The sequence below is a fragment of the Amaranthus tricolor genome, chromosome 12 (genome assembly GCF_026212465.1).
Source record: "Amaranthus tricolor cultivar Red isolate AtriRed21 chromosome 12, ASM2621246v1, whole genome shotgun sequence".
NCBI classification, from domain to species: Eukaryota; Viridiplantae; Streptophyta; class Magnoliopsida; order Caryophyllales; family Amaranthaceae; genus Amaranthus; species Amaranthus tricolor.
In genome coordinates, this window is record NC_080058.1 from 24,879,386 (window position 1) to 24,950,754 (window position 71,369).

The 71,369-nt window shown below is 38.4% G+C and overlaps 5 protein-coding genes across 5 annotated transcripts; all 5 read left to right on the forward strand.

The window, feature by feature from the left end:
* Window positions 1-10,009: 10,009 nt before the first annotated feature.
* Window positions 10,010-12,329, forward strand: LOC130828725 (uncharacterized). The gene is made up of 3 exons (XM_057694687.1): window positions 10,010-10,276; window positions 10,487-12,221; window positions 12,316-12,329. The coding sequence occupies exons 1-3, from the start codon at window positions 10,010-10,012 to the stop codon at window positions 12,327-12,329; spliced, it is 2,016 nt and encodes a 671-aa protein (XP_057550670.1).
* Window positions 12,330-25,415: 13,086 nt separating this feature from the next.
* LOC130828726 (uncharacterized) lies at window positions 25,416-27,642 on the forward strand. The gene is made up of 3 exons (XM_057694688.1): window positions 25,416-25,589; window positions 25,800-27,534; window positions 27,629-27,642. Exons 1-3 carry the CDS (start codon window positions 25,416-25,418, stop codon window positions 27,640-27,642), a joined length of 1,923 nt encoding a protein of 640 aa, XP_057550671.1.
* Window positions 27,643-30,522: 2,880 nt separating this feature from the next.
* On the forward strand, window positions 30,523-32,749 carry LOC130828728 (uncharacterized). Its single transcript, XM_057694689.1, has 3 exons — window positions 30,523-30,696; window positions 30,907-32,641; window positions 32,736-32,749. Exons 1-3 carry the CDS (start codon window positions 30,523-30,525, stop codon window positions 32,747-32,749), a joined length of 1,923 nt encoding a protein of 640 aa, XP_057550672.1.
* Window positions 32,750-35,536: 2,787 nt separating this feature from the next.
* LOC130828729 (uncharacterized) lies at window positions 35,537-37,856 on the forward strand. The gene is made up of 3 exons (XM_057694691.1): window positions 35,537-35,803; window positions 36,014-37,748; window positions 37,843-37,856. Exons 1-3 carry the CDS (start codon window positions 35,537-35,539, stop codon window positions 37,854-37,856), a joined length of 2,016 nt encoding a protein of 671 aa, XP_057550674.1.
* Window positions 37,857-40,736: 2,880 nt separating this feature from the next.
* On the forward strand, window positions 40,737-42,963 carry LOC130828730 (uncharacterized). Its single transcript, XM_057694692.1, has 3 exons — window positions 40,737-40,910; window positions 41,121-42,855; window positions 42,950-42,963. The coding sequence occupies exons 1-3, from the start codon at window positions 40,737-40,739 to the stop codon at window positions 42,961-42,963; spliced, it is 1,923 nt and encodes a 640-aa protein (XP_057550675.1).
* The last annotated feature ends 28,406 nt before the right edge of the window (window positions 42,964-71,369 follow it).

Consider the following 71,369-nt stretch of genomic DNA (forward strand, 5'->3'; position numbering starts at 1 on the left):
TCATTCATCATTCTTCATTGATCCTTGTTCATTCTTCATCGTTCATTCGTCATTGATCATTGATCCTTGTTCATTCTTCATCGTTCATTCGTCATTGATCAGTGATCCTTGTTCATTCTTCATCGTTCATTCTTCATTGATCATTGATCCTTGTTCATTCTTCATCGTTCATTCGTCATTGATCATTGATCCTTGTTCATTCTTCATTGATCATTGATCCTTGTTCATTCTTCATCGTTCATTCGTCATTGTTCATTGATCCTTGTTCATTCTTCATCGTTCATTCGTCATTGATCATTGATCCTTGTTCATTCTTCATCGTTCATTCTTCATTGATCATTGATCCTTGTTCATTCTTCATCGTTCATTCATCATTGATCATTGATCCTTGTTCATTCTTTATTGACGATGGATCCTAATTCATTCTTCATCGTTCATTCTTCATTGATCGTTGATCCTTGTTCATTCTTCATCGTTTATTCGTCTATTATCATTGATCCTTCTTCATTCTTCATCGTTTATTCGTCATTGATCATCGATCCTTGTTCATTCTTCATCGTTCATTCTTCATTGATCATGGATCCTTGTTCATTCTTCATTGATCATAGATGCTTGTTCATTCTTCATCGTTCATTCGTCATTGATCATTGATCCTTGTTCTTTCTTCATCGTTCATTCGTCATTGATCATTGATCCTTGTTCATTCTTCATCATTCATTCGTCATTGTTCATTGATCCTTGTTCATTCTTCATCGTTCATTCGTCATTGATCATTGATCCTTGTTCATTCTTCATCGTTCATTCTTCATTGATCATTGATCCTTGTTCATTCTTCATCGTTCATTCTTCATTGATCATTGATCCTTGTTCATTCTTCATCGTTCATTCGTAATTGATCATTGATCCTTGTTCATTCTTCATCGTTCATTCGTCATTGATCATCGATCCTTGTTCATTCTTCATCGTTGATTCTTCATTGATCATTGATCCTTGTTCATTCTTCATCGTTCATTCGTCATTGATCATTGATCCTTGTTCATTCTTCATCGTTCATTCTTCATTGATCATTGATCCTTGTTTATTCTTCATCGTTCATTCGTAATTGATCATTGATCCTTGTTCATTCTTTATTGATCATTGATCCTTGTTCATTATTCTTCGTTCATTCGTCATTGATCATCGATCCTTGTTCATTCTTCATCGTTCATTCTTCATTGATCATTGATCCTTGTTCATTCTTCATCGTTCATTCTTCATTGATCATTGATCCTTGTTCATTCTTCATCGTTCATTCTTCATTGATCATTCATCCTTGTTCATTCTTCATCGTTCATTCGTAATTGATCATAGATCCTTGTTCATTCTTCATCGTTCATTCGTCATTGTTCATTGATCCTTGTTCATTCTTCATCGTTCATTCGTCATTGATCATTGATCCTTGTTCATTCTTCATCGTTCATTCTTCATTGATCATTGATCCTTGTTCATTCTTCATCGTTCATTATTCATTGATCATTGATCCTTGTTTATTCTTCATCGTTCATTCGTCATTGTTCATTGATCCTTGTTCATTCTTCATCGTTCATTCGTCATTGATCATTGATCCTTGTTCATTCTTCATCGTTCATTCATCATTGATCATTGATCCTTGTTCATTCTTTATTGACGATGGATCCTAGTTCATTCTTCATTGATCGTTGATCCTTGTTCATTCTTCATCGTTTATTCGTCTATTATCATTGATCCTTGTTCATTCTTCATCGTTTATTCGTCATTGATCATCGATCCTTGTTCATTCTTCATCGTTCATTCTTCATTGATCATTGATCCTTGTTCATTCTTCATCGTTCATTCGTCATTGATCATTGATCCTTGTTCATTCTTCATCGTTCATTCTTCATTGATCATTGATCCTTGTTTATTCTTCATCGTTCATTCGTAATTGATCATTGATCCTTGTTCATTCTTCATTGATCATTGATCCTTGTTCATTCTTCTTCGTTCATTCGTCATTGATCATCGATCCTTGTTCATTCTTCATCGTTCATTCTTCATTGATCATTGATCCTTGTTCATTCTTCATCGTTCATTCTTCATTGATCATTGATCCTTGTTCATTCTTCATCGTTCATTCTTCATTGATCATTGATCCTTGTTCATTCTTCATCGTTCATTCGTAATTGATCATAGATCCTTGTTCATTCTTCATCGTTAATTCGTCATTGATCATCGATCCTTGTTCATTCTTCATCGTTCATTCTTCATTGATCATTGATCCTTGTTCATTCTTCATCGTTCATTCGTCATTGATCATTGATCCTTGTTCATTCTTCATCGTTCATTCTTCATTGATCATTGATCCTTGTTTATTCTTCATCGTTCATTCGTAATTGATCATTGATCCTTGTTCATTCTTCATTGATCATTGATCCTTGTTCATTCTTCTTCGTTCATTCGTCATTGATCATCGATCCTTGTTCATTCTTCATCGTTCATTCTTCATTGATCATTGATCCTTGTACATTCTTCATCGTTCATTCTTCATTGATCATTGATCCTTGTTCATTCTTCATCGTTCATTCGTAATTGATCATAGATCCTTGTTCATTCTTCATCGTTTATTCGTCGTTGATCATCGATCCTTGTTCATTCTTCATCGTTCATTCTTCATTGATCATTGATCCTTGTTCATTCTTCATCGTTCATTCGTCATTGATCATTGATCCTTGTTCATTCTTCATCGTTCATTCTTCATTGATCATTGATCCTTGTTTATTCTTCATCGTTCATTCGTAATTGATCATTGATCCTTGTTCATTCTTCATCGTTCATTCGTAATTGATCATTGATCCTTGTTCATTCTTCATCGTTCATTCTTCATTGATCATTGATCCTTGTTCATTCTTCATCGTTCATTCTTCATTGATCATTGATCCTTGTTCATTCTTCATCGTTCATTCTTCATTGATCATTGATCCTTGTTCATTCTTCATCGTTCATTCTTCATTGATCATTTATCCTTGTTCATTCTTCATCGTTCATTCGTCATTGACCATTAATCCTTGTTCATTCTTCATCGTTCATTCTTCATTGATCATTGATCCTTGTTCATTCTTCATCGTTCATTCTTTATTGATCATTTATCCTTGTTCATTCTTCATCGTTCATTCGTCATTGACCATTAATCCTTGTTCATTCTTCATCGTTCATTCTTCATTGATCATTGATCCTTGTTCATTCTTCATCGTTCATTCTTCATTGATCATTGATCCTTGTTCATTCTTCATCGTTCATTCTTCATTGATCATTTATCCTTGTTCATTCTTCATTGTTCATTCGTCATTGACCATTAATCCTTGTTCATTCTTCATCGTTTATTTTTAATTGATCATAGATCCTTGTTCATTGTTCATCGTTTATTCGTCATTGAACATTGATCCTTGTTCATTCTTCATCGTTCATTCTTCATTGATCATTGATCCTTGTTCATTCTTCATCGTTCATTCGTCATTGATCATTGATCCTTGTTCATTCTTCATCGTTCATTCTTCATTGATCATTGATCCTTGTTTATTCTTCATCGTTCATTCGTAATTGATCATTGATCCTTGTTCATTCTTCATTGATCATTGATCCTTGTTCATTCTTCATCGTTTATTTTTCATTGATCATAGATCCTTGTTCATTGTTCAATGTTCATTCGTCATTGAACATTGATCCTTGTTCATTCTTCATCGTTCATTCGTAATTGATCATTGATCCTTGTTGATTCTTTATCGTTCATTCTTCATTGATCATTAATCCTTGTTCATTCTTCATCGTTCATTCGTAATTGACCATTGATCCTTGTTCATTCTTCATCGTTCATTCTTCATTGATCATTGATCCTTGTTTATTCTTCATCGTTCATTCGTAATTGATCATTGATCCTTGTTCATTCTTCATTGATCATTGATCCTTGTTCATTCTTCATCGTTCATTCGTCATTGATCATCGATCCTTGTTCATTCTTCATCGTTCATTCTTCATTGATCATTGATCCTTGTTCATTCTTCATCTTTTATTCGTCAATTATCATTGATCCTTGTTCATTCTTCATCGTTCATTCTTCATTGATCATTTATCCTTGTTCATTCTTCATCGTTCATTCGTCATTGACCATTAATCCTTGTTCATTCTTCATCGTTCATTCTTCATTGATCATTGATCCTTGTTCATTCTTCATCGTTCATTCTTTATTGATCATTTATCCTTGTTCATTCTTCATCGTTCATTCTTCATTGATCATTGATCCTTGTTCATTCTTCATCGTTCATTCATTATTGATCAATGCTCCTTGTTCTTTCTTCATCGTTCATTCTTCATTGATCATTGATCCTTGTTCATTCTTCATCGTTCATTCGTCATTGACCATTAATCCTTGCTCATTCTTCATCGTTCATTCTTCATTGATCATTGATCCTTGTTCATTCTTCATCGTTCATTCTTCATTGATCAATGATCCTTGTTCATTCTTCATCGTTCATTCTTCATTGATCATTTATCCTTGTTCATTCTTCATTGTTCATTCGTCATTGACCATTAATCCTTGTTCATTCTTCATCGTTCATTCTTCATTGATCATTGATCCTTGTTCATTCTTCATCGTTCATTCTTCATTGATCATTGATCCTTGATCATTCTTCATCGTTTATTCGTCAATTATCATTGATCCTTGTTCATTCTTCATCGTTCATTCGTCATTGATCATTGATCCTTGTTCATTCTTCATCGTTTATTCTTCATTGATCATTGATCCTTGTTCATTCTTCATCGTTCATTCTTCATTGATCATTGATCCTTGTTCATTCTTCATCGTTCAATCGTCATTGACCATTGATCCTTGTTCATTCTTCATCGTTCATTCGTCATTGATCATTGATCCTTGTTCATTCTTCATCGTTCATTCTTCATTGATCATTGATCCTTGTTCATTCTTCATCTTTTATTCGTCAATTATCATTGATCCTTGTTCATTCTTCATCGTTAATTCGTCATTGATCATTGATCCTTGTTCATTCTTCATCGTTCATTCTTCATTGATCATTGATCCTTGTTCATTCTTCATCGTTCATTCTTCATTGATCATTGATCCTTGTTCATTCTTCATCGTTCATTCTTCATTGATCATTGATCCTTGTTCATTCTTCATCGTTCATTCTTCATTGATCATTGATCCTTGTTCATTCTTCATCGTTCAATCTTCATTGATCATTTATTCTTGATCATTCTTCATCGTTCATTCGTCATTTACCATTAATCCTTGTTCATTCTTCATCGTTCATTCTTCATTGATCATTGATCGTTGTTCATTCTTCATCGTTCATTCTTCATCGATCATTGATTCTTGTTCATTCTTCATCGTTCATTCTTCATTGATCATTGATCCTTGTTCATTCTTCATCGTTCATTCGTCATTGTTAATTGATCCTTGTTCATTCTTCATCGTTCATTCGTCATTGATCATTGATCCTTGTTCATTCTTCATCGTTCATTCTTCATTGATCATTGATCCTTGTTCATTCTTCATCTTTCATTCGTCATTGTTCATTGATCCTTGTTCATTCTTTATTGACGATGGATCCTAATTCATTCTTCATCGTTCATTCTTCATTGATCGTTGATCCTTGTTCATTCTTCATCGTTTATTCGTCTATTATCATTGATCCTTGTTCATTCTTCATCGTTTATTCGTCATTGATCATCGATCCTTGTTCATTCTTCATCGTTCATTCTTCATTGATCATTGATCCTTGTTCATTCTTCATTGATCATAGATGCTTGTTCATTCTTCATCGTTTATTCGTCATTGATCATTGATCCTTGTTCTTTCTTCATCGTTCATTCGTCATTGATCATTGATCCTTGTTCATTCTTCATCATTCATTCGTCATTGTTCATTGATCCTTGTTCATTCTTCATCGTTCATTCTTCATTGATCATTGATCCTTGTTTATTCTTCATCGTTCATTCTTCATTGAACATTGATCCTTGTTCATTCTTCCTCGTTCATTCGTCATTGATCATTGATCCTTGTTCATTCTTCGTCGTTCATTATTCATTGATCATTCATCCTTGTTCATTCTCCATCATTCATTCATCATTGATCATTGATCCTTGTTAATACTTTATTGACGATGGATCCTAGTCCATTCTTCATCGTTCGTTCTTCATTGATCGTTGATCCTTGTTCATTCTTCATCGTTTATTCGTCAATTATCATTGATCCTTGTTCATTCTTCATCGTTTATTCGTCATTGATCATCGATCCTTGTTCATTCTTCATTGATCATTGATCCTTGTTTATTCTTCATCGTTCATTCTTCATTGATCATTGATCCTTGTTCATTCTTCATCGTTCATTCGTCATTGATCATTGATCCTTGTTCATTCTTCATCGTTCATTCTTCATTGATCATTGATCCTTGTTCATTCTTCATCGTTTATTCGTCAATTATCATTGATCCTTGTTCATTCTTCATCGTTCATTCGTCATTGATCATTGATCCTTGTTCATTCTTCATCGTTCATTCTTCATTGATCATTGATCCTTGTTCATTCTTCATCGTTCATTCTTCATTGATCATTGATCCTTGTTCATTCTTCATCGTTCAATCGTCATTGACCATTGATCCTTGTTCATTCTTCATCGTTCATTCGTCATTGATCATTGATCCTTGTTCATTCTTCATCGTTCATTCTTCATTGATCATTGATCCTTGTTCATTCATCATCTTTTATTCGTCAATTATCATTGATCCTTGTTCATTCTTCATCGTTCATTCGTCATTGATCATTGATCCTTGTTCATTCTTCATCGTTCATTCGTCATTGATCATTGATCCTTGTTCATTCTTCAACGTTCATTCTTCATTGATCATTGATCCTTGTTCATTCTTCATCGTTCATTCATCATTGATCATTGATCCTTGTTAATTCTTTATTGACGATGGATCCTAGTTGATTCTTCATCGTTCATTCTTCATTGATCGTTGATCCTTGTTCATTCTTCATCGTTTATTCGTCTATTATCATTGATCCTTGTTCATTCTTCATCGTTTATTCGTCATTGATCATCGATCCTTGTTCATTCTTCATCGTTCATTCTTCATTGATCATTGATCCTTGTTCATTCTTCATCGTTCATTCTTCATTGATCATTGATCCTTGTTCATTCTTCATCGTTCATTCTTCATTGATCATAGATGCTTGTTCATTCTTCATCGTTCATTCGTCATTGATCATTGATCCTATGCTTCATCGTTCATTCTTCATTGATCATTGATCCTTGTTCATTCTTCATCGTTCATTCGTCATTGTTCATTGATCCTTGTTCATTCTTCATCGTTCATTCGTCATTGATCATTGATCATTGTTCATTCTTCATCGTTCATTCTTCATTGATCATTGATCCTTGTTCATTCTTCATCGTTCATTCATCATTAATCATTGATCCTTGTTCATTCTTTATTGACGATGGATCCTAATTCATTCTTCATCGTACATTCTTCAATTATCGTTGATCCTTGTTCATTCTTCATCGTTTATTCGTCTGTTATCATTGATCCTTGTTCATTCTTAATCGTTTATTCGTCATTGATCATCGATCCTTGTTCATTCTTCATCGTTCATTCTTCATTGATCATTGATCCTTGTTCATTCTTCATTGATCATAGCTGCTTGTTCATTCTTCATCGTTCATTCGTCATTGATCATTGATCCTTGTTCTTTCTTCATCGTTCATTCGTCATTGATCATTGATCCTTGTTCATTCTTCATCATTCATTCGTCATTGTTCATTGATCCTTGTTCATTCTTCATCGTTCATTCGTCATTGATCATTGATCCTTGTTCATTCTTCATCGTTCATTCTTCATTGATCATTGATCCTTGTTCATTCTTCATCGTTCATTCTTCATTGATCATTGATCCTTGTTTATACTTCATCGTTCATTCGTCATTGTTCATTGATCCTTGTTCATTCTTCATCGTTCATTCGTCATTGATCATCGATCCTTATTCATTCTTCATCGTTCATTCTTCATTGATCATTGATCCTTGTTCATTCTTCATCGTTCATTCTTCATTGATCATTGATCCTTGTTCGTTCTTCATCGTTCATTCTTCATTGATCATTGATCCTTGTTCATTGTTCATCGTTCATTCGTCATTGATCATTGATCCTTGTTCATTCTTCATTGTTCATTCTTCATTGATCATTGATCCTTGTTCATTCTTCGTCGTTCATTCGTCATTGTTCATTGATCCTTGTTCATTCTTCATCGTTCATTCGTCATTGATCATTGATCCTTGTTCATTCTTCATCGTTCATTCGTCATTGATCATTGATCCTTGTTCATTCTTCATCGTTCATTCTTCATTGATCATTGATCCTTGTTCATTGTTCATCGTTCATTCGTCATTGATCATTGATCCTTGTTCATTCTTCATTGTTCATTCTTCTTTGATCATTGATCCTTGTTCATTCTTCATCGTTCATTCGTCATTGTTCATTGATCCTTGTTTATTCTTCATCGTTCATTCGTCATTGATCATTGATCCTTGTTCATTCTTCATCGTTCATTCTTCATTGATCATTGATCCTTGTTCATTCTTCATCGTTCATTCGTCATTGTTCATTGATCCTTGTTCATTGTTCATCGTTCATTCGTCATTGATCATTGATCCTTGTTCATTCTTCATCGTTCATTCTTCATTGATCAATGATCCTTGTTCATTCTTCATCGTTCATTCATCATTGATCATTGATCCTTGTTCATTCTTTATTGACGATGGATCCTAATTCATTCTTCATCGTTCATTCTTCATTGATCGTTGATCCTTGTTCATTCTTCATCGTTTATTCGTCTATTATCATTGATCCTTGTTCATTCTTCATCGTTTATTCGTCATTGATCATCGATCCTTGTTCATTCTTCATCGTTCATTCTTCATTGATCATTGATCCTTGTTCATTCTTCATTGATCATAGATGCTTGTTCATTCTTCATCGTTCATTCGTCATTGATCATTGATCCTTGTTCTTTCTTCATCGTTCATTCGTCATTGATCATTGATCCTTGTGATGAGAATTCAGTCCACAAAGTCCAAGATCATCAAGTTACGGTTCCTACAACACAAGCTACGGTCCATGCGTTACTTAGCCACGCAAATGTCAAGCAAATGGCTGCTAATTTCGTGGGATTCTCTTCAAAGAAATCCTTTATTACTTGCCTTAAATGGGAAGTTGAATAGATGAGAAGTTGAATAAATGGGAAGTTGAATACAAGCAGCAACCTGAATTCTAGCTTTAATGCTTAAATGGGAGTTTTTTTTATAGGAGAAATGCAAGAGTTTTTTAGGAGAATATGGACGGTTCAAAGTAGCTTAATTAGCCTTAATTTGCTGTTTAAATAGCTATTAATAAAGTGTCATTATTAGCCTTAAATGCTTAACGTTAAAAAGGCTTAATGCTAGCTTTAGTTTAATGCTTTGTTTTCTGATTTTTTGTAAGGGGGAAAGTTAAAAGGTTCCTTGAAGGGGAAGTTAAAAGGTTCCTTGAGGGAAGTTAAAAGGTTCCTTGAAGACTTGTAACACTTGCATTATTTTTAGTATAAAAGGAACTCATTGCCATGCATTTTAGGCAAGTGAGATTGAAAACAAAATTCTGATTTTCTTTGTGAATTTCTTTGTGCTTACTTTGTGTTGCACGCCCCTTTTATTCTTATTACTTAGTGTTTGAGAGTAAAAGCTTTGAGAGTTTAAAATACTTAGTGAATTTTTGCTGCTCAAAGAAACCATCCAATCTAGAATAAGTTTCTAAGTTGCGTGGGTGTTCTCTTGTTTCGTTCCTTGTTAAGCTTGTTTTTAAGCTAATTCATACACTCTAAAACGGTCCCATTACACTTCCACATCAGTTGGTATCAGAGCCAAATCGTGTTGAACGAGATTACACTAGTTAAAACGCAGTATGGGTGATAATCAGTCCAATGCCGAAATGTTAAAAGTAATCGTGGATCAACTTCATGTAATGCACGATGGAATGAAGAGGCATGAAACAAGAATGGATGCCATTGGAGAGACGTTGCTTAGAGTGGGTAGAAGGGTAGAGGAATTAAAGAATTCTACTCCCACCCATGGCGAGTCCCATTTTCGTAACAATCAAGAAGATAGAAGTTTCAAACTAGACCTTCCTGAATTTGATGGTTCTAGTGATCCGGAGGTTTTTTATGATTGGGTACGAAGATTAGAGAATATTTTTGAGTATAAAAATTATGATGATGATAAGAGTTGTAAAATGGCGACTCTTAAATTGACAAAACTTGCTGGGCTTTGGTATGATAACCTCAAAGCCAAGAGAAGGAGAGAAGGGAAAGAAAAGATTGCATCTTGGGAAAAACTCAAGAAGAAAATGGAGCAACGTTGGGTCCCACGTGAATATGTGCAGGATCAATATGTCAAATTAACTCGCCTAAATCAAGGTGAGCGTAATATTGATGAATATGTACGTGAGTTTGAGAAACTTAGCTTGGTGTGTGACATACAAGAGAAGGAACCACTCAAAATTGCGCGTTTCACAAAGGGGCTTTCTAAACCAATCTCTAATAAGGTGGATCTTCTACCTTATTCCACTTATGATGAGGTTGTGAAGGCTGCTAGGAAGGTTGAAGCACAAAACAAAGAGGAGAAGCCGAAGAATGCTCCAAGACCCCCTTTTAGAGCGTTCTCTTCCGCGGGAAAAGTTGATTCTTTTCCTAGCCCTTCTAAATCAACTGTTCCTACTAACCCTTCGAAAACTTATGGAGGAAAACCAGATTTCAAGCAAGATGCATCCAAAAGAACTTGTTACAAGTGTCATGAAAGAGGACATATTGCTAGTGAATGTCCAAAACGGAATACACTTACTATTCAAGAAGGAGAGTGGGGTTCCGAAGAAGAGGAAGAGGAGGAGGAATATGAGGAATATGGTGCTGAAGAAAATGACGCTCCATTGTGTGGTGTTGTGAGAAGACTTCTACATTCCGAACCTCTCAAAGATATGCAACAACGAGAGAACCTTTTTCATACTAGATGCAAGGTTCAAGACAAGGTTTTTGATGTGATTGTTGATGGAGGATCATGCACGGATGTGGCCTCAACTGAACTTGTAAGTAAGCTTAAATTACCTACACGAAATCATGCTAAACCTTACAAGTTAAATTGGCTGGATAATGACACCGGTTTAAAGGTTAAGAAACAAGCACTAGTTTCATTCACTATAGGAAATTTTTATGATGAACGTTGGTGTGACGTTTTACCTATGAGTGCGTGTCATATTTTGCTTGGTAGACCATGGCAATTTGATAGAAAAGCTATTCATGATGGTGTTTCTAATGTCTATACGGTCACTACCAAATTAGGAAAGAAGATTAGGTTGTTACCTTTGCCCTCTAAGGTTGAACCTATGGTGGAAAAGAAACCAAACTTCCTTATGTCTAGGAAGGAGTTTGAGGAAGAATGCGTGATAGAAGGAGGAGGGTTTCTGCTTATTGTAAAGCCCATTGTTGATGATGTTTCTCATGTGGCTAACTCTATTCCGTTGAGAAACTTGCTTAAAGAATTTGCAGATGTGTTTCCCGATGATTTGCCTAAAGGGTTGCCTCCATTTCGTGGTATTGAACATGCAATTGATTTGGTACCGGGAGCCTCATTACCAAACAAGGCAGCCTATAGATGCAATCCCGAGCAAGCTAAGGAGTTGCAAAGACAAGTTGAAGAACTCATGGAAAAGGGCTATGTGCGTGAAAGCCTTAGTCCATGTGCGGTGCCTGCCCTTTTGGTGCCAAAGAAAGAAGGAACTTGGAGGATGTGTATTGATAGTCGTGCCATCAACAACATAACTATTAAATATAGATTTCCCATGCCAAGGCTACAAGACATGCTTGATGAATTAAGTGGAGCCACAGTTTTTAGCAAAATTGACTTGCGAAGTAGTTATCATCAAATGAGAATTCGTGAAGGAGATGAATGGAAGACTGCTTTCAAGACAAAGCAAGGTCTATATGAATGGCTTGTCATGCCATTTGGACTTTGCAATGCTCCTAGTTCGTTCATGAGACTCATGAATGAGGTATTACGTCCCTTTCTAAATAAATTCATTGTTGTATATTTAGATGATATTCTAGTATATAGTAAAACTGAAAATGAGCATTTGATACATTTGAGAGTTTTACTTGAGGCATTGAGAGAGCATAAATTGTATGGAAAAATGGAAAAATGTACTTTCATGTGTAGTAGTATTTCTTTCCTAGGCTACATTGTTTCTAGTGAAGGAGTACAGGTTGATCCCGAGAAGGTGAAAGCTATCTCAACATGGAAGGTACCCAAAGATGTTCATGAGGTTAGAAGTTTTCATGGACTAGCTTCATTTTACCGAGTCTTCATCAAGAACTTTTCCACTCTTATGGCGCCTTTAACGGAGCTCTTGAAGAAAGGTGCATTTCAATGGAATGAAGCAGCCCACAAAGCCTTTGAAGACGTCAAAACCAAGTTATGCAACGCTCCAATACTTGCATTACCTGATTTTGACAAGTTGTTTGAAGTAGAATGTGATGCAAGTGGCGTAGGCATTGGTGCGGTTCTTGTTCAAGAAAGGCGTCCCATTTGTTATTTTAGTGAAAAGTTAAGTGGAGCTAAGTTGAATTATTCAAATTATGATCGTGAATTCTATGCCATTGTTAGAGCTTTGGATTATTGGTCTCATTACTTAAGGCCAAAGCCATTTGTTCTACATTCCGATCATGAAGCTTTGAAGTTCATTCATGGTCAACAAAAGCTCAACCATAGACATGCAAAGTGGGTGGAGTTCCTACAATCCTTCACTTTTAGTTCGAAGTACAAGGAAGGGAAGAAGAATGTGGTGGCGGATGCGTTGTCAAGGAGGAGTTACTTACTTGCTATGGTTCACACTCAAATATTAGGCTTTGAACACCTAAAGGCCTTATATGAAAGTGATGATGATTTTGCTACTGAATTTTCTAAGCCCACTAAAGGATACTTGGTTCATGATGGTTTCTTATTCAAGGGAAACAAGTTATGTATCCCTAAAAGTGGAGTGCGTGAGTTATTGGTGCGTGAAGTCCATGGAGGAGGTATTGCGGGTCATTTTGGAATTCATAAGACTATGGAGATACTTCAAGAACATTTCTATTGGCCACGAATGATCAAGGATGTAACACATGTGGTTGAAAGATGTTCTACTTGTCAAAAGTCCAAGAGTACCTTTCATAAGGGTCTCTACACTCCCTTGCCCGTTCCTAATGCTCCTTGGGAAGAGGTAAGTATGGACTTTATTGTGGGTCTTCCTAGGACTCAAAGAGGAAAAGATAGCATCATGGTGGTTGTTGATCGTTTTTCTAAAATGGCTCATTTCATTGCTTGTCACAAGACGGATGATGCATCTAAAGTTGCTGATTTGTACTTTCGAGAAATATTACGCCTACATGGAGTGCCAAGGACCATTGTTTCGGATAGGGACACTAAGTTCCTAAGTCATTTTTGGAGGACTCTTTGGAAGTTGGTAGGTACTAAACTTCTTTTTAGTACTTCTCATCATCCACAAACGGATGGTCAAACAGAGGTCACAAATCGCACTTTGGGATCCTTATTGCGTGGTCTAGTGAGTAGAACGCAAAAGGATTGGGATGTGAAGTTGGCTCATGCTGAGTTTGCCTACAATAGATCACCGTCATCTACTACTACTCGTGCTCCTTTTGAGGTGGTCTATGGGGTAAATCCTTTACTTCCTCTTGATCTTATTCCTTTGCCCAAGAAAGATCTAGTTCATGTTGATTCAAAGAAAAGATGGGAAGCTTTTCAAGAAACATGCGCTCAAGTCAAGAAAAAGATTGAAGCCATGAATACCGTTTACAAGGAAAGAGCTAATAAAAGAAGGAAACAGCCTACTTTTGCTCAAGGTGATTTGGTGTGGTTACATTTGCGCAAGGAACGTTTTCCTAACCTTAGGAAGAACAAGCTTATGCCTAGATCAGATGGTCCATTTCGTGTGGTTGAAAAGATTGGAGAAAGTGCTTACAAGCTTGAATTGCCAAGTGACTATGGTGGTGTTAGTGCAACTTTCAATGTGGGTGATTTGTCTCCATACCTTGAAGATGAGAGTTTGAGGGCAAACTTCTTTGAAGAGGGGGAGAATGATGAGAATTCAGTCCACAAAGTCCAAGATCATCAAGTTACGGTTCCTACAACACAAGCTACGGTCCATGCGTTACTTAGCCACGCAAATGTCAAGCAAATGGCTGCTAATTTCGTGGGATTCTCTTCAAAGAAATCCTTTATTACTTGCCTTAAATGGGAAGTTGAATAGATGAGAAGTTGAATAAATGGGAAGTTGAATACAAGCAGCAACCTGAATTCTAGCTTTAATGCTTAAATGGGAGTTTTTTTTATAGGAGAAATGCAAGAGTTTTTTAGGAGAATATGGACGGTTCAAAGTAGCTTAATTAGCCTTAATTTGCTGTTTAAATAGCTATTAATAAAGTGTCATTATTAGCCTTAAATGCTTAACGTTAAAAAGGCTTAATGCTAGCTTTAGTTTAATGCTTTGTTTTCTGATTTTTTGTAAGGGGGAAAGTTAAAAGGTTCCTTGAAGGGGAAGTTAAAAGGTTCCTTGAGGGAAGTTAAAAGGTTCCTTGAAGACTTGTAACACTTGCATTATTTTTAGTATAAAAGGAACTCATTGCCATGCATTTTAGGCAAGTGAGATTGAAAACAAAATTCTGATTTTCTTTGTGAATTTCTTTGTGCTTACTTTGTGTTGCATGCCCCTTTTATTCTTATTACTTAGTGTTTGAGAGTAAAAGCTTTGAGAGTTTAAAATACTTAGTGAATTTTTGCTGCTCAAAGAAACCATCCAATCTAGAATAAGTTTCTAAGTTGCGTGGGTGTTGTCTTGTTTCGTTCCTTGTTAAGCTTGTTTTTAAGCTAATTCATACACTCTAAAACGGTCCCATTACACTTCCACATCAGTTGGTATCAGAGCCAAATCGTGTTGAACGAGATTACACTAGTTAAAACGCAGTATGGGTGATAATCAGTCCAATGCCGAAATGTTAAAAGTAATCGTGGATCAACTTCATGTAATGCACGATGGAATGAAGAGGCATGAAACAAGAATGGATGCCATTGGAGAGACGTTGCTTAGAGTGGGTAGAAGGGTAGAGGAATTAGAGAATTCTACTCCCACCCATGGCGAGTCCCATTTTCGTAACAATCAAGAAGATAGAAGTTTCAAACTAGACCTTCCTGAATTTGATGGTTCTAGTGATCCGGAGGTTTTTTATGATTGGGTACGAAGATTAGAGAATATTTTTGAGTATAAAAATTATGATGATGATAAGAGTTGTAAAATGGCGACTCTTAAATTGACAAAACTTGCTGGGCTTTGGTATGATAACCTCAAAGCCAAGAGAAGGAGAGAAGGGAAAGAAAAGATTGCATCTTGGGAAAAACTCAAGAAGAAAATGGAGCAACGTTGGGTCCCACGTGAATATGTGCAGGATCAATATGTCAAATTAACTCGCCTAAATCAAGGTGAGCGTAATATTGATGAATATGTACGTGAGTTTGAGAAACTTAGCTTGGTGTGTGACATACAAGAGAAGGAACCACTCAAAATTGCGTGTTTCACAAAGGGGCTTTCTAAACCAATCTCTAATAAGGTGGATCTTCTACCTTATTCCACTTATGATGAGGTTGTGAAGGCTGCTAGGAAGGTTGAAGCACAAAACAAAGAGGAGAAGCCGAAGAATGCTCCAAGACCCCCTTTTAGAGCGTTCTCTTCCGCGGGAAAAGTTGATTCTTTTCCTAGCCCTTCTAAATCAACTGTTCCTACTAACCCTTCGAAAACTTATGGAGGAAAACCAGATTTCAAGCAAGATGCATCCAAAAGAACTTGTTACAAGTGTCATGAAAGAGGACATATTGCTAGTGAATGTCCAAAACGGAATACACTTACTATTCAAGAAGGAGAGTGGGGTTCCGAAGAAGAGGAAGAGGAGGAGGAATATGAGGAATATGGTGCTGAAGAAAATGACGCTCCATTGTGTGGTGTTGTGAGAAGACTTCTACATTCCGAACCTCTCAAAGATATGCAACAACGAGAGAACCTTTTTCATACTAGATGCAAGGTTCAAGACAAGGTTTTTGATGTGATTGTTGATGGAGGATCATGCACGGATGTGGCCTCAACTGAACTTGTAAGTAAGCTTAAATTACCTACACGAAATCATGCTAAACCTTACAAGTTAAATTGGCTGGATAATGACACCGGTTTAAAGGTTAAGAAACAAGCACTAGTTTCATTCACTATAGGAAATTTTTATGATGAACGTTGGTGTGACGTTTTACCTATGAGTGCGTGTCATATTTTGCTTGGTAGACCATGGCAATTTGATAGAAAAGCTATTCATGATGGTGTTTCTAATGTCTATACGGTCACTACCAAATTAGGAAAGAAGATTAGGTTGTTACCTTTGCCCCCTAAGGTTGAACCTATGGTGGAAAAGAAACCAAACTTCCTTATGTCTAGGAAGGAGTTTGAGGAAGAATGCGTGATAGAAGGAGGAGGGTTTCTGCTTATTGTAAAGCCCATTGTTGATGATGTTTCTCATGTGGCTAACTCTATTCCGTTGAGAAACTTGCTTAAAGAATTTGCAGATGTGTTTCCCGATGATTTGCCTAAAGGGTTGCCTCCATTTCGTGGTATTGAACATGCAATTGATTTGGTACCGGGAGCCTCATTACCAAACAAGGCAGCCTATAGATGCAATCCCGAGCAAGCTAAGGAGTTGCAAAGACAAGTTGAAGAACTCATGGAAAAGGGCTATGTGCGTGAAAGCCTTAGTCCATGTGCGGTGCCTGCCCTTTTGGTGCCAAAGAAAGAAGGAACTTGGAGGATGTGTATTGATAGTCGTGCCATCAACAACATAACTATTAAATATAGATTTCCCATGCCAAGGCTACAAGACATGCTTGATGAATTAAGTGGAGCCACAGTTTTTAGCAAAATTGACTTGCGAAGTAGTTATCATCAAATGAGAATTCGTGAAGGAGATGAATGGAAGACTGCTTTCAAGACAAAGCAAGGTCTATATGAATGGCTTGTCATGCCATTTGGACTTTGCAATGCTCCTAGTTCGTTCATGAGACTCATGAATGAGGTATTACGTCCCTTTCTAAATAAATTCATTGTTGTATATTTAGATGATATTCTAGTATATAGTAAAACTGAAAATGAGCATTTGATACATTTGAGAGTTTTACTTGAGGCATTGAGAGAGCATAAATTGTATGGAAAAATGGAAAAATGTACTTTCATGTGTAGTAGTATTTCTTTCCTAGGCTACATTGTTTCTAGTGAAGGAGTACAGGTTGATCCCGAGAAGGTGAAAGCTATCTCAACATGGAAGGTACCCAAAGATGTTCATGAGGTTAGAAGTTTTCATGGACTAGCTTCATTTTACCGAGTCTTCATCAAGAACTTTTCCACTCTTATGGCGCCTTTAACGGAGCTCTTGAAGAAAGGTGCATTTCAATGGAATGAAGCAGCCCACAAAGCCTTTGAAGACGTCAAAACCAAGTTATGCAACGCTCCAATACTTGCATTACCTGATTTTGACAAGTTGTTTGAAGTAGAATGTGATGCAAGTGGCGTAGGCATTGGTGCGGTTCTTGTTCAAGAAAGGCGTCCCATTTGTTATTTTAGTGAAAAGTTAAGTGGAGCTAAGTTGAATTATTCAAATTATGATCGTGAATTCTATGCCATTGTTAGAGCTTTGGATTATTGGTCTCATTACTTAAGGCCAAAGCCATTTGTTCTACATTCCGATCATGAAGCTTTGAAGTTCATTCATGGTCAACAAAAGCTCAACCATAGACATGCAAAGTGGGTGGAGTTCCTACAATCCTTCACTTTTAGTTCGAAGTACAAGGAAGGGAAGAAGAATGTGGTGGCGGATGCGTTGTCAAGGAGGAGTTACTTACTTGCTATGGTTCACACTCAAATATTAGGCTTTGAACACCTAAAGGCCTTATATGAAAGTGATGATGATTTTGCTACTGAATTTTCTAAGCCCACTAAAGGATACTTGGTTCATGATGGTTTCTTTTTCAAGGGAAACAAGTTATGTATCCCTAAAAGTGGAGTGCGTGAGTTATTGGTGCGTGAAGTCCATGGAGGAGGTATTGCGGGTCATTTTGGAATTCATAAGACTATGGAGATACTTCAAGAACATTTCTATTGGCCACGAATGATCAAGGATGTAACACATGTGGTTGAAAGATGTTCTACTTGTCAAAAGTCCAAGAGTACCTTTCATAAGGGTCTCTACACTCCCTTGCCCGTTCCTAATGCTCCTTGGGAAGAGGTAAGTATGGACTTTATTGTGGGTCTTCCTAGGACTCAAAGAGGAAAAGATAGCATCATGGTGGTTGTTGATCGTTTTTCTAAAATGGCTCATTTCATTGCTTGTCACAAGACGGATGATGCATCTAAAGTTGCTGATTTGTACTTTCGAGAAATATTACGCCTACATGGAGTGCCAAGGACCATTGTTTCGGATAGGGACACTAAGTTCCTAAGTCATTTTTGGAGGACTCTTTGGAAGTTGGTAGGTACTAAACTTCTTTTTAGTACTTCTCATCATCCACAAACGGATGGTCAAACAGAGGTCACAAATCGCACTTTGGGATCCTTATTGCGTGGTCTAGTGAGTAGAACGCAAAAGGATTGGGATGTGAAGTTGGCTCATGCTGAGTTTGCCTACAATAGATCACCGTCATCTACTACTACTCGTGCTCCTTTTGAGGTGGTCTATGGGGTAAATCCTTTACTTCCTCTTGATCTTATTCCTTTGCCCAAGAAAGATCTAGTTCATGTTGATTCAAAGAAAAGATGGGAAGCTTTTCAAGAAACATGCGCTCAAGTCAAGAAAAAGATTGAAGCCATGAATACCGTTTACAAGGAAAGAGCTAATAAAAGAAGGAAACAGCCTACTTTTGCTCAAGGTGATTTGGTGTGGTTACATTTGCGCAAGGAACGTTTTCCTAACCTTAGGAAGAACAAGCTTATGCCTAGATCAGATGGTCCATTTCGTGTGGTTGAAAAGATTGGAGAAAGTGCTTACAAGCTTGAATTGCCAAGTGACTATGGTGGTGTTAGTGCAACTTTCAATGTGGGTGATTTGTCTCCATACCTTGAAGATGAGAGTTTGAGGGCAAACTTCTTTGAAGAGGGGGAGAATGATGAGAATTCAGTCCACAAAGTCCAAGATCATCAAGTTACGGTTCCTACAACACAAGCTACGGTCCATGCGTTACTTAGCCACGCAAATGTCAAGCAAATGGCTGCTAATTTCGTGGGATTCTCTTCAAAGAAATCCTTTATTACTTGCCTTAAATGGGAAGTTGAATAGATGAGAAGTTGAATAAATGGGAAGTTGAATACAAGCAGCAACCTGAATTCTAGCTTTAATGCTTAAATGGGAGTTTTTTTTATAGGAGAAATGCAAGAGTTTTTTAGGAGAATATGGACGGTTCAAAGTAGCTTAATTAGCCTTAATTTGCTGTTTAAATAGCTATTAATAAAGTGTCATTATTAGCCTTAAATGCTTAACGTTAAAAAGGCTTAATGCTAGCTTTAGTTTAATGCTTTGTTTTCTGATTTTTTGTAAGGGGGAAAGTTAAAAGGTTCCTTGAAGGGGAAGTTAAAAGGTTCCTTGAGGGAAGTTAAAAGGTTCCTTGAAGACTTGTAACACTTGCATTATTTTTAGTATAAAAGGAACTCATTGCCATGCATTTTAGGCAAGTGAGATTGAAAACAAAATTCTGATTTTCTTTGTGAATTTCTTTGTGCTTACTTTGTGTTGCACGCCCCTTTTATTCTTATTACTTAGTGTTTGAGAGTAAAAGCTTTGAGAGTTTAAAATACTTAGTGAATTTTTGCTGCTCAAAGAAACCATCCAATCTAGAATAAGTTTCTAAGTTGCGTGGGTGTTCTCTTGTTTCGTTCCTTGTTAAGCTTGTTTTTAAGCTAATTCATACACTCTAAAACGGTCCCATTACACTTCCACATCAGTTGGTATCAGAGCCAAATCGTGTTGAACGAGATTACACTAGTTAAAACGCAGTATGGGTGATAATCAGTCCAATGCCGAAATGTTAAAAGTAATCGTGGATCAACTTCATGTAATGCACGATGGAATGAAGAGGCATGAAACAAGAATGGATGCCATTGGAGAGACGTTGCTTAGAGTGGGTAGAAGGGTAGAGGAATTAGAGAATTCTACTCCCACCCATGGCGAGTCCCATTTTCGTAACAATCAAGAAGATAGAAGTTTCAAACTAGACCTTCCTGAATTTGATGGTTCTAGTGATCCGGAGGTTTTTTATGATTGGGTACGAAGATTAGAGAATATTTTTGAGTATAAAAATTATGATGATGATAAGAGTTGTAAAATGGCGACTCTTAAATTGACAAAACTTGCTGGGCTTTGGTATGATAACCTCAAAGCCAAGAGAAGGAGAGAAGGGAAAGAAAAGATTGCATCTTGGGAAAAACTCAAGAAGAAAATGGAGCAACGTTGGGTCCCACGTGAATATGTGCAGGATCAATATGTCAAATTAACTCGCCTAAATCAAGGTGAGCGTAATATTGATGAATATGTACGTGAGTTTGAGAAACTTAGCTTGGTGTGTGACATACAAGAGAAGGAACCACTCAAAATTGCGCGTTTCACAAAGGGGCTTTCTAAACCAATCTCTAATAAGGTGGATCTTCTACCTTATTCCACTTATGATGAGGTTGTGAAGGCTGCTAGGAAGGTTGAAGCACAAAACAAAGAGGAGAAGCCGAAGAATGCTCCAAGACCCCCTTTTAGAGCGTTCTCTTCCGCGGGAAAAGTTGATTCTTTTCCTAGCCCTTCTAAATCAACTGTTCCTACTAACCCTTCGAAAACTTATGGAGGAAAACCAGATTTCAAGCAAGATGCATCCAAAAGAACTTGTTACAAGTGTCATGAAAGAGGACATATTGCTAGTGAATGTCCAAAACGGAATACACTTACTATTCAAGAAGGAGAGTGGGGTTCCGAAGAAGAGGAAGAGGAGGAGGAATATGAGGAATATGGTGCTGAAGAAAATGACGCTCCATTGTGTGGTGTTGTGAGAAGACTTCTACATTCCGAACCTCTCAAAGATATGCAACAACGAGAGAACCTTTTTCATACTAGATGCAAGGTTCAAGACAAGGTTTTTGATGTGATTGTTGATGGAGGATCATGCACGGATGTGGCCTCAACTGAACTTGTAAGTAAGCTTAAATTACCTACACGAAATCATGCTAAACCTTACAAGTTAAATTGGCTGGATAATGACACCGGTTTAAAGGTTAAGAAACAAGCACTAGTTTCATTCACTATAGGAAATTTTTATGATGAACGTTGGTGTGACGTTTTACCTATGAGTGCGTGTCATATTTTGCTTGGTAGACCATGGCAATTTGATAGAAAAGCTATTCATGATGGTGTTTCTAATGTCTATACGGTCACTACCAAATTAGGAAAGAAGATTAGGTTGTTACCTTTGCCCCCTAAGGTTGAACCTATGGTGGAAAAGAAACCATACTTCCTTATGTCTAGGAAGGAGTTTGAGGAAGAATGCGTGATAGAAGGAGGAGGGTTTCTGCTTATTGTAAAGCCCATTGTTGATGATGTTTCTCATGTGGCTAACTCTATTCCGTTGAGAAACTTGCTTAAAGAATTTGCAGATGTGTTTCCCGATGATTTGCCTAAAGGGTTGCCTCCATTTCGTGGTATTGAACATGCAATTGATTTGGTACCGGGAGCCTCATTACCAAACAAGGCAGCCTATAGATGCAATCCCGAGCAAGCTAAGGAGTTGCAAAGACAAGTTGAAGAACTCATGGAAAAGGGCTATGTGCGTGAAAGCCTTAGTCCATGTGCGGTGCCTGCCCTTTTGGTGCCAAAGAAAGAAGGAACTTGGAGGATGTGTATTGATAGTCGTGCCATCAACAACATAACTATTAAATATAGATTTCCCATGCCAAGGCTACAAGACATGCTTGATGAATTAAGTGGAGCCACAGTTTTTAGCAAAATTGACTTGCGAAGTAGTTATCATCAAATGAGAATTCGTGAAGGAGATGAATGGAAGACTGCTTTCAAGACAAAGCAAGGTCTATATGAATGGCTTGTCATGCCATTTGGACTTTGCAATGCTCCTAGTTCGTTCATGAGACTCATGAATGAGGTATTACGTCCCTTTCTAAATAAATTCATTGTTGTATATTTAGATGATATTCTAGTATATAGTAAAACTGAAAATGAGCATTTGATACATTTGAGAGTTTTACTTGAGGCATTGAGAGAGCATAAATTGTATGGAAAAATGTACTTTCATGTGTAGTAGTATTTCTTTCCTAGGCTACATTGTTTCTAGTGAAGGAGTACAGGTTGATCCCGAGAAGGTGAAAGCTATCTCAACATGGAAGGTACCCAAAGATGTTCATGAGGTTAGAAGTTTTCATGGACTAGCTTCATTTTACCGAGTCTTCATCAAGAACTTTTCCACTCTTATGGCGCCTTTAACGGAGCTCTTGAAGAAAGGTGCATTTCAATGGAATGAAGCAGCCCACAAAGCCTTTGAAGACGTCAAAACCAAGTTATGCAACGCTCCAATACTTGCATTACCTGATTTTGACAAGTTGTTTGAAGTAGAATGTGATGCAAGTGGCGTAGGCATTGGTGCGGTTCTTGTTCAAGAAAGGCGTCCCATTTGTTATTTTAGTGAAAAGTTAAGTGGAGCTAAGTTGAATTATTCAAATTATGATCGTGAATTCTATGCCATTGTTAGAGCTTTGGATTATTGGTCTCATTAATTAAGGCCAAAGCCATTTGTTCTACATTCCGATCATGAAGCTTTGAAGTTCATTCATGGTCAACAAAAGCTCAACCATAGACATGCAAAGTGGGTGGAGTTCCTACAATCCTTCACTTTTAGTTCGAAGTACAAGGAAGGGAAGAAGAATGTGGTGGCGGATGCGTTGTCAAGGAGGAGTTACTTACTTGCTATGGTTCACACTCAAATATTAGGCTTTGAACACCTAAAGGCCTTATATGAAAGTGATGATGATTTTGCTACTGAATTTTCTAAGCCCACTAAAGGATACTTGGTTCATGATGGTTTCTTATTCAAGGGAAACAAGTTATGTATCCCTAAAAGTGGAGTGCGTGAGTTATTGGTGCGTGAAGTCCATGGAGGAGGTATTGCGGGTCATTTTGGAATTCATAAGACTATGGAGATACTTCAAGAACATTTCTATTGGCCACGAATGATCAAGGATGTAACACATGTGGTTGAAAGATGTTCTACTTGTCAAAAGTCCAAGAGTACCTTTCATAAGGGTCTCTACACTCCCTTGCCCGTTCCTAATGCTCCTTGGGAAGAGGTAAGTATGGACTTTATTGTGGGTCTTCCTAGGACTCAAAGAGGAAAAGATAGCATCATGGTGGTTGTTGATCGTTTTTCTAAAATGGCTCATTTCATTGCTTGTCACAAGACGGATGATGCATCTAAAGTTGCTGATTTGTACTTTCGAGAAATATTACGCCTACATGGAGTGCCAAGGACCATTGTTTCGGATAGGGACACTAAGTTCCTAAGTCATTTTTGGAGGACTCTTTGGAAGTTGGTAGGTACTAAACTTCTTTTTAGTACTTCTCATCATCCACAAACGGATGGTCAAACAGAGGTCACAAATCGCACTTTGGGATCCTTATTGCGTGGTCTAGTGAGTAGAACGCAAAAGGATTGGGATGTGAAGTTGGCTCATGCTGAGTTTGCCTACAATAGATCACCGTCATCTACTACTACTCGTGCTCCTTTTGAGGTGGTCTATGGGGTAAATCCTTTACTTCCTCTTGATCTTATTCCTTTGCCCAAGAAAGATCTAGTTCATGTTGATTCAAAGAAAAGATGGGAAGCTTTTCAAGAAACATGCGCTCAAGTCAAGAAAAAGATTGAAGCCATGAATACCGTTTACAAGGAAAGAGCTAATAAAAGAAGGAAACAGCCTACTTTTGCTCAAGGTGATTTGGTGTGGTTACATTTGCGCAAGGAACGTTTTCCTAACCTTAGGAAGAACAAGCTTATGCCTAGATCAGATGGTCCATTTCGTGTGGTTGAAAAGATTGGAGAAAGTGCTTACAAGCTTGAATTGCCAAGTGACTATGGTGGTGTTAGTGCAACTTTCAATGTGGGTGATTTGTCTCCATACCTTGAAGATGAGAGTTTGAGGGCAAACTTCTTTGAAGAGGGGGAGAATGATGAGAATTCAGTCCACAAAGTCCAAGATCATCAAGTTACGGTTCCTACAACACAAGCTACGGTCCATGCGTTACTTAGCCACGCAAATGTCAAGCAAATGGCTGCTAATTTCGTGGGATTCTCTTCAAAGAAATCCTTTATTACTTGCCTTAAATGGGAAGTTGAATAGATGAGAAGTTGAATAAATGGGAAGTTGAATACAAGCAGCAACCTGAATTCTAGCTTTAATGCTTAAATGGGAGTTTTTTTTATAGGAGAAATGCAAGAGTTTTTTAGGAGAATATGGACGGTTCAAAGTAGCTTAATTAGCCTTAATTTGCTGTTTAAATAGCTATTAATAAAGTGTCATTATTAGCCTTAAATGCTTAACGTTAAAAAGGCTTAATGCTAGCTTTAGTTTAATGCTTTGTTTTCTGATTTTTTGTAAGGGGGAAAGTTAAAAGGTTCCTTGAAGGGGAAGTTAAAAGGTTCCTTAAGGGAAGTTAAAAGGTTCCTTGAAGACTTGTAACACTTGCATTATTTTTAGTATAAAAGGAACTCATTGCCATGCATTTTAGGCAAGTGAGATTGAAAACAAAATTCTGATTTTCTTTGTGAATTTCTTTGTGCTTACTTTGTGTTGCACGCCCCTTTTATTCTTATTACTTAGTGTTTGAGAGTAAAAGCTTTGAGAGTTTAAAATACTTAGTGAATTTTTGCTGCTCAAAGAAACCATCCAATCTAGAATAAGTTTCTAAGTTGCGTGGGTGTTCTCTTGTTTCGTTCCTTGTTAAGCTTGTTTTTAAGCTAATTCATACACTCTAAAACGGTCCCATTACACTTCCACATCAGTTGGTATCAGAGCCAAATCGTGTTGAACGAGATTACACTAGTTAAAACGCAGTATGGGTGATAATCAGTCCAATGCCGAAATGTTAAAAGTAATCGTGGATCAACTTCATGTAATGCACGATGGAATGAAGAGGCATGAAACAAGAATGGATGCCATTGGAGAGACGTTGCTTAGAGTGGGTAGAAGGGTAGAGGAATTAGAGAATTCTACTCCCACCCATGGCGAGTCCCATTTTCGTAACAATCAAGAAGATAGAAGTTTCAAACTAGACCTTCCTGAATTTGATGGTTCTAGTGATCCGGAGGTTTTTTATGATTGGGTACGAAGATTAGAGAATATTTTTGAGTATAAAAATTATGATGATGATAAGAGTTGTAAAATGGCGACTCTTAAATTGACAAAACTTGCTGGGCTTTGGTATGATAACCTCAAAGCCAAGAGAAGGAGAGAAGGGAAAGAAAAGATTGCATCTTGGGAAAAACTCAAGAAGAAAATGGAGCAACGTTGGGTCCCACGTGAATATGTGCAGGATCAATATGTCAAATTAACTCGCCTAAATCAAGGTGAGCGTAATATTGATGAATATGTACGTGAGTTTGAGAAACTTAGCTTGGTGTGTGACATACAAGAGAAGGAACCACTCAAAATTGCGCGTTTCACAAAGGGGCTTTCTAAACCAATCTCTAATAAGGTGGATCTTCTACCTTATTCCACTTATGATGAGGTTGTGAAGGCTGCTAGGAAGGTTGAAGCACAAAACAAAGAGGAGAAGCCGAAGAATGCTCCAAGACCCCCTTTTAGAGCGTTCTCTTCCGCGGGAAAAGTTGATTCTTTTCCTAGCCCTTCTAAATCAACTGTTCCTACTAACCCTTCGAAAACTTATGGAGGAAAACCAGATTTCAAGCAAGATGCATCCAAAAGAACTTGTTACAAGTGTCATGAAAGAGGACATATTGCTAGTGAATGTCCAAAACGGAATACACTTACTATTCAAGAAGGAGAGTGGGGTTCCGAAGAAGAGGAAGAGGAGGAGGAATATGAGGAATATGGTGCTGAAGAAAATGACGCTCCATTGTGTGGTGTTGTGAGAAGACTTCTACATTCCGAACCTCTCAAAGATATGCAACAACGAGAGAACCTTTTTCATACTAGATGCAAGGTTCAAGACAAAGTTTTTGATGTGATTGTTGATGGAGGATCATGCACGGATGTGGCCTCAACTGAACTTGTAAGTAAGCTTAAATTACCTACACGAAATCATGCTAAACCTTACAAGTTAAATTGGCTGGATAATGACACCGGTTTAAAGGTTAAGAAACAAGCACTAGTTTCATTCACTATAGGAAATTTTTATGATGAACGTTGGTGTGACGTTTTACCTATGAGTGCGTGTCATATTTTGCTTGGTAGACCATGGCAATTTGATAGAAAAGCTATTCATGATGGTGTTTCTAATGTCTATACGGTCACTACCAAATTAGGAAAGAAGATTAGGTTGTTACCTTTGCCCCCTAAGGTTGAACCTATGGTGGAAAAGAAACCAAACTTCCTTATGTCTAGGAAGGAGTTTGAGGAAGAATGCGTGATAGAAGGAGGAGGGTTTCTGCTTATTGTAAAGCCCATTGTTGATGATGTTTCTCATGTGGCTAACTCTATTCCGTTGAGAAACTTGCTTAAAGAATTTGCAGATGTGTTTCCCGATGATTTGCCTAAAGGGTTGCCTCCATTTCGTGGTATTGAACATGCAATTGATTTGGTACCGGGAGCCTCATTACCAAACAAGGCAGCCTATAGATGCAATCCCGAGCAAGCTAAGGAGTTGCAAAGACAAGTTGAAGAACTCATGGAAAAGGGCTATGTGCGTGAAAGCCTTAGTCCATGTGCGGTGCCTGCCCTTTTGGTGCCAAAGAAAGAAGGAACTTGGAGGATGTGTATTGATAGTCGTGCCATCAACAACATAACTATTAAATATAGATTTCCCATGCCAAGGCTACAAGACATGCTTGATGAATTAAGTGGAGCCACAGTTTTTAGCAAAATTGACTTGCGAAGTAGTTATCATCAAATGAGAATTCGTGAAGGAGATGAATGGAAGACTGCTTTCAAGACAAAGCAAGGTCTATATGAATGGCTTGTCATGCCATTTGGACTTTGCAATGCTCCTAGTTCGTTCATGAGACTCATGAATGAGGTATTACGTCCCTTTCTAAATAAATTCATTGTTGTATATTTAGATGATATTCTAGTATATAGTAAAACTGAAAATGAGCATTTGATACATTTGAGAGTTTTACTTGAGGCATTGAGAGAGCATAAATTGTATGGAAAAATGGAAAAATGTACTTTCATGTGTAGTAGTATTTCTTTCCTAGGCTACATTGTTTCTAGTGAAGGAGTACAGGTTGATCCCGAGAAGGTGAAAGCTATCTCAACATGGAAGGTACCCAAAGATGTTCATGAGGTTAGAAGTTTTCATGGACTAGCTTCATTTTACCGAGTCTTCATCAAGAACTTTTCCACTCTTATGGCGCCTTTAACGGAGCTCTTGAAGAAAGGTGCATTTCAATGGAATGAAGCAGCCCACAAAGCCTTTGAAGACGTCAAAACCAAGTTATGCAACGCTCCAATACTTGCATTACCTGATTTTGACAAGTTGTTTGAAGTAGAATGTGATGCAAGTGGCGTAGGCATTGGTGCGGTTCTTGTTCAAGAAAGGCGTCCCATTTGTTATTTTAGTGAAAAGTTAAGTGGAGCTAAGTTGAATTATTCAAATTATGATCGTGAATTCTATGCCATTGTTAGAGCTTTGGATTATTGGTCTCATTACTTAAGGCCAAAGCCATTTGTTCTACATTCCGATCATGAAGCTTTGAAGTTCATTCATGGTCAACAAAAGCTCAACCATAGACATGCAAAGTGGGTGGAGTTCCTACAATCCTTCACTTTTAGTTCGAAGTACAAGGAAGGGAAGAAGAATGTGGTGGCGGATGCGTTGTCAAGGAGGAGTTACTTACTTGCTATGGTTCACACTCAAATATTAGGCTTTGAACACCTAAAGGCCTTATATGAAAGTGATGATGATTTTGCTACTGAATTTTCTAAGCCCACTAAAGGATACTTGGTTCATGATGGTTTCTTATTCAAGGGAAACAAGTTATGTATCCCTAAAAGTGGAGTGCGTGAGTTATTGGTGCGTGAAGTCCATGGAGGAGGTATTGCGGGTCATTTTGGAATTCATAAGACTATGGAGATACTTCAAGAACATTTCTATTGGCCACGAATGATCAAGGATGTAACACATGTGGTTGAAAGATGTTCTACTTGTCAAAAGTCCAAGAGTACCTTTCATAAGGGTCTCTACACTCCCTTGCCCGTTCCTAATGCTCCTTGGGAAGAGGTAAGTATGGACTTTATTGTGGGTCTTCCTAGGACTCAAAGAGGAAAAGATAGCATCATGGTGGTTGTTGATCGTTTTTCTAAAATGGCTCATTTCATTGCTTGTCACAAGACGGATGATGCATCTAAAGTTGCTGATTTGTACTTTCGAGAAATATTACGCCTACATGGAGTGCCAAGGACCATTGTTTCGGATAGGGACACTAAGTTCCTAAGTCATTTTTGGAGGACTCTTTGGAAGTTGGTAGGTACTAAACTTCTTTTTAGTACTTCTCATCATCCACAAACGGATGGTCAAACAGAGGTCACAAATCGCACTTTGGGATCCTTATTGCGTGGTCTAGTGAGTAGAACGCAAAAGGATTGGGATGTGAAGTTGGCTCATGCTGAGTTTGCCTACAATAGATCACCGTCATCTACTACTACTCGTGCTCCTTTTGAGGTGGTCTATGGGGTAAATCCTTTACTTCCTCTTGATCTTATTCCTTTGCCCAAGAAAGATCTAGTTCATGTTGATTCAAAGAAAAGATGGGAAGCTTTTCAAGAAACATGCGCTCAAGTCAAGAAAAAGATTGAAGCCATGAATACCGTTTACAAGGAAAGAGCTAATAAAAGAAGGAAACAGCCTACTTTTGCTCAAGGTGATTTGGTGTGGTTACATTTGCGCAAGGAACGTTTTCCTAACCTTAGGAAGAACAAGCTTATGCCTAGATCAGATGGTCCATTTCGTGTGGTTGAAAAGATTGGAGAAAGTGCTTACAAGCTTGAATTGCCAAGTGACTATGGTGGTGTTAGTGCAACTTTCAATGTGGGTGATTTGTCTCCATACCTTGAAGATGAGAGTTTGAGGGCAAACTTCTTTGAAGAGGGGGAGAATGATGAGAATTCAGTCCACAAAGTCCAAGATCATCAAGTTACGGTTCCTACAACACAAGCTACGGTCCATGCGTTACTTAGCCACGCAAATGTCAAGCAAATGGCTGCTAATTTCGTGGGATTCTCTTCAAAGAAATCCTTTATTACTTGCCTTAAATGGGAAGTTGAATAGATGAGAAGTTGAATAAATGGGAAGTTGAATACAAGCAGCAACCTGAATTCTAGCTTTAATGCTTAAATGGGAGTTTTTTTTATAGGAGAAATGCAAGAGTTTTTTAGGAGAATATGGACGGTTCAAAGTAGCTTAATTAGCCTTAATTTGCTGTTTAAATAGCTATTAATAAAGTGTCATTATTAGCCTTAAATGCTTAACGTTAAAAAGGCTTAATGCTAGCTTTAGTTTAATGCTTTGTTTTCTGATTTTTTGTAAGGGGGAAAGTTAAAAGGTTCCTTGAAGGGGAAGTTAAAAGGTTCCTTAAGGGAAGTTAAAAGGTTCCTTGAAGACTTGTAACACTTGCATTATTTTTAGTATAAAAGGAACTCATTGCCATGCATTTTAGGCAAGTGAGATTGAAAACAAAATTCTGATTTTCTTTGTGAATTTCTTTGTGCTTACTTTGTGTTGCACGCCCCTTTTATTCTTATTACTTAGTGTTTGAGAGTAAAAGCTTTGAGAGTTTAAAATACTTAGTGAATTTTTGCTGCTCAAAGAAACCATCCAATCTAGAATAAGTTTCTAAGTTGCGTGGGTGTTCTCTTGTTTCGTTCCTTGTTAAGCTTGTTTTTAAGCTAATTCATACACTCTAAAACGGTCCCATTACACTTCCACATCAGTTGGTATCAGAGCCAAATCGTGTTGAACGAGATTACACTAGTTAAAACGCAGTATGGGTGATAATCAGTCCAATGCCGAAATGTTAAAAGTAATCGTGGATCAACTTCATGTAATGCACGATGGAATGAAGAGGCATGAAACAAGAATGGATGCCATTGGAGAGACGTTGCTTAGAGTGGGTAGAAGGGTAGAGGAATTAGAGAATTCTACTCCCACCCATGGCGAGTCCCATTTTCGTAACAATCAAGAAGATAGAAGTTTCAAACTAGACCTTCCTGAATTTGATGGTTCTAGTGATCCGGAGGTTTTTTATGATTGGGTACGAAGATTAGAGAATATTTTTGAGTATAAAAATTATGATGATGATAAGAGTTGTAAAATGGCGACTCTTAAATTGACAAAACTTGCTGGGCTTTGGTATGATAACCTCAAAGCCAAGAGAAGGAGAGAAGGGAAAGAAAAGATTGCATCTTGGGAAAAACTCAAGAAGAAAATGGAGCAACGTTGGGTCCCACGTGAATATGTGCAGGATCAATATGTCAAATTAACTCGCCTAAATCAAGGTGAGCGTAATATTGATGAATATGTACGTGAGTTTGAGAAACTTAGCTTGGTGTGTGACATACAAGAGAAGGAACCACTCAAAATTGCGCGTTTCACAAAGGGGCTTTCTAAACCAATCTCTAATAAGGTGGATCTTCTACCTTATTCCACTTATGATGAGGTTGTGAAGGCTGCTAGGAAGGTTGAAGCACAAAACAAAGAGGAGAAGCCGAAGAATGCTCCAAGACCCCCTTTTAGAGCGTTCTCTTCCGCGGGAAAAGTTGATTCTTTTCCTAGCCCTTCTAAATCAACTGTTCCTACTAACCCTTCGAAAACTTATGGAGGAAAACCAGATTTCAAGCAAGATGCATCCAAAAGAACTTGTTACAAGTGTCATGAAAGAGGACATATTGCTAGTGAATGTCCAAAACGGAATACACTTACTATTCAAGAAGGAGAGTGGGGTTCCGAAGAAGAGGAAGAGGAGGAGGAATATGAGGAATATGGTGCTGAAGAAAATGACGCTCCATTGTGTGGTGTTGTGAGAAGACTTCTACATTCCGAACCTCTCAAAGATATGCAACAACGAGAGAACCTTTTTCATACTAGATGCAAGGTTCAAGACAAGGTTTTTGATGTGATTGTTGATGGAGGATCATGCACGGATGTGGCCTCAACTGAACTTGTAAGTAAGCTTAAATTACCTACACGAAATCATGCTAAACCTTACAAGTTAAATTGGCTGGATAATGACACCGGTTTAAAGGTTAAGAAACAAGCACTAGTTTCATTCACTATAGGAAATTTTTATGATGAACGTTGGTGTGACGTTTTACCTATGAGTGCGTGTCATATTTTGCTTGGTAGACCATGGCAATTTGATAGAAAAGCTATTCATGATGGTGTTTCTAATGTCTATACGGTCACTACCAAATTAGGAAAGAAGATTAGGTTGTTACCTTTGCCCCCTAAGGTTGAACCTATGGTGGAAAAGAAACCAAACTTCCTTATGTCTAGGAAGGAGTTTGAGGAAGAATGCGTGATAGAAGGAGGAGGGTTTCTGCTTATTGTAAAGCCCATTGTTGATGATGTTTCTCATGTGGCTAACTCTATTCCGTTGAGAAACTTGCTTAAAGAATTTGCAGATGTGTTTCCCGATGATTTGCCTAAAGGGTTGTCTCCATTTCGTGGTATTGAACATGCAATTGATTTGGTACCGGGAGCCTCATTACCAAACAAGGCAGCCTATAGATGCAATCCCGAGCAAGCTAAGGAGTTGCAAAGACAAGTTGAAGAACTCATGGAAAAGGGCTATGTGCGTGAAAGCCTTAGTCCATGTGCGGTGCCTGCCCTTTTGGTGCCAAAGAAAGAAGGAACTTGGAGGATGTGTATTGATAGTCGTGCCATCAACAACATAACTATTAAATATAGATTTCCCATGCCAAGGCTACAAGACATGCTTGATGAATTAAGTGGAGCCACAGTTTTTAGCAAAATTGACTTGCGAAGTAGTTATCATCAAATGAGAATTCGTGAAGGAGATGAATGGAAGACTGCTTTCAAGACAAAGCAAGGTCTATATGAATGGCTTGTCATGCCATTTGGACTTTGCAATGCTCCTAGTTCGTTCATGAGACTCATGAATGAGGTATTACGTCCCTTTCTAAATAAATTCATTGTTGTATATTTAGATGATATTCTAGTATATAGTAAAACTGAAAATGAGCATTTGATACATTTGAGAGTTTTACTTGAGGCATTGAGAGAGCATAAATTGTATGGAAAAATGGAAAAATGTACTTTCATGTGTAGTAGTATTTCTTTCCTAGGCTACATTGTTTCTAGTGAAGGAGTACAGGTTGATCCCGAGAAGGTGAAAGCTATCTCAACATGGAAGGTACCCAAAGATGTTCATGAGGTTAGAAGTTTTCATGGACTAGCTTCATTTTACCGAGTCTTCATCAAGAACTTTTCCACTCTTATGGCGCCTTTAACGGAGCTCTTGAAGAAAGGTGCATTTCAATGGAATGAAGCAGCCCACAAAGCCTTTGAAGACGTCAAAACCAAGTTATGCAACGCTCCAATACTTGCATTACCTGATTTTGACAAGTTGTTTGAAGTAGAATGTGATGCAAGTGGCGTAGGCATTGGTGCGGTTCTTGTTCAAGAAAGGCGTCCCATTTGTTATTTTAGTGAAAAGTTAAGTGGAGCTAAGTTGAATTATTCAAATTATGATCGTGAATTCTATGCCATTGTTAGAGCTTTGGATTATTGGTCTCATTACTTAAGGCCAAAGCCATTTGTTCTACATTCCGATCATGAAGCTTTGAAGTTCATTCATGGTCAACAAAAGCTCAACCATAGACATGCAAAGTGGGTGGAGTTCCTACAATCCTTCACTTTTAGTTCGAAGTACAAGGAAGGGAAGAAGAATGTGGTGGCGGATGCGTTGTCAAGGAGGAGTTACTTACTTGCTATGGTTCACACTCAAATATTAGGCTTTGAACACCTAAAGGCCTTATATGAAAGTGATGATGATTTTGCTACTGAATTTTCTAAGCCCACTAAAGGATACTTGGTTCATGATGGTTTCTTATTCAAGGGAAACAAGTTATGTATCCCTAAAAGTGGAGTGCGTGAGTTATTGGTGCGTGAAGTCCATGGAGGAGGTATTGCGGGTCATTTTGGAATTCATAAGACTATGGAGATACTTCAAGAACATTTCTATTGGCCACGAATGATCAAGGATGTAACACATGTGGTTGAAAGATGTTCTACTTGTCAAAAGTCCAAGAGTACCTTTCATAAGGGTCTCTACACTCCCTTGCCCGTTCCTAATGCTCCTTGGGAAGAGGTAAGTATGGACTTTATTGTGGGTCTTCCTAGGACTCAAAGAGGAAAAGATAGCATCATGGTGGTTGTTGATCGTTTTTCTAAAATGGCTCATTTCATTGCTTGTCACAAGACGGATGATGCATCTAAAGTTGCTGATTTGTACTTTCGAGAAATATTACGCCTACATGGAGTGCCAAGGACCATTGTTTCGGATAGGGACACTAAGTTCCTAAGTCATTTTTGGAGGACTCTTTGGAAGTTGGTAGGTACTAAACTTCTTTTTAGTACTTCTCATCATCCACAAACGGATGGTCAAACAGAGGTCACAAATCGCACTTTGGGATCCTTATTGCGTGGTCTAGTGAGTAGAACGCAAAAGGATTGGGATGTGAAGTTGGCTCATGCTGAGTTTGCCTACAATAGATCACCGTCATCTACTACTACTCGTGCTCCTTTTGAGGTGGTCTGTGGGGTAAATCCTTTACTTCCTCTTGATCTTATTCCTTTGCCCAAGAAAGATCTAGTTCATGTTGATTCAAAGAAAAGATGGGAAGCTTTTCAAGAAACATGCGCTCAAGTCAAGAAAAAGATTGAAGCCATGAATACCGTTTACAAGGAAAGAGCTAATAAAAGAAGGAAACAGCCTACTTTTGCTCAAGGTGATTTGGTGTGGTTACATTTGCGCAAGGAACGTTTTCCTAACCTTAGGAAGAACAAGCTTATGCCTAGATCAGATGGTCCATTTCGTGTGGTTGAAAAGATTGGAGAAAGTGCTTACAAGCTTGAATTGCCAAGTGACTATGGTGGTGTTAGTGCAACTTTCAATGTGGGTGATTTGTCTCCATACCTTGAAGATGAGAGTTTGAGGGCAAACTTCTTTGAAGAGGGGGAGAATGATGAGAATTCAGTCCACAAAGTCCAAGATCATCAAGTTACGGTTCCTACAACACAAGCTACGGTCCATGCGTTACTTAGCCACGCAAATGTCAAGCAAATGGCTGCTAATTTCGTGGGATTCTCTTCAAAGAAATCCTTTATTACTTGCCTTAAATGGGAAGTTGAATAGATGAGAAGTTGAATAAATGGGAAGTTGAATACAAGCAGCAACCTGAATTCTAGCTTTAATGCTTAAATGGGAGTTTTTTTTATAGGAGAAATGCAAGAGTTTTTTAGGAGAATATGGACGGTTCAAAGTAGCTTAATTAGCCTTAATTTGCTGTTTAAATAGCTATTAATAAAGTGTCATTATTAGCCTTAAATGCTTAACGTTAAAAAGGCTTAATGCTAGCTTTAGTTTAATGCTTTGTTTTCTGATTTTTTGTAAGGGGGAAAGTTAAAAGGTTCCTTGAAGGGGAAGTTAAAAGGTTCCTTGAGGGAAGTTAAAAGGTTCCTTGAAGACTTGTAACACTTGCATTATTTTTAGTATAAAAGGAACTCATTGCCATGCATTTTAGGCAAGTGAGATTGAAAACAAAATTCTGATTTTCTTTGTGAATTTCTTTGTGCTTACTTTGTGTTGCACGCCCCTTTTATTCTTATTACTTAGTGTTTGAGAGTAAAAGCTTTGAGAGTTTAAAATACTTAGTGAATTTTTGCTGCTCAAAGAAACCATCCAATCTAGAATAAGTTTCTAAGTTGCGTGGGTGTTCTCTTGTTTCGTTCCTTGTTAAGCTTGTTTTTAAGCTAATTCATACACTCTAAAACGGTCCCATTACACTTCCACATCAGTTGGTATCAGAGCCAAATCGTGTTGAACGAGATTACACTAGTTAAAACGCAGTATGGGTGATAATCAGTCCAATGCCGAAATGTTAAAAGTAATCGTGGATCAACTTCATGTAATGCACGATGGAATGAAGAGGCATGAAACAAGAATGGATGCCATTGGAGAGACGTTGCTTAGAGTGGGTAGAAGGGTAGAGGAATTAGAGAATTCTACTCCCACCCATGGCGAGTCCCATTTTCGTAACAATCAAGAAGATAGAAGTTTCAAACTAGACCTTCCTGAATTTGATGGTTCTAGTGATCCGGAGGTTTTTTATGATTGGGTACGAAGATTAGAGAATATTTTTGAGTATAAAAATTATGATGATGATAAGAGTTGTAAAATGGCGACTCTTAAATTGACAAAACTTGCTGGGCTTTGGTATGATAACCTCAAAGCCAAGAGAAGGAGAGAAGGGAAAGAAAAGATTGCATCTTGGGAAAAACTCAAGAAGAAAATGGAGCAACGTTGGGTCCCACGTGAATATGTGCAGGATCAATATGTCAAATTAACTCGCCTAAATCAAGGTGAGCGTAATATTGATGAATATGTACGTGAGTTTGAGAAACTTAGCTTGGTGTGTGACATACAAGAGAAGGAACCACTCAAAATTGCGTGTTTCACAAAGGGGCTTTCTAAACCAATATCTAATAAGGTGGATCTTCTACCTTATTCCACTTATGATGAGGTTGTGAAGGCTGCTAGGAAGGTTGAAGCACAAAACAAAGAGGAGAAGCCGAAGAATGCTCCAAGACCCCCTTTTAGAGCGTTCTCTTCCGTGGGAAAAGTTGATTCTTTTCCTAGCCCTTCTAAATCAACTGTTCCTACTAACCCTTCGAAAACTTATGGAGGAAAACCAGATTTCAAGCAAGATGCATCCAAAAGAACTTGTTACAAGTGTCATGAAAGAGGACATATTGCTAGTGAATGTCCAAAACGGAATACACTTACTATTCAAGAAGGAGAGTGGGGTTCCGAAGAAGAGGAAGAGGAGGAGGAATATGAGGAATATGGTGCTGAAGAAAATGACGCTCCATTGTGTGGTGTTGTGAGAAGACTTCTACATTCCGAACCTCTCAAAGATATGCAACAACGAGAGAACCTTTTTCATACTAGATGCAAGGTTCAAGACAAGGTTTTTGATGTGATTGTTGATGGAGGATCATGCACGGATGTGGCCTCAACTGAACTTGTAAGTAAGCTTAAATTACCTACACGAAATCATGCTAAACCTTACAAGTTAAATTGGCTGGATAATGACACCGGTTTAAAGGTTAAGAAACAAGCACTAGTTTCATTCACTATAGGAAATTTTTATGATGAACGTTGGTGTGACGTTTTACCTATGAGTGCGTGTCATATTTTGCTTGGTAGACCATGGCAATTTGATAGAAAAGCTATTCATGATGGTGTTTCTAATGTCTATACGGTCACTACCAAATTAGGAAAGAAGATTAGGTTGTTACCTTTGCCCCCTAAGGTTGAACCTATGGTGGAAAAGAAACCAAACTTCCTTATGTCTAGGAAGGAGTTTGAGGAAGAATGCGTGATAGAAGGAGGAGGGTTTCTGCTTATTGTAAAGCCCATTGTTGATGATGTTTCTCATGTGGCTAACTCTATTCCGTTGAGAAACTTGCTTAAAGAATTTGCAGATGTGTTTCCCGATGATTTGCCTAAAGGGTTGCCTCCATTTCGTGGTATTGAACATGCAATTGATTTGGTACCGGGAGCCTCATTACCAAACAAGGCAGCCTATAGATGCAATCCCGAGCAAGCTAAGGAGTTGCAAAGACAAGTTGAAGAACTCATGGAAAAGGGCTATGTGCGTGAAAGCCTTAGTCCATGTGCGGTGCCTGCCCTTTTGGTGCCAAAGAAAGAAGGAACTTGGAGGATGTGTATTGATAGTCGTGCCATCAACAACATAACTATTAAATATAGATTTCCCATGCCAAGGCTACAAGACATGCTTGATGAATTAAGTGGAGCCACAGTTTTTAGCAAAATTGACTTGCGAAGTAGTTATCATCAAATGAGAATTCGTGAAGGAGATGAATGGAAGACTGCTTTCAAGACAAAGCAAGGTCTATATGAATGGCTTGTCATGCCATTTGGACTTTGCAATGCTCCTAGTTCGTTCATGAGACTCATGAATGAGGTATTACGTCCCTTTCTAAATAAATTCATTGTTGTATATTTAGATGATATTCTAGTATATAGTAAAACTGAAAATGAGCATTTGATACATTTGAGAGTTTTACTTGAGGCATTGAGAGAGCATAAATTGTATGGAAAAATGGAAAAATGTACTTTCATGTGTAGTAGTATTTCTTTCCTAGGCTACATTGTTTCTAGTGAAGGAGTACAGGTTGATCCCGAGAAGGTGAAAGCTATCTCAACATGGAAGGTACCCAAAGATGTTCATGAGGTTAGAAGTTTTCATGGACTAGCTTCATTTTACCGAGTCTTCATCAAGAACTTTTCCACTCTTATGGCGCCTTTAACGGAGCTCTTGAAGAAAGGTGCATTTCAATGGAATGAAGCAGCCCACAAAGCCTTTGAAGACGTCAAAACCAAGTTATGCAACGCTCCAATACTTGCATTACCTGATTTTGACAAGTTGTTTGAAGTAGAATGTGATGCAAGTGGCGTAGGCATTGGTGCGGTTCTTGTTCAAGAAAGGCGTCCCATTTGTTATTTTAGTGAAAAGTTAAGTGGAGCTAAGTTGAATTATTCAAATTATGATCGTGAATTCTATGCCATTGTTAGAGCTTTGGATTATTGGTCTCATTACTTAAGGCCAAAGCCATTTGTTCTACATTCCGATCATGAAGCTTTGAAGTTCATTCATGGTCAACAAAAGCTCAACCATAGACATGCAAAGTGGGTGGAGTTCCTACAATCCTTCACTTTTAGTTCGAAGTACAAGGAAGGGAAGAAGAATGTGGTGGCGGATGCGTTGTCAAGGAGGAGTTACTTACTTGCTATGGTTCACACTCAAATATTAGGCTTTGAACACCTAAAGGCCTTATATGAAAGTGATGATGATTTTGCTACTGAATTTTCTAAGCCCACTAAAGGATACTTGGTTCATGATGGTTTCTTATTCAAGGGAAACAAGTTATGTATCCCTAAAAGTGGAGTGCGTGAGTTATTGGTGCGTGAAGTCCATGGAGGAGGTATTGCGGGTCATTTTGGAATTCATAAGACTATGGAGATACTTCAAGAACATTTCTATTGGCCACGAATGATCAAGGATGTAACACATGTGGTTGAAAGATGTTCTACTTGTCAAAAGTCCAAGAGTACCTTTCATAAGGGTCTCTACACTCCCTTGCCCGTTCCTAATGCTCCTTGGGAAGAGGTAAGTATGGACTTTATTGTGGGTCTTCCTAGGACTCAAAGAGGAAAAGATAGCATCATGGTGGTTGTTGATCGTTTTTCTAAAATGGCTCATTTCATTGCTTGTCACAAGACGGATGATGCATCTAAAGTTGCTGATTTGTACTTTCGAGAAATATTACGCCTACATGGAGTGCCAAGGACCATTGTTTCGGATAGGGACACTAAGTTCCTAAGTCATTTTTGGAGGACTCTTTGGAAGTTGGTAGGTACTAAACTTCTTTTTAGTACTTCTCATCATCCACAAACGGATGGTCAAACAGAGGTCACAAATCGCACTTTGGGATCCTTATTGCGTGGTCTAGTGAGTAGAACGCAAAAGGATTGGGATGTGAAGTTGGCTCATGCTGAGTTTGCCTACAATAGATCACCGTCATCTACTACTACTCGTGCTCCTTTTGAGGTGGTCTATGGGGTAAATCCTTTACTTCCTCTTGATCTTATTCCTTTGCCCAAGAAAGATCTAGTTCATGTTGATTCAAAGAAAAGATGGGAAGCTTTTCAAGAAACATGCGCTCAAGTCAAGAAAAAGATTGAAGCCATGAATACCGTTTACAAGGAAAGAGCTAATAAAAGAAGGAAACAGCCTACTTTTGCTCAAGGTGATTTGGTGTGGTTACATTTGCGCAAGGAACGTTTTCCTAACCTTAGGAAGAACAAGCTTATGCCTAGATCAGATGGTCCATTTCGTGTGGTTGAAAAGATTGGAGAAAGTGCTTACAAGCTTGAATTGCCAAGTGACTATGGTGGTGTTAGTGCAACTTTCAATGTGGGTGATTTGTCTCCATACCTTGAAGATGAGAGTTTGAGGGCAAACTTCTTTGAAGAGGGGGAGAATGATGAGAATTCAGTCCACAAAGTCCAAGATCATCAAGTTACGGTTCCTACAACACAAGCTACGGTCCATGCGTTACTTAGCCACGCAAATGTCAAGCAAATGGCTGCTAATTTCGTGGGATTCTCTTCAAAGAAATCCTTTATTACTTGCCTTAAATGGGAAGTTGAATAGATGAGAAGTTGAATAAATGGGAAGTTGAATACAAGCAGCAACCTGAATTCTAGCTTTAATGCTTAAATGGGAGTTTTTTTTATAGGAGAAATGCAAGAGTTTTTTAGGAGAATATGGACGGTTCAAAGTAGCTTAATTAGCCTTAATTTGCTGTTTAAATAGCTATTAATAAAGTGTCATTATTAGCCTTAAATGCTTAACGTTAAAAAGGCTTAATGCTAGCTTTAGTTTAATGCTTTGTTTTCTGATTTTTTGTAAGGGGGAAAGTTAAAAGGTTCCTTGAAGGGGAAGTTAAAAGGTTCCTTGAGGGAAGTTAAAAGGTTCCTTGAAGACTTGTAACACTTGCATTATTTTTAGTATAAAAGGAACTCATTGCCATGCATTTTAGGCAAGTGAGATTGAAAACAAAATTCTGATTTTCTTTGTGAATTTCTTTGTGCTTACTTTGTGTTGCACGCCCCTTTTATTCTTATTACTTAGTGTTTGAGAGTAAAAGCTTTGAGAGTTTAAAATACTTAGTGAATTTTTGCTGCTCAAAGAAACCATCCAATCTAGAATAAGTTTCTAAGTTGCGTGGGTGTTCTCTTGTTTCGTTCCTTGTTAAGCTTGTTTTTAAGCTAATTCATACACTCTAAAACGGTCCCATTACACTTCCACATCAGTTGGTATCAGAGCCAAATCGTGTTGAACGAGATTACACTAGTTAAAACGCAGTATGGGTGATAATCAGTCCAATGCCGAAATGTTAAAAGTAATCGTGGATCAACTTCATGTAATGCACGATGGAATGAAGAGGCATGAAACAAGAATGGATGCCATTGGAGAGACGTTGCTTAGAGTGGGTAGAAGGGTAGAGGAATTAGAGAATTCTACTCCCACCCATGGCGAGTCCCATTTTCGTAACAATCAAGAAGATAGAAGTTTCAAACTAGACCTTCCTGAATTTGATGGTTCTAGTGATCCGGAGGTTTTTTATGATTGGGTACGAAGATTAGAGAATATTTTTGAGTATAAAAATTATGATGATGATAAGAGTTGTAAAATGGCGACTCTTAAATTGACAAAACTTGCTGGGCTTTGGTATGATAACCTCAAAGCCAAGAGAAGGAGAGAAGGGAAAGAAAAGATTGCATCTTGGGAAAAACTCAAGAAGAAAATGGAGCAACGTTGGGTCCCACGTGAATATGTGCAGGATCAATATGTCAAATTAACTCGCCTAAATCAAGGTGAGCGTAATATTGATGAATATGTACGTGAGTTTGAGAAACTTAGCTTGGTGTGTGACATACAAGAGAAGGAACCACTCAAAATTGCGCGTTTCACAAAGGGGCTTTCTAAACCAATCTCTAATAAGGTGGATCTTCTACCTTATTCCACTTATGATGAGGTTGTGAAGGCTGCTAGGAAGGTTGAAGCACAAAACAAAGAGGAGAAGCCGAAGAATGCTCCAAGACCCCCTTTTAGAGCGTTCTCTTCCGCGGGAAAAGTTGATTCTTTTCCTAGCCCTTCTAAATCAACTGTTCCTACTAACCCTTCGAAAACTTATGGAGGAAAACCAGATTTCAAGCAAGATGCATCCAAAAGAACTTGTTACAAGTGTCATGAAAGAGGACATATTGCTAGTGAATGTCCAAAACGGAATACACTTACTATTCAAGAAGGAGAGTGGGGTTCCGAAGAAGAGGAAGAGGAGGAGGAATATGAGGAATATGGTGCTGAAGAAAATGACGCTCCATTGTGTGGTGTTGTGAGAAGACTTCTACATTCCGAACCTCTCAAAGATATGCAACAACGAGAGAACCTTTTTCATACTAGATGCAAGGTTCAAGACAAAGTTTTTGATGTGATTGTTGATGGAGGATCATGCACGGATGTGGCCTCAACTGAACTTGTAAGTAAGCTTAAATTACCTACACGAAATCATGCTAAACCTTACAAGTTAAATTGGCTGGATAATGACACCGGTTTAAAGGTTAAGAAACAAGCACTAGTTTCATTCACTATAGGAAATTTTTATGATGAACGTTGGTGTGACGTTTTACCTATGAGTGCGTGTCATATTTTGCTTGGTAGACCATGGCAATTTGATAGAAAAGCTATTCATGATGGTGTTTCTAATGTCTATACGGTCACTACCAAATTAGGAAAGAAGATTAGGTTGTTACCTTTGCCCCCTAAGGTTGAACCTATGGTGGAAAAGAAACCAAACTTCCTTATGTCTAGGAAGGAGTTTGAGGAAGAATGCGTGATAGAAGGAGGAGGGTTTCTGCTTATTGTAAAGCCCATTGTTGATGATGTTTCTCATGTGGCTAACTCTATTCCGTTGAGAAACTTGCTTAAAGAATTTGCAGATGTGTTTCCCGATGATTTGCCTAAAGGGTTGCCTCCATTTCGTGGTATTGAACATGCAATTGATTTGGTACCGGGAGCCTCATTACCAAACAAGGCAGCCTATAGATGCAATCCCGAGCAAGCTAAGGAGTTGCAAAGACAAGTTGAAGAACTCATGGAAAAGGGCTATGTGCGTGAAAGCCTTAGTCCATGTGCGGTGCCTGCCCTTTTGGTGCCAAAGAAAGAAGGAACTTGGAGGATGTGTATTGATAGTCGTGCCATCAACAACATAACTATTAAATATAGATTTCCCATGCCAAGGCTACAAGACATGCTTGATGAATTAAGTGGAGCCACAGTTTTTAGCAAAATTGACTTGCGAAGTAGTTATCATCAAATGAGAATTCGTGAAGGAGATGAATGGAAGACTGCTTTCAAGACAAAGCAAGGTCTATATGAATGGCTTGTCATGCCATTTGGACTTTGCAATGCTCCTAGTTCGTTCATGAGACTCATGAATGAGGTATTACGTCCCTTTCTAAATAAATTCATTGTTGTATATTTAGATGATATTCTAGTATATAGTAAAACTGAAAATGAGCATTTGATACATTTGAGAGTTTTACTTGAGGCATTGAGAGAGCATAAATTGTATGGAAAAATGGAAAAATGTACTTTCATGTGTAGTAGTATTTCTTTCCTAGGCTACATTGTTTCTAGTGAAGGAGTACAGGTTGATCCCGAGAAGGTGAAAGCTATCTCAACATGGAAGGTACCCAAAGATGTTCATGAGGTTAGAAGTTTTCATGGACTAGCTTCATTTTACCGAGTCTTCATCAAGAACTTTTCCACTCTTATGGCGCCTTTAACGGAGCTCTTGAAGAAAGGTGCATTTCAATGGAATGAAGCAGCCCACAAAGCCTTTGAAGACGTCAAAACCAAGTTATGCAACGCTCCAATACTTGCATTACCTGATTTTGACAAGTTGTTTGAAGTAGAATGTGATGCAAGTGGCGTAGGCATTGGTGCGGTTCTTGTTCAAGAAAGGCGTCCCATTTGTTATTTTAGTGAAAAGTTAAGTGGAGCTAAGTTGAATTATTCAAATTATGATCGTGAATTCTATGCCATTGTTAGAGCTTTGGATTATTGGTCTCATTACTTAAGGCCAAAGCCATTTGTTCTACATTCCGATCATGAAGCTTTGAAGTTCATTCATGGTCAACAAAAGCTCAACCATAGACATGCAAAGTGGGTGGAGTTCCTACAATCCTTCACTTTTAGTTCGAAGTACAAGGAAGGGAAGAAGAATGTGGTGGCGGATGCGTTGTCAAGGAGGAGTTACTTACTTGCTATGGTTCACACTCAAATATTAGGCTTTGAACACCTAAAGGCCTTATATGAAAGTGATGATGATTTTGCTACTGAATTTTCTAAGCCCACTAAAGGATACTTGGTTCATGATGGTTTCTTATTCAAGGGAAACAAGTTATGTATCCCTAAAAGTGGAGTGCGTGAGTTATTGGTGCGTGAAGTCCATGGAGGAGGTATTGCGGGTCATTTTGGAATTCATAAGACTATGGAGATACTTCAAGAACATTTCTATTGGCCACGAATGATCAAGGATGTAACACATGTGGTTGAAAGATGTTCTACTTGTCAAAAGTCCAAGAGTACCTTTCATAAGGGTCTCTACACTCCCTTGCCCGTTCCTAATGCTCCTTGGGAAGAGGTAAGTATGGACTTTATTGTGGGTCTTCCTAGGACTCAAAGAGGAAAAGATAGCATCATGGTGGTTGTTGATCGTTTTTCTAAAATGGCTCATTTCATTGCTTGTCACAAGACGGATGATGCATCTAAAGTTGCTGATTTGTACTTTCGAGAAATATTACGCCTACATGGAGTGCCAAGGACCATTGTTTCGGATAGGGACACTAAGTTCCTAAGTCATTTTTGGAGGACTCTTTGGAAGTTGGTAGGTACTAAACTTCTTTTTAGTACTTCTCATCATCCACAAACGGATGGTCAAACAGAGGTCACAAATCGCACTTTGGGATCCTTATTGCGTGGTCTAGTGAGTAGAACGCAAAAGGATTGGGATGTGAAGTTGGCTCATGCTGAGTTTGCCTACAATAGATCACCGTCATCTACTACTACTCGTGCTCCTTTTGAGGTGGTCTATGGGGTAAATCCTTTACTTCCTCTTGATCTTATTCCTTTGCCCAAGAAAGATCTAGTTCATGTTGATTCAAAGAAAAGATGGGAAGCTTTTCAAGAAACATGCGCTCAAGTCAAGAAAAAGATTGAAGCCATGAATACCGTTTACAAGGAAAGAGCTAATAAAAGAAGGAAACAGCCTACTTTTGCTCAAGGTGATTTGGTGTGGTTACATTTGCGCAAGGAACGTTTTCCTAACCTTAGGAAGAACAAGCTTATGCCTAGATCAGATGGTCCATTTCGTGTGGTTGAAAAGATTGGAGAAAGTGCTTACAAGCTTGAATTGCCAAGTGACTATGGTGGTGTTAGTGCAACTTTCAATGTGGGTGATTTGTCTCCATACCTTGAAGATGAGAGTTTGAGGGCAAACTTCTTTGAAGAGGGGGAGAATGATGAGAATTCAGTCCACAAAGTCCAAGATCATCAAGTTACGGTTCCTACAACACAAGCTACGGTCCATGCGTTACTTAGCCACGCAAATGTCAAGCAAATGGCTGCTAATTTCGTGGGATTCTCTTCAAAGAAATCCTTTATTACTTGCCTTAAATGGGAAGTTGAATAGATGAGAAGTTGAATAAATGGGAAGTTGAATACAAGCAGCAACCTGAATTCTAGCTTTAATGCTTAAGTGGGAGTTTTTTTTATAGGAGAAATGCAAGAGTTTTTTAGGAGAATATGGACGGTTCAAAGTAGCTTAATTAGCCTTAATTTGCTGTTTAAATAGCTATTAATAAAGTGTCATTATTAGCCTTAAATGCTTAACGTTAAAAAGGCTTAATGCTAGCTTTAGTTTAATGCTTTGTTTTCTGATTTTTTGTAAGGGGGAAAGTTAAAAGGTTCCTTGAAGGGGAAGTTAAAAGGTTCCTTGAGGGAAGTTAAAAGGTTCCTTGAAGACTTGTAACACTTGCATTATTTTTAGTATAAAAGGAACTCATTGCCATGCATTTTAGGCAAGTGAGATTGAAAACAAAATTCTGATTTTCTTTGTGAATTTCTTTGTGCTTACTTTGTGTTGCACGCCCCTTTTATTCTTATTACTTAGTGTTTGAGAGTAAAAGCTTTGAGAGTTTAAAATACTTAGTGAATTTTTGCTGCTCAAAGAAACCATCCAATCTAGAATAAGTTTCTAAGTTGCGTGGGTGTTCTCTTGTTTCGTTCCTTGTTAAGCTTGTTTTTAAGCTAATTCATACACTCTAAAACGGTCCCATTACACTTCCACATCAGTTGGTATCAGAGCCAAATCGTGTTGAACGAGATTACACTAGTTAAAACGCAGTATGGGTGATAATCAGTCCAATGCCGAAATGTTAAAAGTAATCGTGGATCAACTTCATGTAATGCACGATGGAATGAAGAGGCATGAAACAAGAATGGATGCCATTGGAGAGACGTTGCTTAGAGTGGGTAGAAGGGTAGAGGAATTAGAGAATTCTACTCCCACCCATGGCGAGTCCCATTTTCGTAACAATCAAGAAGATAGAAGTTTCAAACTAGACCTTCCTGAATTTGATGGTTCTAGTGATCCGGAGGTTTTTTATGATTGGGTACGAAGATTAGAGAATATTTTTGAGTATAAAAATTATGATGATGATAAGAGTTGTAAAATGGCGACTCTTAAATTGACAAAACTTGCTGGGCTTTGGTATGATAACCTCAAAGCCAAGAGAAGGAGAGAAGGGAAAGAAAAGATTGCATCTTGGGAAAAACTCAAGAAGAAAATGGAGCAACGTTGGGTCCCACGTGAATATGTGCAGGATCAATATGTCAAATTAACTCGCCTAAATCAAGGTGAGCGTAATATTGATGAATATGTACGTGAGTTTGAGAAACTTAGCTTGGTGTGTGACATACAAGAGAAGGAACCACTCAAAATTGCGCGTTTCACAAAGGGGCTTTCTAAACCAATCTCTAATAAGGTGGATCTTCTACCTTATTCCACTTATGATGAGGTTGTGAAGGCTGCTAGGAAGGTTGAAGCACAAAACAAAGAGGAGAAGCCGAAGAATGCTCCAAGACCCCCTTTTAGAGCGTTCTCTTCCGCGGGAAAAGTTGATTCTTTTCCTAGCCCTTCTAAATCAACTGTTCCTACTAACCCTTCGAAAACTTATGGAGGAAAACCAGATTTCAAGCAAGATGCATCCAAAAGAACTTGTTACAAGTGTCATGAAAGAGGACATATTGCTAGTGAATGTCCAAAACGGAATACACTTACTATTCAAGAAGGAGAGTGGGGTTCCGAAGAAGAGGAAGAGGAGGAGGAATATGAGGAATATGGTGCTGAAGAAAATGACGCTCCATTGTGTGGTGTTGTGAGAAGACTTCTACATTCCGAACCTCTCAAAGATATGCAACAACGAGAGAACCTTTTTCATACTAGATGCAAGGTTCAAGACAAAGTTTTTGATGTGATTGTTGATGGAGGATCATGCACGGATGTGGCCTCAACTGAACTTGTAAGTAAGCTTAAATTACCTACACGAAATCATGCTAAACCTTACAAGTTAAATTGGCTGGATAATGACACCGGTTTAAAGGTTAAGAAACAAGCACTAGTTTCATTCACTATAGGAAATTTTTATGATGAACGTTGGTGTGACGTTTTACCTATGAGTGCGTGTCATATTTTGCTTGGTAGACCATGGCAATTTGATAGAAAAGCTATTCATGATGGTGTTTCTAATGTCTATACGGTCACTACCAAATTAGGAAAGAAGATTAGGTTGTTACCTTTGCCCCCTAAGGTTGAACCTATGGTGGAAAAGAAACCAAACTTCCTTATGTCTAGGAAGGAGTTTGAGGAAGAATGCGTGATAGAAGGAGGAGGGTTTCTGCTTATTGTAAAGCCCATTGTTGATGATGTTTCTCATGTGGCTAACTCTATTCCGTTGAGAAACTTGCTTAAAGAATTTGCAGATGTGTTTCCCGATGATTTGCCTAAAGGGTTGCCTCCATTTCGTGGTATTGAACATGCAATTGATTTGGTACCGGGAGCCTCATTACCAAACAAGGCAGCCTATAGATGCAATCCCGAGCAAGCTAAGGAGTTGCAAAGACAAGTTGAAGAACTCATGGAAAAGGGCTATGTGCGTGAAAGCCTTAGTCCATGTGCGGTGCCTGCCCTTTTGGTGCCAAAGAAAGAAGGAACTTGGAGGATGTGTATTGATAGTCGTGCCATCAACAACATAACTATTAAATATAGATTTCCCATGCCAAGGCTACAAGACATGCTTGATGAATTAAGTGGAGCCACAGTTTTTAGCAAAATTGACTTGCGAAGTAGTTATCATCAAATGAGAATTCGTGAAGGAGATGAATGGAAGACTGCTTTCAAGACAAAGCAAGGTCTATATGAATGGCTTGTCATGCCATTTGGACTTTGCAATGCTCCTAGTTCGTTCATGAGACTCATGAATGAGGTATTACGTCCCTTTCTAAATAAATTCATTGTTGTATATTTAGATGATATTCTAGTATATAGTAAAACTGAAAATGAGCATTTGATACATTTGAGAGTTTTACTTGAGGCATTGAGAGAGCATAAATTGTATGGAAAAATGGAAAAATGTACTTTCATGTGTAGTAGTATTTCTTTCCTAGGCTACATTGTTTCTAGTGAAGGAGTACAGGTTGATCCCGAGAAGGTGAAAGCTATCTCAACATGGAAGGTACCCAAAGATGTTCATGAGGTTAGAAGTTTTCATGGACTAGCTTCATTTTACCGAGTCTTCATCAAGAACTTTTCCACTCTTATGGCGCCTTTAACGGAGCTCTTGAAGAAAGGTGCATTTCAATGGAATGAAGCAGCCCACAAAGCCTTTGAAGACGTCAAAACCAAGTTATGCAACGCTCCAATACTTGCATTACCTGATTTTGACAAGTTGTTTGAAGTAGAATGTGATGCAAGTGGCGTAGGCATTGGTGCGGTTCTTGTTCAAGAAAGGCGTCCCATTTGTTATTTTAGTGAAAAGTTAAGTGGAGCTAAGTTGAATTATTCAAATTATGATCGTGAATTCTATGCCATTGTTAGAGCTTTGGATTATTGGTCTCATTACTTAAGGCCAAAGCCATTTGTTCTACATTCCGATCATGAAGCTTTGAAGTTCATTCATGGTCAACAAAAGCTCAACCATAGACATGCAAAGTGGGTGGAGTTCCTACAATCCTTCACTTTTAGTTCGAAGTACAAGGAAGGGAAGAAGAATGTGGTGGCGGATGCGTTGTCAAGGAGGAGTTACTTACTTGCTATGGTTCACACTCAAATATTAGGCTTTGAACACCTAAAGGCCTTATATGAAAGTGATGATGATTTTGCTACTGAATTTTCTAAGCCCACTAAAGGATACTTGGTTCATGATGGTTTCTTATTCAAGGGAAACAAGTTATGTATCCCTAAAAGTGGAGTGCGTGAGTTATTGGTGCGTGAAGTCCATGGAGGAGGTATTGCGGGTCATTTTGGAATTCATAAGACTATGGAGATACTTCAAGAACATTTCTATTGGCCACGAATGATCAAGGATGTAACACATGTGGTTGAAAGATGTTCTACTTGTCAAAAGTCCAAGAGTACCTTTCATAAGGGTCTCTACACTCCCTTGCCCGTTCCTAATGCTCCTTGGGAAGAGGTAAGTATGGACTTTATTGTGGGTCTTCCTAGGACTCAAAGAGGAAAAGATAGCATCATGGTGGTTGTTGATCGTTTTTCTAAAATGGCTCATTTCATTGCTTGTCACAAGACGGATGATGCATCTAAAGTTGCTGATTTGTACTTTCGAGAAATATTACGCCTACATGGAGTGCCAAGGACCATTGTTTCGGATAGGGACACTAAGTTCCTAAGTCATTTTTGGAGGACTCTTTGGAAGTTGGTAGGTACTAAACTTCTTTTTAGTACTTCTCATCATCCACAAACGGATGGTCAAACAGAGGTCACAAATCGCACTTTGGGATCCTTATTGCGTGGTCTAGTGAGTAGAACGCAAAAGGATTGGGATGTGAAGTTGGCTCATGCTGAGTTTGCCTACAATAGATCACCGTCATCTACTACTACTCGTGCTCCTTTTGAGGTGGTCTATGGGGTAAATCCTTTACTTCCTCTTGATCTTATTCCTTTGCCCAAGAAAGATCTAGTTCATGTTGATTCAAAGAAAAGATGGGAAGCTTTTCAAGAAACATGCGCTCAAGTCAAGAAAAAGATTGAAGCCATGAATACCGTTTACAAGGAAAGAGCTAATAAAAGAAGGAAACAGCCTACTTTTGCTCAAGGTGATTTGGTGTGGTTACATTTGCGCAAGGAACGTTTTCCTAACCTTAGGAAGAACAAGCTTATGCCTAGATCAGATGGTCCATTTCGTGTGGTTGAAAAGATTGGAGAAAGTGCTTACAAGCTTGAATTGCCAAGTGACTATGGTGGTGTTAGTGCAACTTTCAATGTGGGTGATTTGTCTCCATACCTTGAAGATGAGAGTTTGAGGGCAAACTTCTTTGAAGAGGGGGAGAATGATGAGAATTCAGTCCACAAAGTCCAAGATCATCAAGTTACGGTTCCTACAACACAAGCTACGGTCCATGCGTTACTTAGCCACGCAAATGTCAAGCAAATGGCTGCTAATTTCGTGGGATTCTCTTCAAAGAAATCCTTTATTACTTGCCTTAAATGGGAAGTTGAATAGATGAGAAGTTGAATAAATGGGAAGTTGAATACAAGCAGCAACCTGAATTCTAGCTTTAATGCTTAAATGGGAGTTTTTTTTATAGGAGAAATGCAAGAGTTTTTTAGGAGAATATGGACGGTTCAAAGTAGCTTAATTAGCCTTAATTTGCTGTTTAAATAGCTATTAATAAAGTGTCATTATTAGCCTTAAATGCTTAACGTTAAAAAGGCTTAATGCTAGCTTTAGTTTAATGCTTTGTTTTCTGATTTTTTGTAAGGGGGAAAGTTAAAAGGTTCCTTGAAGGGGAAGTTAAAAGGTTCCTTGAGGGAAGTTAAAAGGTTCCTTGAAGACTTGTAACACTTGCATTATTTTTAGTATAAAAGGAACTCATTGCCATGCATTTTAGGCAAGTGAGATTGAAAACAAAATTCTGATTTTCTTTGTGAATTTCTTTGTGCTTACTTTGTGTTGCACGCCCCTTTTATTCTTATTACTTAGTGTTTGAGAGTAAAAGCTTTGAGAGTTTAAAATACTTAGTGAATTTTTGCTGCTCAAAGAAACCATCCAATCTAGAATAAGTTTCTAAGTTGCGTGGGTGTTCTCTTGTTTCGTTCCTTGTTAAGCTTGTTTTTAAGCTAATTCATACACTCTAAAACGGTCCCATTACACTTCCACATCAGTTGGTATCAGAGCCAAATCGTGTTGAACGAGATTACACTAGTTAAAACGCAGTATGGGTGATAATCAGTCCAATGCCGAAATGTTAAAAGTAATCGTGGATCAACTTCATGTAATGCACGATGGAATGAAGAGGCATGAAACAAGAATGGATGCCATTGGAGAGACGTTGCTTAGAGTGGGTAGAAGGGTAGAGGAATTAGAGAATTCTACTCCCACCCATGGCGAGTCCCATTTTCGTAACAATCAAGAAGATAGAAGTTTCAAACTAGACCTTCCTGAATTTGATGGTTCTAGTGATCCGGAGGTTTTTTATGATTGGGTACGAAGATTAGAGAATATTTTTGAGTATAAAAATTATGATGATGATAAGAGTTGTAAAATGGCGACTCTTAAATTGACAAAACTTGCTGGGCTTTGGTATGATAACCTCAAAGCCAAGAGAAGGAGAGAAGGGAAAGAAAAGATTGCATCTTGGGAAAAACTCAAGAAGAAAATGGAGCAACGTTGGGTCCCACGTGAATATGTGCAGGATCAATATGTCAAATTAACTCGCCTAAATCAAGGTGAGCGTAATATTGATGAATATGTACGTGAGTTTGAGAAACTTAGCTTGGTGTGTGACATACAAGAGAAGGAACCACTCAAAATTGCGCGTTTCACAAAGGGGCTTTCTAAACCAATCTCTAATAAGGTGGATCTTCTACCTTATTCCACTTATGATGAGGTTGTGAAGGCTGCTAGGAAGGTTGAAGCACAAAACAAAGAGGAGAAGCCGAAGAATGCTCCAAGACCCCCTTTTAGAGCGTTCTCTTCCGCGGGAAAAGTTGATTCTTTTCCTAGCCCTTCTAAATCAACTGTTCCTACTAACCCTTCGAAAACTTATGGAGGAAAACCAGATTTCAAGCAAGATGCATCCAAAAGAACTTGTTACAAGTGTCATGAAAGAGGACATATTGCTAGTGAATGTCCAAAACGGAATACACTTACTATTCAAGAAGGAGAGTGGGGTTCCGAAGAAGAGGAAGAGGAGGAGGAATATGAGGAATATGGTGCTGAAGAAAATGACGCTCCATTGTGTGGTGTTGTGAGAAGACTTCTACATTCCGAACCTCTCAAAGATATGCAACAACGAGAGAACCTTTTTCATACTAGATGCAAGGTTCAAGACAAAGTTTTTGATGTGATTGTTGATGGAGGATCATGCACGGATGTGGCCTCAACTGAACTTGTAAGTAAGCTTAAATTACCTACACGAAATCATGCTAAACCTTACAAGTTAAATTGGCTGGATAATGACACCGGTTTAAAGGTTAAGAAACAAGCACTAGTTTCATTCACTATAGGAAATTTTTATGATGAACGTTGGTGTGACGTTTTACCTATGAGTGCGTGTCATATTTTGCTTGGTAGACCATGGCAATTTGATAGAAAAGCTATTCATGATGGTGTTTCTAATGTCTATACGGTCACTACCAAATTAGGAAAGAAGATTAGGTTGTTACCTTTGCCCCCTAAGGTTGAACCTATGGTGGAAAAGAAACCAAACTTCCTTATGTCTAGGAAGGAGTTTGAGGAAGAATGCGTGATAGAAGGAGGAGGGTTTCTGCTTATTGTAAAGCCCATTGTTGATGATGTTTCTCATGTGGCTAACTCTATTCCGTTGAGAAACTTGCTTAAAGAATTTGCAGATGTGTTTCCCGATGATTTGCCTAAAGGGTTGCCTCCATTTCGTGGTATTGAACATGCAATTGATTTGGTACCGGGAGCCTCATTACCAAACAAGGCAGCCTATAGATGCAATCCCGAGCAAGCTAAGGAGTTGCAAAGACAAGTTGAAGAACTCATGGAAAAGGGCTATGTGCGTGAAAGCCTTAGTCCATGTGCGGTGCCTGCCCTTTTGGTGCCAAAGAAAGAAGGAACTTGGAGGATGTGTATTGATAGTCGTGCCATCAACAACATAACTATTAAATATAGATTTCCCATGCCAAGGCTACAAGACATGCTTGATGAATTAAGTGGAGCCACAGTTTTTAGCAAAATTGACTTGCGAAGTAGTTATCATCAAATGAGAATTCGTGAAGGAGATGAATGGAAGACTGCTTTCAAGACAAAGCAAGGTCTATATGAATGGCTTGTCATGCCATTTGGACTTTGCAATGCTCCTAGTTCGTTCATGAGACTCATGAATGAGGTATTACGTCCCTTTCTAAATAAATTCATTGTTGTATATTTAGATGATATTCTAGTATATAGTAAAACTGAAAATGAGCATTTGATACATTTGAGAGTTTTACTTGAGGCATTGAGAGAGCATAAATTGTATGGAAAAATGGAAAAATGTACTTTCATGTGTAGTAGTATTTCTTTCCTAGGCTACATTGTTTCTAGTGAAGGAGTACAGGTTGATCCCGAGAAGGTGAAAGCTATCTCAACATGGAAGGTACCCAAAGATGTTCATGAGGTTAGAAGTTTTCATGGACTAGCTTCATTTTACCGAGTCTTCATCAAGAACTTTTCCACTCTTATGGCGCCTTTAACGGAGCTCTTGAAGAAAGGTGCATTTCAATGGAATGAAGCAGCCCACAAAGCCTTTGAAGACGTCAAAACCAAGTTATGCAACGCTCCAATACTTGCATTACCTGATTTTGACAAGTTGTTTGAAGTAGAATGTGATGCAAGTGGCGTAGGCATTGGTGCGGTTCTTGTTCAAGAAAGGCGTCCCATTTGTTATTTTAGTGAAAAGTTAAGTGGAGCTAAGTTGAATTATTCAAATTATGATCGTGAATTCTATGCCATTGTTAGAGCTTTGGATTATTGGTCTCATTACTTAAGGCCAAAGCCATTTGTTCTACATTCCGATCATGAAGCTTTGAAGTTCATTCATGGTCAACAAAAGCTCAACCATAGACATGCAAAGTGGGTGGAGTTCCTACAATCCTTCACTTTTAGTTCGAAGTACAAGGAAGGGAAGAAGAATGTGGTGGCGGATGCGTTGTCAAGGAGGAGTTACTTACTTGCTATGGTTCACACTCAAATATTAGGCTTTGAACACCTAAAGGCCTTATATGAAAGTGATGATGATTTTGCTACTGAATTTTCTAAGCCCACTAAAGGATACTTGGTTCATGATGGTTTCTTATTCAAGGGAAACAAGTTATGTATCCCTAAAAGTGGAGTGCGTGAGTTATTGGTGCGTGAAGTCCATGGAGGAGGTATTGCGGGTCATTTTGGAATTCATAAGACTATGGAGATACTTCAAGAACATTTCTATTGGCCACGAATGATCAAGGATGTAACACATGTGGTTGAAAGATGTTCTACTTGTCAAAAGTCCAAGAGTACCTTTCATAAGGGTCTCTACACTCCCTTGCCCGTTCCTAATGCTCCTTGGGAAGAGGTAAGTATGGACTTTATTGTGGGTCTTCCTAGGACTCAAAGAGGAAAAGATAGCATCATGGTGGTTGTTGATCGTTTTTCTAAAATGGCTCATTTCATTGCTTGTCACAAGACGGATGATGCATCTAAAGTTGCTGATTTGTACTTTCGAGAAATATTACGCCTACATGGAGTGCCAAGGACCATTGTTTCGGATAGGGACACTAAGTTCCTAAGTCATTTTTGGAGGACTCTTTGGAAGTTGGTAGGTACTAAACTTCTTTTTAGTACTTCTCATCATCCACAAACGGATGGTCAAACAGAGGTCACAAATCGCACTTTGGGATCCTTATTGCGTGGTCTAGTGAGTAGAACGCAAAAGGATTGGGATGTGAAGTTGGCTCATGCTGAGTTTGCCTACAATAGATCACCGTCATCTACTACTACTCGTGCTCCTTTTGAGGTGGTCTATGGGGTAAATCCTTTACTTCCTCTTGATCTTATTCCTTTGCCCAAGAAAGATCTAGTTCATGTTGATTCAAAGAAAAGATGGGAAGCTTTTCAAGAAACATGCGCTCAAGTCAAGAAAAAGATTGAAGCCATGAATACCGTTTACAAGGAAAGAGCTAATAAAAGAAGGAAACAGCCTACTTTTGCTCAAGGTGATTTGGTGTGGTTACATTTGCGCAAGGAACGTTTTCCTAACCTTAGGAAGAACAAGCTTATGCCTAGATCAGATGGTCCATTTCGTGTGGTTGAAAAGATTGGAGAAAGTGCTTACAAGCTTGAATTGCCAAGTGACTATGGTGGTGTTAGTGCAACTTTCAATGTGGGTGATTTGTCTCCATACCTTGAAGATGAGAGTTTGAGGGCAAACTTCTTTGAAGAGGGGGAGAATGATGAGAATTCAGTCCACAAAGTCCAAGATCATCAAGTTACGGTTCCTACAACACAAGCTACGGTCCATGCGTTACTTAGCCACGCAAATGTCAAGCAAATGGCTGCTAATTTCGTGGGATTCTCTTCAAAGAAATCCTTTATTACTTGCCTTAAATGGGAAGTTGAATAGATGAGAAGTTGAATAAATGGGAAGTTGAATACAAGCAGCAACCTGAATTCTAGCTTTAATGCTTAAATGGGAGTTTTTTTTATAGGAGAAATGCAAGAGTTTTTTAGGAGAATATGGACGGTTCAAAGTAGCTTAATTAGCCTTAATTTGCTGTTTAAATAGCTATTAATAAAGTGTCATTATTAGCCTTAAATGCTTAACGTTAAAAAGGCTTAATGCTAGCTTTAGTTTAATGCTTTGTTTTCTGATTTTTTGTAAGGGGGAAAGTTAAAAGGTTCCTTGAAGGGGAAGTTAAAAGGTTCCTTGAGGGAAGTTAAAAGGTTCCTTGAAGACTTGTAACACTTGCATTATTTTTAGTATAAAAGGAACTCATTGCCATGCATTTTAGGCAAGTGAGATTGAAAACAAAATTCTGATTTTCTTTGTGAATTTCTTTGTGCTTACTTTGTGTTGCACGCCCCTTTTATTCTTATTACTTAGTGTTTGAGAGTAAAAGCTTTGAGAGTTTAAAATACTTAGTGAATTTTTGCTGCTCAAAGAAACCATCCAATCTAGAATAAGTTTCTAAGTTGCGTGGGTGTTCTCTTGTTTCGTTCCTTGTTAAGCTTGTTTTTAAGCTAATTCATACACTCTAAAACGGTCCCATTACACTTCCACATCAGTTGGTATCAGAGCCAAATCGTGTTGAACGAGATTACACTAGTTAAAACGCAGTATGGGTGATAATCAGTCCAATGCCGAAATGTTAAAAGTAATCGTGGATCAACTTCATGTAATGCACGATGGAATGAAGAGGCATGAAACAAGAATGGATGCCATTGGAGAGACGTTGCTTAGAGTGGGTAGAAGGGTAGAGGAATTAGAGAATTCTACTCCCACCCATGGCGAGTCCCATTTTCGTAACAATCAAGAAGATAGAAGTTTCAAACTAGACCTTCCTGAATTTGATGGTTCTAGTGATCCGGAGGTTTTTTATGATTGGGTACGAAGATTAGAGAATATTTTTGAGTATAAAAATTATGATGATGATAAGAGTTGTAAAATGGCGACTCTTAAATTGACAAAACTTGCTGGGCTTTGGTATGATAACCTCAAAGCCAAGAGAAGGAGAGAAGGGAAAGAAAAGATTGCATCTTGGGAAAAACTCAAGAAGAAAATGGAGCAACGTTGGGTCCCACGTGAATATGTGCAGGATCAATATGTCAAATTAACTCGCCTAAATCAAGGTGAGCGTAATATTGATGAATATGTACGTGAGTTTGAGAAACTTAGCTTGGTGTGTGACATACAAGAGAAGGAACCACTCAAAATTGCGCGTTTCACAAAGGGGCTTTCTAAACCAATCTCTAATAAGGTGGATCTTCTACCTTATTCCACTTATGATGAGGTTGTGAAGGCTGCTAGGAAGGTTGAAGCACAAAACAAAGAGGAGAAGCCGAAGAATGCTCCAAGACCCCCTTTTAGAGCGTTCTCTTCCGCGGGAAAAGTTGATTCTTTTCCTAGCCCTTCTAAATCAACTGTTCCTACTAACCCTTCGAAAACTTATGGAGGAAAACCAGATTTCAAGCAAGATGCATCCAAAAGAACTTGTTACAAGTGTCATGAAAGAGGACATATTGCTAGTGAATGTCCAAAACGGAATACACTTACTATTCAAGAAGGAGAGAGGGGTTCCGAAGAAGAGGAAGAGGAGGAGGAATATGAGGAATATGGTGCTGAAGAAAATGACGCTCCATTGTGTGGTGTTGTGAGAAGACTTCTACATTCCGAACCTCTCAAAGATATGCAACAACGAGAGAACCTTTTTCATACTAGATGCAAGGTTCAAGACAAGGTTTTTGATGTGATTGTTGATGGAGGATCATGCACGGATGTGGCCTCAACTGAACTTGTAAGTAAGCTTAAATTACCTACACGAAATCATGCTAAACCTTACAAGTTAAATTGGCTGGATAATGACACCGGTTTAAAGGTTAAGAAACAAGCACTAGTTTCATTCACTATAGGAAATTTTTATGATGAACGTTGGTGTGACGTTTTACCTATGAGTGCGTGTCATATTTTGCTTGGTAGACCATGGCAATTTGATAGAAAAGCTATTCATGATGGTGTTTCTAATGTCTATACGGTCACTACCAAATTAGGAAAGAAGATTAGGTTGTTACCTTTGCCCCCTAAGGTTGAACCTATGGTGGAAAAGAAACCAAACTTCCTTATGTCTAGGAAGGAGTTTGAGGAAGAATGCGTGATAGAAGGAGGAGGGTTTCTGCTTATTGTAAAGCCCATTGTTGATGATGTTTCTCATGTGGCTAACTCTATTCCGTTGAGAAACTTGCTTAAAGAATTTGCAGATGTGTTTCCCGATGATTTGCCTAAAGGGTTGTCTCCATTTCGTGGTATTGAACATGCAATTGATTTGGTACCGGGAGCCTCATTACCAAACAAGGCAGCCTATAGATGCAATCCCGAGCAAGCTAAGGAGTTGCAAAGACAAGTTGAAGAACTCATGGAAAAGGGCTATGTGCGTGAAAGCCTTAGTCCATGTGCGGTGCCTGCCCTTTTGGTGCCAAAGAAAGAAGGAACTTGGAGGATGTGTATTGATAGTCGTGCCATCAACAACATAACTATTAAATATAGATTTCCCATGCCAAGGCTACAAGACATGCTTGATGAATTAAGTGGAGCCACAGTTTTTAGCAAAATTGACTTGCGAAGTAGTTATCATCAAATGAGAATTCGTGAAGGAGATGAATGGAAGACTGCTTTCAAGACAAAGCAAGGTCTATATGAATGGCTTGTCATGCCATTTGGACTTTGCAATGCTCCTAGTTCGTTCATGAGACTCATGAATGAGGTATTACGTCCCTTTCTAAATAAATTCATTGTTGTATATTTAGATGATATTCTAGTATATAGTAAAACTGAAAATGAGCATTTGATACATTTGAGAGTTTTACTTGAGGCATTGAGAGAGCATAAATTGTATGGAAAAATGGAAAAATGTACTTTCATGTGTAGTAGTATTTCTTTCCTAGGCTACATTGTTTCTAGTGAAGGAGTACAGGTTGATCCCGAGAAGGTGAAAGCTATCTCAACATGGAAGGTACCCAAAGATGTTCATGAGGTTAGAAGTTTTCATGGACTAGCTTCATTTTACCGAGTCTTCATCAAGAACTTTTCCACTCTTATGGCGCCTTTAACGGAGCTCTTGAAGAAAGGTGCATTTCAATGGAATGAAGCAGCCCACAAAGCCTTTGAAGACGTCAAAACCAAGTTATGCAACGCTCCAATACTTGCATTACCTGATTTTGACAAGTTGTTTGAAGTAGAATGTGATGCAAGTGGCGTAGGCATTGGTGCGGTTCTTGTTCAAGAAAGGCGTCCCATTTGTTATTTTAGTGAAAAGTTAAGTGGAGCTAAGTTGAATTATTCAAATTATGATCGTGAATTCTATGCCATTGTTAGAGCTTTGGATTATTGGTCTCATTACTTAAGGCCAAAGCCATTTGTTCTACATTCCGATCATGAAGCTTTGAAGTTCATTCATGGTCAACAAAAGCTCAACCATAGACATGCAAAGTGGGTGGAGTTCCTACAATCCTTCACTTTTAGTTCGAAGTACAAGGAAGGGAAGAAGAATGTGGTGGCGGATGCGTTGTCAAGGAGGAGTTACTTACTTGCTATGGTTCACACTCAAATATTAGGCTTTGAACACCTAAAGGCCTTATATGAAAGTGATGATGATTTTGCTACTGAATTTTCTAAGCCCACTAAAGGATACTTGGTTCATGATGGTTTCTTATTCAAGGGAAACAAGTTATGTATCCCTAAAAGTGGAGTGCGTGAGTTATTGGTGCGTGAAGTCCATGGAGGAGGTATTGCGGGTCATTTTGGAATTCATAAGACTATGGAGATACTTCAAGAACATTTCTATTGGCCACGAATGATCAAGGATGTAACACATGTGGTTGAAAGATGTTCTACTTGTCAAAAGTCCAAGAGTACCTTTCATAAGGGTCTCTACACTCCCTTGCCCGTTCCTAATGCTCCTTGGGAAGAGGTAAGTATGGACTTTATTGTGGGTCTTCCTAGGACTCAAAGAGGAAAAGATAGCATCATGGTGGTTGTTGATCGTTTTTCTAAAATGGCTCATTTCATTGCTTGTCACAAGACGGATGATGCATCTAAAGTTGCTGATTTGTACTTTCGAGAAATATTACGCCTACATGGAGTGCCAAGGACCATTGTTTCGGATAGGGACACTAAGTTCCTAAGTCATTTTTGGAGGACTCTTTGGAAGTTGGTAGGTACTAAACTTCTTTTTAGTACTTCTCATCATCCACAAACGGATGGTCAAACAGAGGTCACAAATCGCACTTTGGGATCCTTATTGCGTGGTCTAGTGAGTAGAACGCAAAAGGATTGGGATGTGAAGTTGGCTCATGCTGAGTTTGCCTACAATAGATCACCGTCATCTACTACTACTCGTGCTCCTTTTGAGGTGGTCTATGGGGTAAATCCTTTACTTCCTCTTGATCTTATTCCTTTGCCCAAGAAAGATCTAGTTCATGTTGATTCAAAGAAAAGATGGGAAGCTTTTCAAGAAACATGCGCTCAAGTCAAGAAAAAGATTGAAGCCATGAATACCGTTTACAAGGAAAGAGCTAATAAAAGAAGGAAACAGCCTACTTTTGCTCAAGGTGATTTGGTGTGGTTACATTTGCGCAAGGAACGTTTTCCTAACCTTAGGAAGAACAAGCTTATGCCTAGATCAGATGGTCCATTTCGTGTGGTTGAAAAGATTGGAGAAAGTGCTTACAAGCTTGAATTGCCAAGTGACTATGGTGGTGTTAGTGCAACTTTCAATGTGGGTGATTTGTCTCCATACCTTGAAGATGAGAGTTTGAGGGCAAACTTCTTTGAAGAGGGGGAGAATGATGAGAATTCAGTCCACAAAGTCCAAGATCATCAAGTTACGGTTCCTACAACACAAGCTACGGTCCATGCGTTACTTAGCCACGCAAATGTCAAGCAAATGGCTGCTAATTTCGTGGGATTCTCTTCAAAGAAATCCTTTATTACTTGCCTTAAATGGGAAGTTGAATAGATGAGAAGTTGAATAAATGGGAAGTTGAATACAAGCAGCAACCTGAATTCTAGCTTTAATGCTTAAATGGGAGTTTTTTTTATAGGAGAAATGCAAGAGTTTTTTAGGAGAATATGGACGGTTCAAAGTAGCTTAATTAGCCTTAATTTGCTGTTTAAATAGCTATTAATAAAGTGTCATTATTAGCCTTAAATGCTTAACGTTAAAAAGGCTTAATGCTAGCTTTAGTTTAATGCTTTGTTTTCTGATTTTTTGTAAGGGGGAAAGTTAAAAGGTTCCTTGAAGGGGAAGTTAAAAGGTTCCTTGAGGGAAGTTAAAAGGTTCCTTGAAGACTTGTAACACTTGCATTATTTTTAGTATAAAAGGAACTCATTGCCATGCATTTTAGGCAAGTGAGATTGAAAACAAAATTCTGATTTTCTTTGTGAATTTCTTTGTGCTTACTTTGTGTTGCACGCCCCTTTTATTCTTATTACTTAGTGTTTGAGAGTAAAAGCTTTGAGAGTTTAAAATACTTAGTGAATTTTTGCTGCTCAAAGAAACCATCCAATCTAGAATAAGTTTCTAAGTTGCGTGGGTGTTCTCTTGTTTCGTTCCTTGTTAAGCTTGTTTTTAAGCTAATTCATACACTCTAAAACGGTCCCATTACACTTCCACATCAGTTGGTATCAGAGCCAAATCGTGTTGAACGAGATTACACTAGTTAAAACGCAGTATGGGTGATAATCAGTCCAATGCCGAAATGTTAAAAGTAATCGTGGATCAACTTCATGTAATGCACGATGGAATGAAGAGGCATGAAACAAGAATGGATGCCATTGGAGAGACGTTGCTTAGAGTGGGTAGAAGGGTAGAGGAATTAGAGAATTCTACTCCCACCCATGGCGAGTCCCATTTTCGTAACAATCAAGAAGATAGAAGTTTCAAACTAGACCTTCCTGAATTTGATGGTTCTAGTGATCCGGAGGTTTTTTATGATTGGGTACGAAGATTAGAGAATATTTTTGAGTATAAAAATTATGATGATGATAAGAGTTGTAAAATGGCGACTCTTAAATTGACAAAACTTGCTGGGCTTTGGTATGATAACCTCAAAGCCAAGAGAAGGAGAGAAGGGAAAGAAAAGATTGCATCTTGGGAAAAACTCAAGAAGAAAATGGAGCAACGTTGGGTCCCACGTGAATATGTGCAGGATCAATATGTCAAATTAACTCGCCTAAATCAAGGTGAGCGTAATATTGATGAATATGTACGTGAGTTTGAGAAACTTAGCTTGGTGTGTGACATACAAGAGAAGGAACCACTCAAAATTGCGCGTTTCACAAAGGGGCTTTCTAAACCAATCTCTAATAAGGTGGATCTTCTACCTTATTCCACTTATGATGAGGTTGTGAAGGCTGCTAGGAAGGTTGAAGCACAAAACAAAGAGGAGAAGCCGAAGAATGCTCCAAGACCCCCTTTTAGAGCGTTCTCTTCCGCGGGAAAAGTTGATTCTTTTCCTAGCCCTTCTAAATCAACTGTTCCTACTAACCCTTCGAAAACTTATGGAGGAAAACCAGATTTCAAGCAAGATGCATCCAAAAGAACTTGTTACAATGTCATGAAAGAGGACATATTGCTAGTGAATGTCCAAAACGGAATACACTTACTATTCAAGAAGGAGAGTGGGGTTCCGAAGAAGAGGAAGAGGAGGAGGAATATGAGGAATATGGTGCTGAAGAAAATGACGCTCCATTGTGTGGTGTTGTGAGAAGACTTCTACATTCCGAACCTCTCAAAGATATGCAACAACGAGAGAACCTTTTTCATACTAGATGCAAGGTTCAAGACAAGGTTTTTGATGTGATTGTTGATGGAGGATCATGCACGGATGTGGCCTCAACTGAACTTGTAAGTAAGCTTAAATTACCTACACGAAATCATGCTAAACCTTACAAGTTAAATTGGCTGGATAATGACACCGGTTTAAAGGTTAAGAAACAAGCACTAGTTTCATTCACTATAGGAAATTTTTATGATGAACGTTGGTGTGACGTTTTACCTATGAGTGCGTGTCATATTTTGCTTGGTAGACCATGGCAATTTGATAGAAAAGCTATTCATGATGGTGTTTCTAATGTCTATACGGTCACTACCAAATTAGGAAAGAAGATTAGGTTGTTACCTTTGCCCCCTAAGGTTGAACCTATGGTGGAAAAGAAACCAAACTTCCTTATGTCTAGGAAGGAGTTTGAGGAAGAATGCGTGATAGAAGGAGGAGGGTTTCTGCTTATTGTAAAGCCCATTGTTGATGATGTTTCTCATGTGGCTAACTCTATTCCGTTGAGAAACTTGCTTAAAGAATTTGCAGATGTGTTTCCCAATGATTTGCCTAAAGGGTTGCCTCCATTTCGTGGTATTGAACATGCAATTGATTTGGTACCGGGAGCCTCATTACCAAACAAGGCAGCCTATAGATGCAATCCCGAGCAAGCTAAGGAGTTGCAAAGACAAGTTGAAGAACTCATGGAAAAGGGCTATGTGCGTGAAAGCCTTAGTCCATGTGCGGTGCCTGCCCTTTTGGTGCCAAAGAAAGAAGGAACTTGGAGGATGTGTATTGATAGTCGTGCCATCAACAACATAACTATTAAATATAGATTTCCCATGCCAAGGCTACAAGACATGCTTGATGAATTAAGTGGAGCCACAGTTTTTAGCAAAATTGACTTGCGAAGTAGTTATCATCAAATGAGAATTCGTGAAGGAGATGAATGGAAGACTGCTTTCAAGACAAAGCAAGGTCTATATGAATGGCTTGTCATGCCATTTGGACTTTGCAATGCTCCTAGTTCGTTCATGAGACTCATGAATGAGGTATTACGTCCCTTTCTAAATAAATTCATTGTTGTATATTTAGATGATATTCTAGTATATAGTAAAACTGAAAATGAGCATTTGATACATTTGAGAGTTTTACTTGAGGCATTGAGAGAGCATAAATTGTATGGAAAAATGGAAAAATGTACTTTCATGTGTAGTAGTATTTCTTTCCTAGGCTACATTGTTTCTAGTGAAGGAGTACAGGTTGATCCCGAGAAGGTGAAAGCTATCTCAACATGGAAGGTACCCAAAGATGTTCATGAGGTTAGAAGTTTTCATGGACTAGCTTCATTTTACCGAGTCTTCATCAAGAACTTTTCCACTCTTATGGCGCCTTTAACGGAGCTCTTGAAGAAAGGTGCATTTCAATGGAATGAAGCAGCCCACAAAGCCTTTGAAGACGTCAAAACCAAGTTATGCAACGCTCCAATACTTGCATTACCTGATTTTGACAAGTTGTTTGAAGTAGAATGTGATGCAAGTGGCGTAGGCATTGGTGCGGTTCTTGTTCAAGAAAGGCGTCCCATTTGTTATTTTAGTGAAAAGTTAAGTGGAGCTAAGTTGAATTATTCAAATTATGATCGTGAATTCTATGCCATTGTTAGAGCTTTGGATTATTGGTCTCATTACTTAAGGCCAAAGCCATTTGTTCTACATTCCGATCATGAAGCTTTGAAGTTCATTCATGGTCAACAAAAGCTCAACCATAGACATGCAAAGTGGGTGGAGTTCCTATAATCCTTCACTTTTAGTTCGAAGTACAAGGAAGGGAAGAAGAATGTGGTGGCGGATGCGTTGTCAAGGAGGAGTTACTTACTTGCTATGGTTCACACTCAAATATTAGGCTTTGAACACCTAAAGGCCTTATATGAAAGTGATGATGATTTTGCTACTGAATTTTCTAAGCCCACTAAAGGATACTTGGTTCATGATGGTTTCTTATTCAAGGGAAACAAGTTATGTATCCCTAAAAGTGGAGTGCGTGAGTTATTGGTGCGTGAAGTCCATGGAGGAGGTATTGCGGGTCATTTTGGAATTCATAAGACTATGGAGATACTTCAAGAACATTTCTATTGGCCACGAATGATCAAGGATGTAACACATGTGGTTGAAAGATGTTCTACTTGTCAAAAGTCCAAGAGTACCTTTCATAAGGGTCTCTACACTCCCTTGCCCGTTCCTAATGCTCCTTGGGAAGAGGTAAGTATGGACTTTATTGTGGGTCTTCCTAGGACTCAAAGAGGAAAAGATAGCATCATGGTGGTTGTTGATCGTTTTTCTAAAATGGCTCATTTCATTGCTTGTCACAAGACGGATGATGCATCTAAAGTTGCTGATTTGTACTTTCGAGAAATATTACGCCTACATGGAGTGCCAAGGACCATTGTTTCGGATAGGGACACTAAGTTCCTAAGTCATTTTTGGAGGACTCTTTGGAAGTTGGTAGGTACTAAACTTCTTTTTAGTACTTCTCATCATCCACAAACGGATGGTCAAACAGAGGTCACAAATCGCACTTTGGGATCCTTATTGCGTGGTCTAGTGAGTAGAACGCAAAAGGATTGGGATGTGAAGTTGGCTCATGCTGAGTTTGCCTACAATAGATCACCGTCATCTACTACTACTCGTGCTCCTTTTGAGGTGGTCTATGGGGTAAATCCTTTACTTCCTCTTGATCTTATTCCTTTGCCCAAGAAAGATCTAGTTCATGTTGATTCAAAGAAAAGATGGGAAGCTTTTCAAGAAACATGCGCTCAAGTCAAGAAAAAGATTGAAGCCATGAATACCGTTTACAAGGAAAGAGCTAATAAAAGAAGGAAACAGCCTACTTTTGCTCAAGGTGATTTGGTGTGGTTACATTTGCGCAAGGAACGTTTTCCTAACCTTAGGAAGAACAAGCTTATGCCTAGATCAGATGGTCCATTTCGTGTGGTTGAAAAGATTGGAGAAAGTGCTTACAAGCTTGAATTGCCAAGTGACTATGGTGGTGTTAGTGCAACTTTCAATGTGGGTGATTTGTCTCCATACCTTGAAGATGAGAGTTTGAGGGCAAACTTCTTTGAAGAGGGGGAGAATGATGAGAATTCAGTCCACAAAGTCCAAGATCATCAAGTTACGGTTCCTACAACACAAGCTACGGTCCATGCGTTACTTAGCCACGCAAATGTCAAGCAAATGGCTGCTAATTTCGTGGGATTCTCTTCAAAGAAATCCTTTATTACTTGCCTTAAATGGGAAGTTGAATAGATGAGAAGTTGAATAAATGGGAAGTTGAATACAAGCAGCAACCTGAATTCTAGCTTTAATGCTTAAATGGGAGTTTTTTTTATAGGAGAAATGCAAGAGTTTTTTAGGAGAATATGGACGGTTCAAAGTAGCTTAATTAGCCTTAATTTGCTGTTTAAATAGCTATTAATAAAGTGTCATTATTAGCCTTAAATGCTTAACGTTAAAAAGGCTTAATGCTAGCTTTAGTTTAATGCTTTGTTTTCTGATTTTTTGTAAGGGGGAAAGTTAAAAGGTTCCTTGAAGGGGAAGTTAAAAGGTTCCTTGAGGGAAGTTAAAAGGTTCCTTGAAGACTTGTAACACTTGCATTATTTTTAGTATAAAAGGAACTCATTGCCATGCATTTTAGGCAAGTGAGATTGAAAACAAAATTCTGATTTTCTTTGTGAATTTCTTTGTGCTTACTTTGTGTTGCACGCCCCTTTTATTCTTATTACTTAGTGTTTGAGAGTAAAAGCTTTGAGAGTTTAAAATACTTAGTGAATTTTTGCTGCTCAAAGAAACCATCCAATCTAGAATAAGTTTCTAAGTTGCGTGGGTGTTCTCTTGTTTCGTTCCTTGTTAAGCTTGTTTTTAAGCTAATTCATACACTCTAAAACGGTCCCATTACACTTCCACATCAGTTGGTATCAGAGCCAAATCGTGTTGAACGAGATTACACTAGTTAAAACGCAGTATGGGTGATAATCAGTCCAATGCCGAAATGTTAAAAGTAATCGTGGATCAACTTCATGTAATGCACGATGGAATGAAGAGGCATGAAACAAGAATGGATGCCATTGGAGAGACGTTGCTTAGAGTGGGTAGAAGGGTAGAGGAATTAGAGAATTCTACTCCCACCCATGGCGAGTCCCATTTTCGTAACAATCAAGAAGATAGAAGTTTCAAACTAGACCTTCCTGAATTTGATGGTTCTAGTGATCCGGAGGTTTTTTATGATTGGGTACGAAGATTAGAGAATATTTTTGAGTATAAAAATTATGATGATGATAAGAGTTGTAAAATGGCGACTCTTAAATTGACAAAACTTGCTGGGCTTTGGTATGATAACCTCAAAGCCAAGAGAAGGAGAGAAGGGAAAGAAAAGATTGCATCTTGGGAAAAACTCAAGAAGAAAATGGAGCAACGTTGGGTCCCACGTGAATATGTGCAGGATCAATATGTCAAATTAACTCGCCTAAATCAAGGTGAGCGTAATATTGATGAATATGTACGTGAGTTTGAGAAACTTAGCTTGGTGTGTGACATACAAGAGAAGGAACCACTCAAAATTGCGCGTTTCACAAAGGGGCTTTCTAAACCAATCTCTAATAAGGTGGATCTTCTACCTTATTCCACTTATGATGAGGTTGTGAAGGCTGCTAGGAAGGTTGAAGCACAAAACAAAGAGGAGAAGCCGAAGAATGCTCCAAGACCCCCTTTTAGAGCGTTCTCTTCCGCGGGAAAAGTTGATTCTTTTCCTAGCCCTTCTAAATCAACTGTTCCTACTAACCCTTCGAAAACTTATGGAGGAAAACCAGATTTCAAGCAAGATGCATCCAAAAGAACTTGTTACAAGTGTCATGAAAGAGGACATATTGCTAGTGAATGTCCAAAACGGAATACACTTACTATTCAAGAAGGAGAGAGGGGTTCCGAAGAAGAGGAAGAGGAGGAGGAATATGAGGAATATGGTGCTGAAGAAAATGACGCTCCATTGTGTGGTGTTGTGAGAAGACTTCTACATTCCGAACCTCTCAAAGATATGCAACAACGAGAGAACCTTTTTCATACTAGATGCAAGGTTCAAGACAAGGTTTTTGATGTGATTGTTGATGGAGGATCATGCACGGATGTGGCCTCAACTGAACTTGTAAGTAAGCTTAAATTACCTACACGAAATCATGCTAAACCTTACAAGTTAAATTGGCTGGATAATGACACCGGTTTAAAGGTTAAGAAACAAGCACTAGTTTCATTCACTATAGGAAATTTTTATGATGAACGTTGGTGTGACGTTTTACCTATGAGTGCGTGTCATATTTTGCTTGGTAGACCATGGCAATTTGATAGAAAAGCTATTCATGATGGTGTTTCTAATGTCTATACGGTCACTACCAAATTAGGAAAGAAGATTAGGTTGTTACCTTTGCCCCCTAAGGTTGAACCTATGGTGGAAAAGAAACCAAACTTCCTTATGTCTAGGAAGGAGTTTGAGGAAGAATGCGTGATAGAAGGAGGAGGGTTTCTGCTTATTGTAAAGCCCATTGTTGATGATGTTTCTCATGTGGCTAACTCTATTCCGTTGAGAAACTTGCTTAAAGAATTTGCAGATGTGTTTCCCGATGATTTGCCTAAAGGGTTGTCTCCATTTCGTGGTATTGAACATGCAATTGATTTGGTACCGGGAGCCTCATTACCAAACAAGGCAGCCTATAGATGCAATCCCGAGCAAGCTAAGGAGTTGCAAAGACAAGTTGAAGAACTCATGGAAAAGGGCTATGTGCGTGAAAGCCTTAGTCCATGTGCGGTGCCTGCCCTTTTGGTGCCAAAGAAAGAAGGAACTTGGAGGATGTGTATTGATAGTCGTGCCATCAACAACATAACTATTAAATATAGATTTCCCATGCCAAGGCTACAAGACATGCTTGATGAATTAAGTGGAGCCACAGTTTTTAGCAAAATTGACTTGCGAAGTAGTTATCATCAAATGAGAATTCGTGAAGGAGATGAATGGAAGACTGCTTTCAAGACAAAGCAAGGTCTATATGAATGGCTTGTCATGCCATTTGGACTTTGCAATGCTCCTAGTTCGTTCATGAGACTCATGAATGAGGTATTACGTCCCTTTCTAAATAAATTCATTGTTGTATATTTAGATGATATTCTAGTATATAGTAAAACTGAAAATGAGCATTTGATACATTTGAGAGTTTTACTTGAGGCATTGAGAGAGCATAAATTGTATGGAAAAATGGAAAAATGTACTTTCATGTGTAGTAGTATTTCTTTCCTAGGCTACATTGTTTCTAGTGAAGGAGTACAGGTTGATCCCGAGAAGGTGAAAGCTATCTCAACATGGAAGGTACCCAAAGATGTTCATGAGGTTAGAAGTTTTCATGGACTAGCTTCATTTTACCGAGTCTTCATCAAGAACTTTTCCACTCTTATGGCGCCTTTAACGGAGCTCTTGAAGAAAGGTGCATTTCAATGGAATGAAGCAGCCCACAAAGCCTTTGAAGACGTCAAAACCAAGTTATGCAACGCTCCAATACTTGCATTACCTGATTTTGACAAGTTGTTTGAAGTAGAATGTGATGCAAGTGGCGTAGGCATTGGTGCGGTTCTTGTTCAAGAAAGGCGTCCCATTTGTTATTTTAGTGAAAAGTTAAGTGGAGCTAAGTTGAATTATTCAAATTATGATCGTGAATTCTATGCCATTGTTAGAGCTTTGGATTATTGGTCTCATTACTTAAGGCCAAAGCCATTTGTTCTACATTCCGATCATGAAGCTTTGAAGTTCATTCATGGTCAACAAAAGCTCAACCATAGACATGCAAAGTGGGTGGAGTTCCTACAATCCTTCACTTTTAGTTCGAAGTACAAGGAAGGGAAGAAGAATGTGGTGGCGGATGCGTTGTCAAGGAGGAGTTACTTACTTGCTATGGTTCACACTCAAATATTAGGCTTTGAACACCTAAAGGCCTTATATGAAAGTGATGATGATTTTGCTACTGAATTTTCTAAGCCCACTAAAGGATACTTGGTTCATGATGGTTTCTTATTCAAGGGAAACAAGTTATGTATCCCTAAAAGTGGAGTGCGTGAGTTATTGGTGCGTGAAGTCCATGGAGGAGGTATTGCGGGTCATTTTGGAATTCATAAGACTATGGAGATACTTCAAGAACATTTCTATTGGCCACGAATGATCAAGGATGTAACACATGTGGTTGAAAGATGTTCTACTTGTCAAAAGTCCAAGAGTACCTTTCATAAGGGTCTCTACACTCCCTTGCCCGTTCCTAATGCTCCTTGGGAAGAGGTAAGTATGGACTTTATTGTGGGTCTTCCTAGGACTCAAAGAGGAAAAGATAGCATCATGGTGGTTGTTGATCGTTTTTCTAAAATGGCTCATTTCATTGCTTGTCACAAGACGGATGATGCATCTAAAGTTGCTGATTTGTACTTTCGAGAAATATTACGCCTACATGGAGTGCCAAGGACCATTGTTTCGGATAGGGACACTAAGTTCCTAAGTCATTTTTGGAGGACTCTTTGGAAGTTGGTAGGTACTAAACTTCTTTTTAGTACTTCTCATCATCCACAAACGGATGGTCAAACAGAGGTCACAAATCGCACTTTGGGATCCTTATTGCGTGGTCTAGTGAGTAGAACGCAAAAGGATTGGGATGTGAAGTTGGCTCATGCTGAGTTTGCCTACAATAGATCACCGTCATCTACTACTACTCGTGCTCCTTTTGAGGTGGTCTATGGGGTAAATCCTTTACTTCCTCTTGATCTTATTCCTTTGCCCAAGAAAGATCTAGTTCATGTTGATTCAAAGAAAAGATGGGAAGCTTTTCAAGAAACATGCGCTCAAGTCAAGAAAAAGATTGAAGCCATGAATACCGTTTACAAGGAAAGAGCTAATAAAAGAAGGAAACAGCCTACTTTTGCTCAAGGTGATTTGGTGTGGTTACATTTGCGCAAGGAACGTTTTCCTAACCTTAGGAAGAACAAGCTTATGCCTAGATCAGATGGTCCATTTCGTGTGGTTGAAAAGATTGGAGAAAGTGCTTACAAGCTTGAATTGCCAAGTGACTATGGTGGTGTTAGTGCAACTTTCAATGTGGGTGATTTGTCTCCATACCTTGAAGATGAGAGTTTGAGGGCAAACTTCTTTGAAGAGGGGGAGAATGATGAGAATTCAGTCCACAAAGTCCAAGATCATCAAGTTACGGTTCCTACAACACAAGCTACGGTCCATGCGTTACTTAGCCACGCAAATGTCAAGCAAATGGCTGCTAATTTCGTGGGATTCTCTTCAAAGAAATCCTTTATTACTTGCCTTAAATGGGAAGTTGAATAGATGAGAAGTTGAATAAATGGGAAGTTGAATACAAGCAGCAACCTGAATTCTAGCTTTAATGCTTAAATGGGAGTTTTTTTTATAGGAGAAATGCAAGAGTTTTTTAGGAGAATATGGACGGTTCAAAGTAGCTTAATTAGCCTTAATTTGCTGTTTAAATAGCTATTAATAAAGTGTCATTATTAGCCTTAAATGCTTAACGTTAAAAAGGCTTAATGCTAGCTTTAGTTTAATGCTTTGTTTTCTGATTTTTTGTAAGGGGGAAAGTTAAAAGGTTCCTTGAAGGGGAAGTTAAAAGGTTCCTTGAGGGAAGTTAAAAGGTTCCTTGAAGACTTGTAACACTTGCATTATTTTTAGTATAAAAGGAACTCATTGCCATGCATTTTAGGCAAGTGAGATTGAAAACAAAATTCTGATTTTCTTTGTGAATTTCTTTGTGCTTACTTTGTGTTGCACGCCCCTTTTATTCTTATTACTTAGTGTTTGAGAGTAAAAGCTTTGAGAGTTTAAAATACTTAGTGAATTTTTGCTGCTCAAAGAAACCATCCAATCTAGAATAAGTTTCTAAGTTGCGTGGGTGTTCTCTTGTTTCGTTCCTTGTTAAGCTTGTTTTTAAGCTAATTCATACACTCTAAAACGGTCCCATTACACTTCCACATCAGTTGGTATCAGAGCCAAATCGTGTTGAACGAGATTACACTAGTTAAAACGCAGTATGGGTGATAATCAGTCCAATGCCGAAATGTTAAAAGTAATCGTGGATCAACTTCATGTAATGCACGATGGAATGAAGAGGCATG

Coding starts and splice junctions, on each gene's coding strand:
- LOC130828725 (XM_057694687.1), top strand. CDS start 10,010: ATGGGTGATAATCAGTCCAATGCCGAAATGTTAAAAGTAATCGTGGAT. Junction 10,277..10,486: donor CGGAGGTTTTTTATGATTGG/GTACGAAGATTA, acceptor GAATATGTGCAG/GATCAATATGTCAAATTAAC.
- LOC130828726 (XM_057694688.1), top strand. CDS start 25,416: ATGGATGCCATTGGAGAGACGTTGCTTAGAGTGGGTAGAAGGGTAGAG. Junction 25,590..25,799: donor CGGAGGTTTTTTATGATTGG/GTACGAAGATTA, acceptor GAATATGTGCAG/GATCAATATGTCAAATTAAC.
- LOC130828728 (XM_057694689.1), top strand. CDS start 30,523: ATGGATGCCATTGGAGAGACGTTGCTTAGAGTGGGTAGAAGGGTAGAG. Junction 30,697..30,906: donor CGGAGGTTTTTTATGATTGG/GTACGAAGATTA, acceptor GAATATGTGCAG/GATCAATATGTCAAATTAAC.
- LOC130828729 (XM_057694691.1), top strand. CDS start 35,537: ATGGGTGATAATCAGTCCAATGCCGAAATGTTAAAAGTAATCGTGGAT. Junction 35,804..36,013: donor CGGAGGTTTTTTATGATTGG/GTACGAAGATTA, acceptor GAATATGTGCAG/GATCAATATGTCAAATTAAC.
- LOC130828730 (XM_057694692.1), top strand. CDS start 40,737: ATGGATGCCATTGGAGAGACGTTGCTTAGAGTGGGTAGAAGGGTAGAG. Junction 40,911..41,120: donor CGGAGGTTTTTTATGATTGG/GTACGAAGATTA, acceptor GAATATGTGCAG/GATCAATATGTCAAATTAAC.